A 72,089-nucleotide genomic window follows, 5' to 3' on the forward strand; every position below is an offset into this window, starting at 1 on the left:
CCGGTATAATCGACACACATTCTCCATTTCCCGCTCTTTTTTCGGACAAGAACATGATTTGCTAACCACTCTGGGTGGTATACCTCCTTAATGAATCCCGCGGCTAGTAGTTTGGCTATCTCCTCGCCGATGGCCCTGCGTTTCTCTTCGTCGAAGCGGCGCAGGCGTTGTTTCACCGGCTTGGAGCCCGGGAGGATTTGGAGGGTATGCTCGGCGACCTCCCTCGGGATGCCCGGCATATCCGAGGGTTTCCACGCAGAGATGTCCTTGTTGGCGCAGAGGAAGTCGACGAGCGCGCTTTCCTATGCGGAGGAGAGCACGGTCCCGATTCGGACTTTTTTGCCCTCGGAGCTACTAGGATCCAAGAGGACGTCCCGGGAGCCTTCTACCGATTCGAACGATCCGGACGACTTCTTTGCGTCGGGTGTCCCTTCAATGACCTCTTCCCTGAGGGTGGCGAGCTCTTCGGATGCGATGACTGCGGATGCGTGTCCGCAGCATTCGACCTCGCACTCGTAAGCGCGCTGGAAGGAGGCACCGATGGTGATGACCCCACGGGGACCCGGCATCTTCAGCTTCAGGTATGTGTAATTGGGTACGGCCATGAACTTCGCGTAGCATGGTCGCCCCAGGATGGCGTGGAAAGTCCCCGGGAACCCCACCACATCAAAGGTGAGAGTCTCAGTCCGGTAATTGGACCGATCCCCAAAAGTGACGGGCAGGTCGATCTACCCTAGTGGCACGGCATGCCTTCCCGGCACGATGCCATGAAAGAGTGCTCGGACGGGACGGAGGTGCGTTCGGTCGACGCCCATCTCATCGAGCGTCTTGGCGTACATGATGTTGAGGCCGCTGCCCCCATCCATCAGTACCTTGGTGAGCCGCTTTGGACCGACGATCGGGTTGACGACAAGCGGATACCTTCCCGGGCGTGGGATGGCATCCGAATGGTCGGTCCGGTCGAAAGTTATGGCGGATTCCGACCACCAGAGAAAGGCTGGCGTGGCCGGTCCAGCGGTATAGACCTCACGACGTGCGACCTTCTGGCGGCGCCTAGAGTCGTAGGCTGTTGATCCTCCGAAGATCATGAGGGCACCGGTCGGCGTTGGGAAGGTGTCGTCCTTCTCCTTCGTGTCGTCAGTGGTGGGAACCGGCTCCTTCCCCGGCTCCCCCCTATCAAGGCCCCCGGCCAAGTATTTGCGCATAAGGCCGTATTCCTTGTACAGATGCTTGGCCGGGAAGGCGTGGTTTGGGCATGGCCCCTCGAGCATCTTTTCGAAGTGGTTTGGGGTGCCCTCCGCGGGCTTCCGTCCACCTTTGCGGTCGGTAGCGGCCGCGAGCGAGTTGTCGCGCCGTTGCTTCTTATTTTTCCCTTTGGCGGGACGGTTGGAGGCGCCTTCGCCGGCGTCCTCGTCCCGCCTTGTCTTTCCGTTGGAGCGATCAAAGATGGCTCTGACCGCCTCCTCTCCAGAGGCGTGACTGGTGGCAATGTCCAGGAGTTCCTTGGTAGTACGCGGGCCCCGGCATCCTAGCTTGTGGACCAGGGATTCGCAGGTCGTCCCGAACAGAAAGGCTCCAATCACGTCGACGTCGGCGACGTTCGGGAGCTCGTTGCACTATCGAGAGAAGCACCGGATATACCCACGGAGGGTTTCATCGGCCTTCTAACGGTAGTTCTTGAGGTCCCATGGGTTTCTAGGGCATTTGTACGTGCCCTGGAAGTTACCCACGAAGATCTCAGTCAGATCCGCCCAACTCTGAATAGCATTGGGCGGTAGGTGCTCCAGCCATGCTCGCACCGAGTCGGCCAAGAACAGCGGGAGATTACGAATAATGAAGTTGTCATCACTCGCACCACCGGCCTGACATGCAAGCTGATCGTCTTCGAGCCAAAGCCCAGGATTTGTTTCGCCAGAATATTTAGGAATGTTGGTAGGCGGTCGATACCTTAGGGGGAACGCAGCGTTGAGGATGTGCCGGCCAAAGGCCTGAGGGCCTGGCAGGACGGGGCTCGGGCTTCGGTCCTCGTTGCTGTCGTAGCGCCCGCCACGTCGGGGATGATAGCCGCGGCGCGCTGCTTCTCCATCATCGTCGTGGGCACGTCTCCGAGCGTCGATGATGCTGCGTACGTCGCGACCATGGCCGAGGTGTTGATGTACTAGGACGACGGAGGGCTGCCCGCCGGCTGGCGGTGTTTGGTGTACGGATGCATCCTTGGTGGGACGCACTGAGGGCGCGCGCTGGCTAGTGTCGGGTTCACATCGTCGAGACAACGAACTTTCCGCCTGCTGCGCTGCTGCACGCTCGAGCAACGTGCGAATCTCTCGGTAAGCGCGTCGATCCTCAGACGTCGCGGCCTCCGGAAGGCCATGCAGCAAGGCGGTTGCTGCGGCGATGTTCTGGCTAGCTCTGGCAAAGTGAGGAAGGGCCCCATCATCGGTGAGGATCCTTTGATGTACGGTGCGGGCTGTGGCGCGCGCGTGCCCCCCGTCTTTGCGGCGTTCAATCTCACGATTGATGTCCGCATATTCCCGGACGAGCCCTTGCCCGGCCTCATCGATCTCTTGCTGCCGGGCCCTCAGCTGCTCTATCCTTAGGTGGGATGGGGCTGTCATCTCTTCCCCGGATCCGCTGTTAGGGTTGTTTGTAGGGGTGACCTCTTCCCTGGAGGCGCTTTCGACCTGACCTTCGGGGGTCTGCGTCATGAAGCACTCCCGAGAGGGGTGGTGGCTCCCCCTACTTGAATCCGAGCTGGAGAGCGATACTGGCTCCTCGTTGAGGAGCTCGTAGAGGGTCTCCGTATCCTGCTCAATCGCCCCCACGAACTCGATGTTCGTGGGTGATTGAACCACACGTAGCGCCAGAAGGCGGCCAGCGGTTGCCGCAGCATTGCGGAGACCGAACGGAAACACTATCGGGGTGTTCCGTACGGACCCTTCCGGACATAGGGTGGCGTTGTGAGAGGCCTCCTCGTGTGACGGGACTCCCCAGGAGTTGCCCGGCGGGGCCTCAAGCCTGAGATGGCTGAGGTTAATGGAAGGGGGAGATTGGGCGGCTGAGTGAGTTAGCGCCAGCTCTCCTCCTAGTGTGATGATGAAATCTAGGTCGCCGAAACGCACGTGTGCGCCCGGGGCCCAGGTGATTGCGTGGGTGGCCATCCGAGACCTGATTTGGAATGCGCAAGCCCCTACCTGGCACGCCAACTGTCGGTGTTTCGTACAAGCACCGGCAAGTGAATTTATAGTAATGCGCGTTAGGCTCGGATGGTGCGCTAAAGAACACAAGATTTATACTGGTTCGGGCTGAATGTCCCTACGTCTAGTTTGTTGCTGCTCGTGTTATCAGCACCATGAATCGGTTCGTAGTAGGGGGTACAAACGGTCGAGAGAGGGACTGGTCCCAAGTCTCTGATGGAAGGATTGAAAGGGGGTCAAGAGCTTTAGGATAGCGGCTTGACTGTCTATCTATCTGTGAGTGCGTTCTCTCGTTCGGTCTTCTTTTTTTTTGGTCTTGATGGAGGAAGCGCATCCCCTTTTATAGATGAAGGGGCTGGCTTTACAAGGGTAAGGGCTCTAGGACGCATACTCTACTTAGTCTTGTGGCTCACGTCTACCTGGTCAGGTCCTCCATTCTGATGAGTGCGAAGGAAGATAAGTGTTTACAATGTTGTCGATGTCTCTGTAGGATGTCAGGTTAGTCACAGAATGCTGCCCTGCGCAGGGTATGGGCTATAGTACAGTGGTTTTGACTTATGAGCCTCCCCCGGCCTTGCTCCGCACGCCTTCTGGTTCTCATGAGTCCTTGTTGGGAGAATGCGGGGTCGAGGTCTGGTGTAACGCTATGGCCAAGGCCTTCTGACTGGGAGGACCTGAGGGGTCAGGAAGCGGGCGCCGCTCCCTCGGGTCCACTGCGTGGTGATGGAATACCCGTCGTTCGTGGAGATAGCAAATCCTTTCCTAGAGCGTAGCGGTTGTCGTATATCTTCATCGGGTTCCGTGTCCTAGAGCTGAAGGCGGTGCCTACAACTCTACAGGGTGAGGTGCACGCACCTGTAATACCTTTTGGGCTCTGCGGCGCCTGGAAGGGTCTAAAGCATCAGTCCTGTCGTTCCCTGGCAGTACTTTTCCTGCCAAGGCGCAGGGTATGGTCCTTGGAGCCATGGTTGACCCGAACGTCTTGTCTCGTCCTGTACTCATCATCATGAGGGATAGATATCGATCAGGGCGAGGCTCGTTCTTGGCCGTCAGGTGAGACGAAGACCAATCCCTATCTCTTGGGCGAGACGAACCCTGCCCCTCCGGGGTCGGGCGAGGTGGAATCCATCCCTCAACCCTCGGGCGAGACCGAGCCCACCCTAAAGGCATCGGGCGAGACGAAGATTAACCTTGAGCCTTTGGGCGAGGTAGGGTTACCCCACAAAGGCGTTGGGTGAGGCTAACCCCGCCCCTCCGGGATCGGGCGAGGTGGAATCCATCCCTCAGCCCTCGAGCGAGACCGAGTCCGCCCCAAAGGTATCGGGTGAGGCGGAACCGAACTCCTATCACTCGAACAAGGGATGACATGGTGCCCTTATGCGTCTAGAGGTTTTTTACGTTTGGTGGTTATTGGTTCCACCTTCTGGGGTACCCTGGTATTAGGCCCCCGACAAGTGGTCTCCTTCTTTTATCAGCATAACTCTTTTGTCTTGATTGAGCTGCCTTCATATGCTATTGGATAACACATACTTGCTCTTCGGCTTCATTGACAAAGTCAATACCAAAGTATCTCCTTTCACCGGGCTCAATCCAATTCAACGGAGTTCTACATTTTCTACTATACAAGGCTTCAAATGGAGCCATCTTGATACTTGCTTGATAACTGTTGTTATAGGAGAACTCAACTAAAGGTAACCATTTCTCCCATGAACCTTTGGAAGATATAACACAAGCTCTAAGCAAATCTTCTAGGATTTGGTTCACTCGCTCTGTCTGTCCTGAAGTTTGTGGATGTGGATGGTATGCCAAACTTCGGATCAATTTAGTTCCCAAAGCCTGGTGTAAGTGCTCCTAGAAACGAGCTATGAACTGTGGTCCTCGATCTGAGATTATAGTCCTGGGTACTCCATGTAGTCTCACGATCTGGGAAACATATACTCAGCGTATTTCCCAACTATATACCTTGTGTTCACGGGTATAAAATGTGCTGACTTGGTGAGACAATCTACAATAACCCATATTGAATCATGACCTTGTGGTGTCATTGGAAGGCCTGTGATAAAGTCCATACTGATTTCTTCCCATTTCTAGCCTGGAATAGGCAATGGCTGAAGTAATCCGGTAGATTTCATATGAACAGCTTTTACTCTGCTGCAGTTGTCGCACCTAGCGACATAGGCTGCGATCTCTTTCTTCATCTTAGTCCACCAAAAATGGGTTTTCAAATCTTGGTACATCTTACTACTACCCGGATGGATAGACAATTTGGACGAGTGAGCTTCATCTAAAATTTGGTTCCTCAGCTCATGGTCTTTTGGTACCACAAGTCGGTCCTCAAACCATAACACACCTCTTTCGTCCAATCTGAAATGCTTGGTCTCTTGCTCTTGCATTTTTCTCTTGATGTGACTTATTCCTACATCTATCTGCTGCAGCTCTATGATTTTGCTCTCAAGTGAACAACTGATCGTGATATTGTGTAGTACAGCAGGGTATAACAAGTTGAATCCATCTTCCAATAATGCTTCCATAGTGTTGCAATGAGACTTTCGACTGAGTGCATCTGCTACTACATTAGCTTTTCCTGGATGGTAGTGCACTTCTAAATTGTAGTCCTTAATTAGCTCTAACCATCTTCGTTGTCTCATGTTCAGCTCTGGTTGGGTAAAGATATACTTGAGACTCTTGTGGTCAGTATATATATGACATACATTGCCCAACAAATAATGTCTCCATATCTTTAATGCATGAACAACTGCTGCAAGTTCTAAATCATGTGTAGGGTAGTTGATTTCATGTTTTCTCAATTGCCGAGAAGCATATGCAATAACTCTTCCTTCTTGCATGAGCACACACCCCAAACCTATTCCCAATGCATCACAAAATACATCAAAAGGCTTTTCAATGTCTGGTTGTGCTAGCATAGGTGCTGTAGTTAACAGAGTTCTGAGGGTGTGAAAAGCTGCTTCACATTCTGGCGTCCATTTGTACTTCTCATCTTTCTGAAGTAGTCTGGTCATGGGCTTAGCTATCTTTGAGAAATCTAGAATGAAATGATGATAAAATCCTGCTAACCCTAGAAAACTCTGAACTTCATGAACCGAAGTTGGGGCTTTCCAATCCATGACCTCTTGTATTTTTGATGGGTCTACAGAGATTTCATCTCTTGACAAGATGTGACCTAGGAAAGGTACTTTGCTCAACCAAAATTCACACTTGCTAAACTTTGCATATAGCTTATGCTCCCTCAATCTGGATAGGACAATCCTCAGATGCTCTTCATGGTCTGACTCATTTTCTGAATAAATCAATATATCATCGATAAACACGACCACGAACTTGTCAAGTTCGAGCATGAATACCGAGTTCATCAAGTACATAAAGTAGGCTAGAGCATTTGTTAGTCTGAAAGACAACCAAATACTCATATAAGTCGTACCTAGTAGAGAAAGCAGTTTTAGGTATGTCCTCCGGTCTGATCTTTATCTGATGGTAGCCTGACCTTAAGTCAATTTTGTAGAATACCTTTACCTTCGCTAGCTGATCGAACAAGATGTCGATGCGGGGCAATGGGTATTTGTTCTTGATGGTCACATCATTGAGTGGTCTGTAATCTACACACATTCTCAGTGACTTGTCCTTCTTTTTCACAAACAATGCTGGACATCCCCATGGAGATGAGCTAGGTTGGATAAGACCCTTGTCCAATAGATCCTATAACTGAATCTTAAGTTCTGCTAACTCATTGGGTGGCATTCTATAGGGCCTTCTTGAGATGGGTGCTATACCTGGTACTAACTCAATCTTAAATTCCACATCCCTATCAGGTGGTAAGCCTGGTAATTCCTTTGGAAATGCATCCGAAAACTCACAAACCATGGGGATATCACAAAGGGTAGTGGTTTGGATAGCACAAGCTAAGTGCTGGAGTTCAAAATTGCGGGAGAGTGGTACTAGAAAAGCATTCCCTCCCATGGGTTCTCTCAACATAATAGTACGAGTGCTAGTGTCAATGAGAACACCATGATCCTTCATCCAATTCATGCCTAAGATTACACTTATCAATAACCCAGGCAATATTATCAATTTCGTTGTATACTCCCTCCCTTATATAGAGATGAGCGCATTTTTTACCATCTTATTTGTAGAAATAGTTGCCCCTACTGAACTTATATTATAACCCCCTTTGCTTACTTCAATTATTTCCTGATCATGTCTAGATGCAAATGCTTGACTCATAAATGAATGAGAAGCTCCTGAATCAAATAAAACAACAACGGGATGCTTGTTGACGAGGAACATACCAGCCGTGACAACTTCTCCAGTGGGCACTTCCTCAACAACGGTATAATGCACGTATCCCGGACGTGCCCTTATGTTTGCCTACCTCTAATTGTTCTGATTTGGGTTGCCATTCTTCTTGGGGTGGGGGCATTCCTTAGCCCAATGACCCACTTGATTGCAGTTGAAACATGGCTGATTACTCCTAAGTCCTATAGAGCTCCCCTGACTGCTAGTTCCTTTTGGTAAGGCAATAGTGAATGCCTTACATAATGGTTTCTGTGGCCTGCTATTCTGAGCTTTAGGTGGTGGAGGCCTAAACTTGGGTACAGGTGGACAGAATTGTGGCCTAGCTATGATAGGTGTTCTTGACTGTGAAGATCCGGAGGCACCTACCTCAAATGCCCTCTTGCGACCCTTAGCAGCCGCATGCATGTTATTGTGGTTTTCTTGGGTCAAAGCATCACTAATAAACTCGTTGTAAGTAGTGCATTTGGAATTGGCCATGGTCTTCATCAGTTTGGTACCTAGACCCCGCTTGAAGCTCTCTATCTTCTTCTCCTCAGTATCCACAAAACCTGAAGTATATCTAGACAGGTTGTTGAATGCGTGCATATATTCTGTGAGGGTCTCCGTTCCTTGAGTGAGCCTCATAAATTCAGCCGCTTTCATGCACATTAGGCCTGGGGGAATATGATGTCCCCTAAAAGCCAGCTTGAACTGCTCCCATGTCACTCGCGCATTAGCAGGTAGAGATGACAAGAAATGTGTCCACCAGATCCCTGCTGGTCCTTGCAGCTGATGAGAAGTATACTCGGCTTTTAGATGCTCGGTGACCCTTAGCAGACAAAACTTCTGCTCAATGGTGTTGAGCCACTCGTCAGCCTGTAGTGGTTCCTCAGCCACCTTGAAGATAGGAGGCTTTGTATCCAGAAACTCCTTGAATGTACTGTGCTAATTTGGCTTGGCCCCTTATTGTTGTGGGTGGCCACGAGCGGTGTTCTGCGCAATGAGGCACACAACTTCTTCCATTGTCCTTTGGCTCCCCAAGAACTGGGCAAAGAACTCCTGAGCAGACGACGGCGGCGGTGGTGGTAAGTCATCACCGTTGCCATCATAGCTGCTACTAGCTCCTGCATGGGTGCACGTCATCTACGAAGTTGCAACAATAAGCAATTATTGGTTGATGCCACACGATTGCAGATGAATTATAGTCATACCAAACTGAAATTACTGGAGACAAATCTCAAATTCATACAATAAAAACAGAGGCATAATAATCCATTCTCGCAACATGACACCACCAATTTTATCGCTCATCGGACTCATAGCATGTTAATATCCAAATCATGAGCTCATATAGATCAACTGGAATTCGCGTTTTAACCGAACGTGCGATAGCCATGCAAATAACAATGGTACATGATATTTCAAGTTACCAACACCAAACTCAAACTACAAGTTCATTACATAACCAACGATGATACATTAAGTACTTCCACTAAGCACTAAGCAATCTAATCCTCATCATGATCACTATCGAGGTCAGAGATAGGCTCATCTCCTTCCTTAGGCTCCACCTCCTCTTCTTCCTTGTCCTCATCTTCTTCCATATTTGGACCATCTTCTTCCCCATCGAGGATAGGGTTCAACTAGTTGTTCAAATAGTATACTTCATGCTGAAGGTTCATTACTTGAAGTTGAGCCTGTGCAAGCTGCCGACGTAGGCCCCTCTCCGCATGGTTCTGGGCGTTGCTCATGTCGCGGTGCCTATCTCACTCTATCCTTATGTCAGCGACATGGTTTTCTGCTGCATCACACTGACGTCTAGCTATGGACACCTCCGCACAGGCGGTCTCCAACTGCTCCTATAGTCCTGCAAGTACTGCCTGATCATTAGCTCTAGCTTCTTGAGCTACTGCTCTCTGTTGATCCACTTGCTCCAATTAGGCATGAAGAGTACCCAAGGCTGCATAGGCTTGGTCAGATTCCCATTGGGCTTTACTTGCGGCTTTCTTTTGCTTGCGCACACACTTCTTGAGCTTGTTTTGTGTGGCTTCAGCTCTCATGAGTTTGTCCATGCAGGTGGTGTATGATTCCTGCCAGAAATCCCTAGTGTCCTAGCGTGCACAAAACATCTTCATCACCGCAAACATTGCACTCATGGAGGGACTAGAGCTATCTGCTCGCTCATCCCAATCTCTGATCAAAGCATTTTGGCTATGTTGTTCCCAATTTGTGGTGGATGGATTCACCCAAGGAAACATACTCGCCGCACTACCAATGAGTGCATCCCCATGCTGTTGGCAGATTTGCCTCAAAACCTCAAAGGCCACAACTTGGGCAGCCTCCCAAGGAGTCTTCCCTTCCGATTCTGCCTTCCACTCCTGCCAGAAGGGCAGTTGTGTGCGGGCTGGTATAGTGAGCCGCACCTCGTACCATGGTTGTCCTTCCAAGTACTCGTCAATCCAATGATAAAGGGGCAGTTCATGGTACCCCGCAAAGTGCAGAACTCTCCACAAGAGGGTAGGTGTTCCAAAAACCATCGGGAAATTCTCACATCCAACGGGCGCTGCCATCTGTACCATTAACATGTACACTTTATGAGACAAGGCCATAATGGATAAGAGTTACATAACCGAGTAAGAAATTTATAAGGGGAGGAACAATGTAATTATGTGAATGATAATTATCATGATGCATGCTCATTCCGTATGTCCTCACAAACTTAAGAAAAAATTATTTCTAACGGTAGACACGATGGCATACATACATTCTCTCATATATAGCGTAACTAGTCGAGCTACACGTTTTGTTGTTAGTGTACCTACATAAGAATTTCATTTCAGCCCAAACCCATAATGAAATATGCAGAATGTAAATTTAAATACTTCCATATATGTATACCCATACATATACTTCCATATCAAAGCTACCCGATAATAATTTAAACCCACAATTAAATACGTACCATATACACATGCAAGCATGCATACATAGCCGTACCAAAGCTAACTCTCCCCGACCGCACGCTCACATCTTGCGGTCATACCACTCATCATCTTACCTTGGCGTAGAGGCAGTTGATTCATACATTACCATTCAAGTGAATGACATCCATACAATAGCACGCCGTATGGACGACGAAGTAAAAACCCCCATGTTAGTACTTAAATAGCCACCTAATAGTCCTTAATTTGGGCATAAGGAAAGTGATCATTGGCACACTTTAGATTTTAAATACCTATTTATATAGCTATTAGTTGCTAAAGAAGGGTTTTTGGAAAACAAAAACTTTTATTTTAAATACACGTGTGACAATTAACGTCGAATCTTGCTCTGATACCAGCTATCGCAGAACCGACCAATTTATAAGAGTACAAGTACAATGGTAGCCCACAAGCGGTCGCACTGTCATACTTGAACACATATAAACCTGGTAGTTCGTCGAGTACCACGATGGGTCTTGATAAATGATTTACAACAACCAAGATCGTACATGATTCAACATACATGTCACATATTACATAAAGTTCATAGATACATTTTCATCATCAAAGTATAAAACCAAGTTATTACAAACCGAGTTTGATAGATAAAAGCGGAAGCAAATTAAGTTTGAAAGTAAAGTTTCTAACACAGTTTAGTACAGTGCCGAAATAGGATCACAGTCCACAAAAGCAAAGATAGGGATTAATAAAGAAGCTTGCCCAAGGCTTACTCCTCATCCACGGTGGGATAGAAGCAACTCTTGCAATAACCATGATACGCAGTGCCATCTGCAACAATGGGAAATAAAACCCTAAGTACGAGAAGGTACTCAGCTAGACTTACCCATCATAAACTAGAAATAAATCGACTCCAAGGATTATGCAAGGCTGTATAAGTGGAGATAGCTTGACAACGTTTTGCATAAAAGCGATTAACTCAGTTATACAATTATGATTCCTTTATCAAGTAAATTATAACTATCCATCTCTAGATTAGCAACTATCATGTGCTAAACATGTGGTATATCAATTTAAAAGTATACAATAGTAACCATAGCAGGTATTGTAATTCTATATTCATTCGAACCATCATGTTCCATAACACAGTTACTACAATGTTGAGACTAGCCAAGTTTCTCACTATCTGGGAGAGATAGCGATTCGAATTATTTTCAACCAGCTGAGAATTTATTCCTAACACAAACCCAGGCATACCGCGTGAAGGCAGCCTTAGGTCACATTTGGTACAACTCAGATACACATTTCGCGGGTCCGTACCGCGTCGCACAATCTGGGACACCAAATGCCAGGACGTTCAGGCCTAGCCTGCCCTTGGGCTCAGTCTGATCGCCCCCCGCAAGGAGCACATAACAGAACGGGGCCTGGCCTAAGTTGAGCTACTCGGCTTCGCGGTCGGAACGAGTTATCCAGCCAACTAAGTGATAGGCATGCGTTCAATCTTGTCAGAAGCGCCAACAACGGTACGGTCCTTAATCGGCATAGATGGAATCACATGAGTCATCCTACGCATAGACTCTGCCCGACCTCGATTTTCTTTTACCCCATGGTTCTGTTCCACGATAGCAAATATAGCCAACCATGCTCTAGTATCCACCTATATCTCATAGGTGACAGGAAATCACCCGACTTCTACCGGTCTAAGCATGGCTAAGCATATATTCGATCCTGGATCTATACTGGTTGAAGGTGTAATATCTGAACAAGGAATTTATATGCATCAAGTGGTTCCATTCAACTCTTATAACCTAATGCATCAATCATAAGTACTTAAGTAATCATTAGTAAAATACTAGGAGACTTAAAATGCTCCGGGGCTTGCCTTGCAGAAAGGAAGTGGAGCGGTGGTCAGGACACTCTGGAAGCTCTTCAGGATTCTGCTCCTCGCCTTTGGGAGCTGCGACTTGAGGATTCTCCTGCTGGTCCCCTTCCTCTACTTCGCCGAATTCCAGCAACGTTATTTCTTCCTCCGATCCTAGATGCATGAATATGGCATAAGATATTGCGAATGCATATATGTTAACAAGTGTGGTATGATGATACATGAAGAATGCATTCTTGAAATATTCTTAACATCATGGTGCTGAAATAATAACGAGTGTATCATGTTCTACTGAGTAGGTGCATATCTCTTCTTGATTATTTAATTAACTACTTCAGCCTTTCGGTTACTACACCCAAAATAGCAGCTACTTATTTTTCTCATAACCGGAGTTCTACTTATCCAAATGCTGTGATCCTAGACTTTCTGGAAAGCTTATAAAATTGCCTACAACTCTTATTTAATCATCAAAAGCTAGTTCAAACTTTATCTTAACCAAAACAGACAATCAATCTAGTGTTGTTCAGAAATTTTAGAGAGCAAGCAATTCGGAAATACGAACTTTAAACAGCTGTAACTCCTAAACCGTTTGACCTATGGTCCTAAATTTTAACACAAGACATATGATGAAGTTATCTACAACTTTGTTATTAACTATTTTTACAGCAAACATCATTTTTACCATGCAACTTATCAAACTACGGAATCTGTCCGAAAACCTGCTCAATTCGAATTATAAAGCAACAATACTTCTACTTCATATAAGTATTTAAATTTTTACAACACAAAGCCTATCAATAGTTCAAGCATACCAAAAACATTCAAGAACACTTAATGGTAAAGCCTTCTTCTTCCAAATAAGGCTTCAAATCTGCAATGTTAAAGGTGGGACTAACCCCGAACTCGGGTGGCAACTTAAGTTTGTAGGCATTATCATTTATTTTCTCAATTATCTTATAAGGACCAGCTGCTCTTGGCATTAATTTAGACTTACGCAGCTCAGGAAATCTATCTTTTCTCAAATCAATCCAGTGATGTCTAGAAATTCCAGAGAGCAAGCAATTTAGAAATACGAACTTTAAACAGTTGTAACTCCTAAACCGTTTGACCTATGATCCTGAAATTTTAACACAAGACATATGATGAAGTTATCTACAACTTTGTTATTAACCATTTTTACAGCAAACATCATTTTTACCATGCAACTTATCAAACTACGGAATCTATCCAAAAACCTGCTCAATTCGAATTATAAAGCAACAATACTTCTACTTCATATAAGTATTCAAATTTTTACAACACAAAGCCTACCAACAGTTCAAGCATACCAAAAACATTCAAGAACACTTAATGGTAAAAGCCTTCTTCTTCCAAATAAGGCTTCAAATCTGCAATGTTAAAGGTATGACTAACCCCGAACTCGGGTGCCAACTCAAGTTTGTAGGCATTATCATTTATTTTCTCAATTATCTTATAAGGACCAGCTGCTCTTGGCATTAATTTAGACTTACGCAGCTCAGAAAATCTATCTTTTCTCAAATCAATCTAGTGCTGTCCAGAAATTCCAGAGAGCAAGTAATTCGGAAATACGAACTTTAAATAGCTGTAACTCCTAAACCGTTTGACCTATGGTCCTGAAATTTTAACACAAGACATATGATGAAGTTATCTACAACTTTATTATTAACCATTTTTATAGCAAACATCATTTTTACCATGCAACTTATCAAACTACGGAATCTGTCCGAAAACCTGCTCAATTCGAATTATAAAGCAACAATACTTCTACTTCATATAAGTATTCAAATTTTTACAACACAAAGCCTACCAACAGTTCAAGCATACAAAAAACATTCAAGAACACTTAATGGTAAAGCCTTCTTCTTCCAAATAAGGCTTCAAATCTGCAATGTTAAAGGTGGGACTAACCCCGAACTCAGGTGGCAACTCAAGTTTGTAGGCATTATCATTTATTTTCTCAATTATCTTATAAGGACCAGCTGCTCTTAGCATTAATTTAGACTTACGCAGCTCAGGAAATCTATCTTTTCTCAAATGTAACCAAACCAAATCACCCAGTTCAAATTTATTTTCTTTTCTACCTTTACTACCAGTAATTCTATACTTTTCATTCATTCTTTTAATATTTGCTTTAGTTGTTTCGTGCAACTTACGAATAAAATCAGCATGCTCTCTAGCATCACTATATGTTCTTTTAGTGGTAGGTAAAGGCAAAAGATCAATAGGAGCGTGAGGGTTAAAACCATACACAACCTAAAAAGGACTTACCTTGGTGGTGGAATGTTCCGCCCTGTTATATGCAAACTCCACATGCGGCAAACATTCATCCCACATCTTCAAATTGCGCTTCAAAATTGCTCTCAACATGGTGGACAATATTCGATCCACTACCTCAGTTTGCCCATCAGTTTGGGGATAACATGTTGTAGAAAACAACAGCTTGGTCCCCAATTTATTCCACAAAGTGCGACAAAAATGACTCAAGAATTTTGCATCACGATCTAAAACAATAGTAGAAGGCATACCATGCAAACGAACAATTTTTTGAAAGAAAAGGTTAGCAATATGAACAACATCGTCGCTCTTATGACAAGGAATAAAATATGCCATCTTAGAAAAATGATCAACCACCATAAAAATACTATCCCTCCCCCTCTTAGTCCTTGGCAAACCCAACATAAAATCCATAGATATATCAGCCCAAAGAGTAGAAGAAACAGGAAGAGGCATATACAAACCATGTGGGTTCAACCACGACTTAGCATTTTGACATGTGGTGCACCGAGCCACGTACCGTTCTACATCTCGCCTCATCCTAGGCCAAAAGAAATATGTGGACAACACCTCCTCTGTCTTCTTGGCTCCAAAATGTCCTATTAATCCGCCTTCATGTGCCTCTTGCAATAACAAAAGACAAATGGAGCCAACTGGAATGCATAGGCGGTTAGCTCTAAACAAAAAGCCATTATTGATCATAAACTTATTCCATGTATGTCCCTCTCTATAATTTAGCAACACGTCCTTAAAATCAGGATCAAGCGCATATTGTTCTTTTATTGATTCAAGCCCAAAAATCCGACAATCAAGTTGGGACAGCAATGTATATCGTCTAGATAAAGCATCAGCAATCACATTATCCTTCAATTTCTTGTGTTTGATAATATAAGGAAAAGATTCAATAAATTCAATCCATTTAGCATGCCTACGATTCAGATTATGTTGAGAGCAAAGATACTTAAGTGATTCATGATCAAAATGAATAACAAATTCTTTAGGCCACAAATAATAACGCCACGTCTCTAAAGAACAGACAAGTGCATACAATTCCTTATCATACATGGAATAATTCATAACAGGACCATGTAATTTTTCACTAAAGTAAGCAATGGGTTTACCATCTTGCATCAAAACACCCCCAATGTCAACTCCACTAGCATGACATTCTAGCTCAAAAGTCTTACCAAAGTTTAAAAGTTGTAGCAATGGTGCGTGGTGAGATTGTCCTTCAAAGTGTCAAAGGACTCCTCCTGTGCCTTTCCCCAATGGAACACCGCACCTTTCTTCGTCAACTCATGCAACAGGGCAGCAATGGTACTGAAATTTTTGACAAAGCGGCGATAGAATCCTGCAAGACCAAGAAAACTACTCACCTGTGTGACGGTTTGGGGAACCGAACAGCTCTTTATGGCTTTAATTTTTATCTCGTCCACCTCAATTCCCTGTAGGGTTACAACATAGCCAAGAAAAGAAACTTGATCCGTGCAAAAGATGCACTTCTCAAGGTTACCAAATAAACGGGCATCATGTAAAGCATTAAAAACAGCACGTAAGTGATCCATATATTCAACAAAAGACTTGCTGTAAATCAATATATCATCAAAGTAAACTACCACAAAACGACCAATGAAAGCTCTTAAAACCTCATTCATTAAACGCATGAAAGTGTTAGGTGCATTTGTCAAACCAAAAGGCATTACTAACCACTCATACAACCCGAATTTGATTTTAAACGTAGTTTTCCATTCATTTCCAAGTTTCATTCTAATTTGATGATAGCCACTTCGCAAGTCAATCTTGGTGAAAATTATAGAACCACACAATTCATCAAGCATGTCGTCTAGCCTAGGAATAGGATGACGATACTGAATAGTAATATTATTGATGGCTCTACAATCAACACACATACGCCAAGTTCCATCTTTCTTAGGAACCAAAAGTACAGGAACGACACAAGGACTAAGGCTTTCACATACATACCCGTGGTCCAAAAGGTCTTGGACTTGCCGCTGAATTTCCTTAGTCTCCTCTGGATTGGTTCGATAGGTAGTACGGTTGGGCAGGGTTGCTCCCGGAATCAAGTCAATTTGATGCTCTATCCCTCTCATAGGTGGCAGCCCCGGAGGTATCTCAGCTGGAAAAATGTCCTCATACTCCTACAAAAGGTTAGTGACAGTAGGAGGTGCCGAGCTAACAATATCATCAAGTGAAAACATAGCTCGTTTGCATACCAAAGCATAGCAAATATCATCATCAGATATTTCAACAAAGTCATATTTTGTTGCAAGCATAACACCACCCTTCAATTTAATCCCCTCGGCCTTAGAAATAGATGTAGACTTATCCTTTTTAGGTGGAAGAATAGAATTAGCAACTTGCTGATTTTCAGATTGAACATCATTCAAACTAGCAGTGCATTCTCTATCAGCTTGTATAATTTGAGCAGGGGTCAAAGGCACCAAAATAATTTTTCTTTCCTTTATTCACAAAGGTGTATTTATTACTTCTACCATGGTGTGTAGCATCATTATCATATTCCCAAGGACGACACAATAAGAGTGAACAGGTTTGCATAGGTACCACATCACAATCAATAAAATCAGCATAAGAACCAATGGAAAATGAAACTCTGCAAGTTTGTGTTACCTTTACTTTTCCAGAATCATTTAGCCACTGAATATTGTATGGACGTGGGTGCGGGTGTGTAGTCAAGTCAAGCTTCTTGACCAAATCAGAACTCACCAAATTATTATAGCTACCTCCATCAATAATGACATGTGCTCGACAATTGCTGATGACGAAGAAAATCTGGAACAAGTGATGGCGTTGTAGCTTTTTAGGTTGCTGGACTTGTGAGCTGAGCACCCGTTGTACAATGATGCTCCTATAGGCCATCGTGTCCTCGCCACCAAGGACTTTGCCACCCTCCTCATCTGTGTCTTCGTCTTCTTCATCTTCAATGTCAGAGGTGTTGATGTAGCCATCTTCTGTAGCAATATATGCCCGCTGACTTGGGCAGTCCTTCTACACATGGCCAATTCCATGGCAGCAGTGGCACTGAATGCCCGAAGTGCGTCCCGTCGATGCAACGGATGAGACACTCTTGGCAAGCACCTACAAAGAATTTTTACCTGAATCTGAAGGTCGTGCGGGAGGTGCCTTAGGTGTAGCGGTAACTCCAGAGGCTGCTGGTCGCTTGCTCGCTGGTGGAGGCGCCCAAAAAGTGGTTGGCTTGGTTAGCCCCGAAGATGGTGCCGAGCGTGGCGTGTATGTGGTGTTGACCTTGCTCTTGCTCTGCTGTTCACGCCCCTACAATTCCTTTTCTGCAAGCATAGCAAACTGAAACAACTGGTTGACAGTGTTAAATTCTTTATAATCAACAATATCTTGAATCTCACGCCTCAAACCCGAATAAAAACGACAAATGGAATCTTCGTTCTCCTCCACAACACTACATTGCATCAAACTCTTTTGGAGCTCACTATAGTAATCATGTACAGATTTCTCTCCTTGTTCTAAACGCATCAATTTCTTACGTAAGTCTCTATGATAAGGAGGAACAAAATGATCACGCATAGCTATTTTAAGTTCTTCCCACGTACTAGGTAAAGCATCCTATGCAGCTAGCTCATTCCACCAAATAATGGCAAAGTCCTTAAACACACTAGTAGCTTGTCGAACTCTATGATGCCCAGGCACAAGGTGGGCACTAAACTTTTGTTCTACCGTCATCTCCCAATCAAGATATCCCTCAGCATCATAATGACCCAAAAAATATGGTATTGTGAACTTAATCTTAGCATAAGGATCATCAGGCACACGATGATTATTACCTTGATGGTGGTGGACATCACCCATACCTGTCGTGTTGCGGCGAAGACGTCGTCGTAATCTTGCTTATTGAAAGGCTGCTCGATCTATATTTCTAGTGGCATCATGCACCGTGTCTTCTGGCAAGAGACCATCAATGTTGCTGCCGGAGACATCGTTGTTGACCGCCACCAAGGTTTCCAACTCAGTAACCTTGTCAGTTAGCGTGGAAATTCATTTGTCCAATCTCTCCATGTTGTTGCCAATGTTGAGTTCAATGAGTGCGTCAGTGACGACCTTCCTGATGGCCTCATTCATCCTTTTTTGGGCATTATCTATAGCAACTTGCAGTTGCTCTTGGCTGACACACTCGCTAAAATTCTTGGGACTGTTATCTCCAGTCTGATCACCTCCTGCCATTGTAAACACAAAAATAGGAACAAACGGTGAAAGTTATTCCTACCAAATGACTACGTGGTTGCAGTGGTGTAACTTTCACAGCAAGTGAAAGCGTCTTACCAAGCTCTTACAAAGTTCTTACCAACGCAAGCAGTGGGCAGTACAACCGACGGCTGGTTCGTGATACCTGTAAGGCAGTGGTACCGAGATTGCAAGACCCTTTTTCTGTACTGATCTGAAAAGTTTGTGGAGCTTGAAAGGCACACAAATAATAATATGTATATTTGGCACACAAGTCAGCAACAGAAAGTAATGCTGAATTATAGTCCAACGTACTTATTCTTGTTGCTGGTCTAAAATATTCCAAGTGCTAGGTGTGTGACAAACAAGTATGGTGGATAGCTAGGAGACAGAGGTGTGAAAAACAAGTATGGCAGATAGCAAGAGCAACACAAACAAGGAACCAGACAGCACACGCTAACACAACTCACTTTGGCCTTCTCTATGTGCTCCTCTAGATATTATTCCTCTTTTGCCCCTCACTTTTTTTATTTTTTTGGGCTGTCGTTGTTTTTTTTGGAAATTTCAAATTTTTCTTTTTATTTTTTTGATATTTTTTATTCACTTAGGAGCACAAAATAAGTAACCACAGAAAATATGAGCTTAAACAAGTTAAAGGTGTGGCCTGTGGAAATTTCAGAAGACATGCAAAAAATTGACAAAAAGCTTGTGACCACGAAAAGATGATCTTGTGACCAGTTTTTGACAAAATTAAAATTTTCCGACCCCAATAAGGTGGGGATGGACGGATCCAAAAAAAATTCTGATCGATTTTGATATATGAAACGTTGAAATCCGAGTTCGTATGCGAAAACTAGATCAGTTTTAAGAACGGACTCCGAATTAGAGAACAAAACGGGAAAAATATGCGCAAAATTGGTCACGGCAGCAAAGATTTGATGGAAACAATGGGGGAAAACAAACGAACTGGACTCTAACATGACCTAACCAGCAACAAGACCTTGACTAGAACACAAACTCAACACGACGGACTATAAAACTGAAATATGCAAAGGCTATGGTACGGAAGGTTCTAGGACAGGAAAAAAAATATGGCACTAGACTATGGGACGAATGCGAAACACTCAAAACTAGGGGATAAATGTGAAATGGACGGTATACCTTAGCTCTGATTACCACTAAATAGGAATGGGGATCCCGATCTTTCATCAGGTACAAGTAACTATCGTTGTGGCGGATAATGACACACCGATCTGGCTTCAGATAGAAAGATCGAACCCTGCAATCTTAGCACCATAACTCCTCTGGTTATCAACCGAGACACGTATCCAGTTGACCTCATCAAGAAGGCTAATCCCTGCCTACGCAATGAAGAACACAAGCAAGAACAAGAAAGAAAGCAACCAAATTGCAGATGAATGATTAATCTTACGAAGTTGGGGTCTCACAAACCGATGAACGACGAAACTGTTCTTGACAGATTAATCTAAGCAAAACTCAAACCCTAATGGAGGGGTGATGGCTGTTTATGAAGACTCTAGGGTCGTGCAAGACCCCTAGACGCGCCCCCTAATGGGCCCAACCACGATACACGGTCCATCGAACCAAAAGACAGTGTCGCAGCACCCTGGTAGATTCTGGAGGCTAACTTGTTTCAATGATTCCCGTTGATTTTGAAGGGATTTTGACGTGAGACCACTTGGATTGGCTTCCTTATCAAATTCGCTGTCCAACCATATATGGACTGTCGAAAATAGAGTCCGGATGCGTCCTGGTTGACTAGTTTAACGTAGACTGGTCCTAGAGGCCGAGACATACTCGAAATCATGTTGGACTAGGCCTCCGATTTCTGTTGAACGTCCTTGCTAGTCATTAACGCCTCCACCACTTCCTCTAAGTCCCTTATGACCCTCTCCAATGTTCCTAAGCAAGATAACATCATTAGGTAGTAGTCTATTCTCAAAAGTATGAAAAGGATCGCTTAAGAAGGAGCTCACCTCTAAATTGAGTTGACGCATTCGAGCCTAGGTCATTGGACCTTGCATGATGGTTGGAGGATCAACGGGTACATCCGAAGAAGTGATGTCCTCATCATCCCTCATTGTCCTCACCGCAACCGCCGTACGATCGGTTCCCCTACGGTCTCGCGTCCCCCGTGGACGCATACGGGCGGGGGCTCCAAAAGATGTTGACGCCGCCCTCTCTCACATCTGAAATCATGGGGATGGCGGACTACGCTCCTGCCTCTTTCCACGACCTCGTGGATGACGAGGTTGAAAGCGACGACTCTAGCATCGGCGACGTCATGGCACCTAGCCACCCTCTATCTCGGGAGTGCGCTATGGCGGACACTCCGGGACAGCCGCCGGTGGTAGCGGAGTCCCTACAGACTCACACCCCTCCAGACCCTTGTACGGAGGTCCTTGCACACGCATAGGAGCACGGCAAGGAGTTACGACAAAAGCGATAGAACCAGCAGCCACATGCGCGCAACCCAGCGAGCGGCGAGCGGGGTCACGCCCGTAAGGTCCAGCGCAACATCATGGATGGAGGAAATGATCCCCCACAGTTCGCTCAGGCTGGCCAGAACATCGCCGCTGCGGCAATGCTTCTGTGCAGCCTTCCCGAGCCTGACAACCCTCAGGATCAGGTGATCCACCGGAACCTTCGGGCGCTGGTGGAAACTGCCGCCATTCAACTAGCGGAGAGCTCCGCGTCGTGACACCAGCTCGCGGCCTCTTTCCCTACAGGCGGAATGGGGGCGCACCAGTCGAATTGCTCCATCCGTTCACCACTACAGCCACCGACGCGTGGAACAGAAGGCCACAACTGCACCACAGCCTAACCCGGCGCCCGCTCTACACCGACCACCTATGCGCGAACGCCTCAAGTCGAACTGAGACGCTCGCAGCGTCATCAACAATCGGCGTCAAGCCCAGTGTGATGATGACGTCCATCAAGGGGCGGTGAGAGCAGGTGGCACGGGCCCTAGTCGAACGATCGAGGGGAGCGGGGAAACGCACCCCAAGCATGGTCGATGACCAGACGATCGGAGTCCCAGCCCGGACAGCCCAGGACCACGGGCCTTTGGTCGTCGCATTCAGAAAGCACCGTTCCCACAGCGCTTCCGACCACCTACCAACGTCGTCAAATACACCAGGGAGACGAATCCCAATATATGGCTCGAAGTCTTCCGGCTCGCCTGCCGAGCCGGAGGAGTGGATGATGACCACATCATCATTCAATACCACCCATCTGCGTGGGGGAGCACGTTCGAGCATGACTCGAATTCCTCCCACCTAACAGCATCCGCGACTAGGCGGATCTCAAGAGGATCTTCATCGGGAATTTCTAAGGAACATATGTCCACCCTAGGAATTCCTAGGACCTCAAGAGCTACCAGCAGAAGCCCAACGAGTCCCTGCAAGATTACATCTGTAGGTTCTCAACACGATGCAACTCCCTTCCTGATGTCGTTGATGCGGATGTCATCAGTGCGTTCCTCTCTGGGACAACCTGTGAGTCTTTGATCCACAAGCTCGACTATCTGAAGCCCCGTACCACCCGCGACCTGCTCGACGTCGCCACGAATCACGCCTCCGGTGAGGAGGCGATCGGAGTGGTCTTTAGTGGAGGCCAGGACAAGGGCAAGGCCAAGCGCGAGGACCAAGACGAGGGCCCCCTCCACGCAAAGGGGCAAATAGAACAAGAGGGATCGACGACGACCGGCCCACGGCCGATCGCGCGGGCAAGTAGCCCCAGCAGGGCCAACCCGACCACTTCGACAAGCTCATGGAGAGTCCATGCACCACTATGGGCCATAAAGTACAACCCTAGGTCAAACTTCTGACATCATACAGGGAGCGGTCGCATCTCAACACGACCCGTCTCCGTGACATGACGTTCCAGGGGACTCACATCAACCCACAGTGATGGACGTATCGTCACTATGCTGCCTGCACCCTGTACGACCACTGATCAGCATGCTGGTTCGTCAGTCCGACACCTAGGTCCACGCTCCGTCGCGCCCGACCCCTCGATCGCGCCCGACATATGGGTTCGCGCTCCGTCGTGCCCAACGGCGGCTCACGATCTTACACCCATCTGTTGCTCTCGTACAAACGAGTATAAACAACCCCTTCATGACTTCATAGAAGTCCCAAAAGGGCTCGAGGGCTCCTGTCGGGTTCATAAACCCAGAGTCCCCAATGGGCCCGCTTCCTAGCAAAAGCTCAACCCAGTAGACGGTATTACAACAACGTGCGACTCTTGGACCGGCCCAGATACCTAACAAACAGGCCGGAAGAGCGATCCAAGTCTCCGACCGAAGGCCTGGCCTAGAAGGGGACGACGCTCGCTTCTGACTCTGACCCACGTCTCCGACCGGGAGGCCTAGCCAAGGAGGGGACGCCGCTTGCTTCCGACTCTGACCCGCTTTTCCGACCGGGGATACACCAAACCTCTGTTTACGGCTCTTCTCCGACCGGCGTGGTCAGAGCCGACTAGGAACGATCGAACGGGGACACCTGCTCGGTAAAGACCTAAGAATCAAGCGGAGCAGATAAGGCAAGGCGCTCAAGTCAACCGCAATACCGAGGACCATACCCTGCACACCTGCAGGACAATATCGTCAAACCATACTAGAAGGGTGCTTTATAGCCTTTCAGACATGTCAGAACATGAACAGTGTTGTGGGCGTCGATATTTGTCCTACAGTATGGTAGACGCCGACATTTGCCATACTAGAAGAACACGATGGAGCCTACCACAAACATCTTGGCATCAACAGTATTGTGGATGCCGACAAACTGTCTTGTACCAGATGGCGTGGGCAACAAGACTGAGACACACACATTCTCTCTCTCTCAACTTGTAAAGTCGTCCCCTTGACCTATAAAAGAGGATGCACTCTCTCAAAGGAGGACGATTCATTCGGATGGATCATTCCGACTCATACTCTGTTAGGCTCTAGAACTCTAAAGCCACACAGAGCATACGTTCCAATACTCAGTGCATGTAGGAGCTCCTGTCACTCTTGGTCCTTCAGTCTAGAGTCCGACCGAACCTCTAATACCCCCATCTTATTCCCACTCATTGGTAACCCCACAACAAACTTCGAGTACCTAGGCTCAGGAATAAAGTCACCGACCGACTGAAACAGGAGGAAGGGCATGTTGCCTGAACCAGTATAAACCCTGTGTCATTGAGTGTTAGGCCATATCCGATCACAACGTACGGCAAAACTACAAATATTTACGTGTTGGTCACTTTTCGCACCGACAGAATCAAAGAAAGGGTGAAATGGAAATAGGTGTCCTGGATATCTCTTGACCCTTTGAGCTTGAGAGTTCAAATTAAAGCAGAAGCCAAGGGTTGATTCTAGCTACTTAACTTCATGAGCTTCAACATTGTGCAACTTTAATTGAAAGAGTGAAGCATTGAAGCACAAGTAGGGGATGCACGTTTTGTTTCTTTCTGGGTAATTGAATTAATAAAAAAACTTATCAAATTGAGCTAATCTGAATTTCAAAGAAAGAAAAATGGGATGCAAATGAACTGAAGTAGTAACCCAAAAGTACCCATTGGGTACCCAATTGCATCCCTAAACACAAGACATGTTTCTATGCATTGAATGTTGTTGGACATTTGAGATAACTAGGTGTGCACCCTCTACGCGTGTTACAACAAGGGCATATTTGTTTCTCTTGCCCACCATTCCCCAACCTTGCCAATGGGCAAGAAAGAAAATGCTTCTGAAGTATATTCTTCCTTCCCTGGAACCAAAGATACCCTAACCAGTTGTGAAGTTTCCCTTTGGTACTTACAATTTAATAGTACCTATTAGGACATATCAAATAGTTTAGGCCATTGGCCATTCTGTACATAAACTCATATTTCTATCTTAATTGAGAGGCAGAGCTCCTGCCATGTTTTCAAAAAAAAAATCATATCAAATGGCTAGTGATATAGCATATATATAGAGATTATACTTGCTATAAGCCCATGAGTAATAAGTTTTACTAAATCTAGTGACATGAAGTGAATAATGTACAACCTTTGATTCAGAATCCAACTTAAAGTTGCTCATCGAAAAGGTTTCCTTTGTTGGTCTTGCAAATTTTGGTGAGCCAACACCTCTATCAACAAACATTGCCCTTTGTTCTTCCAGTGATGGCGCATGCCCTCCAATTGCACTCTGAGCAAAAAATTAGAAAACATCTCTAGATTAATTACATTTAGAACTGCTATATGTATATATATTCATAGGGCTATATACAACAGATGGCAAGAAAGGGTCAGAAATCAGTGTTTCTTCCATCTAAACAAGATGAAAATGCCATGCTGACCACACCAGAGACATAAATCACAGCAAAGTGCATAAGTATAGGCCAAAACTCTTTCAGGCAGAAAATGCTAGCTATTAGATATTCAAGGTGGAGAAATCTAAATGATCAAAATCTTGTCGAGAGATAGATCCATCCATTGTCTGGTGTTGCACCAACAATATGTATGAGAAACTTGAAGAAATTTGATACTATGTGGCTTATATTCCAATAAGTAAAGGGAAGTTGGTAAGTTCATGACCATAAACCCACGCACTTCAGAACTAGGATTAGTTCTTTATTTCAGAGTGAATTAAATAGCTAAAAGCAAAAGTTAACTGGCTGCATGCTTGAACAAATTATGATGACACTATTGAAGTTATTCTAAGCTCCCAAAATTCTCCCATATTTCAGCCAATAGTACATCTACCTTTTCTATAGTGGAACACCTAAATTACCATAGTTGCATGATTTTAAGCTAAGAATTAATCAAACAATGAAACTGAAGTTATACCTTCATAGTGTTAACATAGTGATTCGAGGATGAATCGCCTTTAGTTGAGCTGTGCAAAATGTCTTTTGTGGTATCATTGTTTGAGGAACTCCCAGTTTGCAATAATGAGCGTGGATTTTCAGTCAAGTTAGCTGCATAAACAACACCTGAGCCCATGTTTGGTGTTGGAACTACATACTTCTCTAAATCAAGCTCCAAACCAGAAGCGAAGCCATTCTGTTTGAATGAACAAGAGAAAATTGGCAGAATGGAAAAGGAAGCAGCATTTACTTTGATATAGAAACATAGACAACAGCTTTGTGGGAAGAGTGTCCCTTTAAAAGCATGCGTGAGCCCACACTATTCTTGACCAAAATAATTACTTTAGTTCAGTCCTTTATGGTTGGACATATTTTACAATGTCGGTTCTATCTGTACCTAAGAAATATTGTGGTTTCTCACTTTCAATGGTGACAAGTTAGTATAGTACGTTTTTAAATGCTTGCAACTCTTCTTGAGGTAAAAGAGTCATCATCAAGTTTTAATGCATTATGCAAAGATCCCCAATTGTCACAAATCCTCGTTACAGTTCGAAACGGGCCATTAAACATCTTGACATTTTCCCAAAAGATGGGCGTACATACACTCATACTCTTCATAGTGATATGTTTTGTAATTCAACAATATTTTTGCTAAAATATTTACAGTCCTACTCACATATCTCCAGTAAGTTCATCATGTCAGTATCAACTAATAGTAGAAAAAACAACACTTAGAATAAAGAGAGAATTATCTATTTGGCACTGAAACAAATCAGTCTTTCTCATTTAGCATTAAAAATTTTGAACTTTCTTATTTGGCATCAAGTTGAAATTTCGTTTCTTAGATGGTACTACCGTCCATTTAGGCCACTAACGGTGTCAAGTGGCTGGCAAAATGACATAAAAGCCCTTGTTTCAGTAGAAGCATGTGGTGCCAAATAGGAAAAATAAATAAATGGACGCAACGTCAAATAAGAAAATCATAAATATCACAAATATATTTGCAAACTAAAAAATGGGATTTTGATAATCTAAGACTGCAAATAAATAATGCACACACTGATACAACTGACATTGACACTAAAATTTCTTATGTAAATTAAAGAGGTTAGCAATGACAGTTTACTAACTTACGTAAAATAAAGAGTTTAATTAGAGTAGCACATCTCAGGATACTGTACCATCTAACCATATACAGTATCTTGGTGGATTGAATAGATAGTTATGAAAAAATATTGTTCGAGCACTCGGCACTCCCCTGCCAAGAAAATATAGGGCAGTTACACCAACATCTATCTAAAAAAAAAGAAAAGGCTAATACTGACTGCACAAAAGACGAGAAGGACGCTAAAATCATCGGGAGCGGAGGGATGCCTGCGGACGGAAGGGGCAACCCGTGATCAGCGCCTGCACGGGGTGTGGCAAAGGTCGAGCTGGCACGCACGCAGCCGGGCAGAGCGAGGCGAGCTGGCCGGATGGGCCGCGCGCCCGCACTGCCTCCGCCACGCCGCGGGCTGCCAGAGCGCCGGCCCGCAAACCCGCCCCGCCGCCGCAACCCCGCCGCGGCCAGGCTCCACCGGGTGAGGCCGCTCCGCTGAGGGCGCGCGTAGCTGGTGCTGGGCGCCGCCGAGGGCGAGCTCCATCATCCTCTCCTCCCCTTCTATCGATCTAGGATTTGTTTTTTTTTGTTTGTTTGTTTTACGGAGAAAAGTCGCGGGGTACAGCCGCACGGCGAGTCGAGAGAGAAAATTGTGTGTGCGAGTACAGAGGGGTATTTTGGTCCTACTGAGAAAAATCTGACATGGTCAAAACAGTTAACTAACGGATAAATGGTTAAAATAGACAGTAGTGCCATTTAGGAAAGAAAATTTCAACTGTGTCAGATACAAAAGTTCGAATTTTTTAGTGCCAAATAAGAAAGATTGATTTGTTTCAATGCCAAATAGAAAACTCTCTCTACAATAAATGTGTTCTCCTAGGGCCCAAAGAATTGTCAAGTCCCACAACCAAGTAGAAAAATGTGCCAAGTTGTCTGCATCTACAACAGCACTCTCGAAAGTAGCAGACTGTTAAGTGTCGGCCATTGCATGGGAACCATTTAGACTGTGGCCAGTGACACTAGTCAAATAGTTGTTTTTATAACCAATCTTGCAACTTTTAAATTTCTATGCATATAACTGATCTATGAGCGTCCAAATATAAAATGAAAACAGTGAAACAGACCTAGTGCCCCGTTCGCTTGGCTGATAAGTCATGACAGAAAGTACTTTTGGCTGATTTGTTGTGAGAGAAAAATATTATTCGTTGGCTGAAAAAGTACGGCCTATAAGCCAAGCGAACGGGGCGAATAGCCCTGCCTTCTAACCCAGGGTTGATAGTGACATCATGGGTCCCTCGCACCCTTGAAGGCTGAAAATACTCCTGATGAGCCCTCCAACTAGCCGCCAGGTGAAATGGGGATAACATTTTTGTCTCAACCTGAACCTTGCACTCAAGTACCTCCTTCCCTTCATTGAGTTTAAACACCGCAGTCCTCATTTCAAATTCATTGCTCTGGCAACCCAGTGGTCGGTTAGGTCCCTCCTCAATAATGTACTGAGAACTATCATCTTTTCGCTTCAAAACAAACTTGAAATCCAGCGATTCTAGTAAAAACACAGAACTACTTAGAATGCTAACAACTGAAACGAAATCCGACTGAACATGTAAGAAAAATCCTCAGCGGCAATTGACAAATCACTAATTTTCATTTTTAAAGCACAACTTCACACACTACATTGTTTCCCTCACACACAAGAATTCATTCATTCCCAATTAAAGCCCAATTACTGAAATATCAGTGCATGCGCATCCCAACGGCATAGCACGGATTGCGCTCGTCCTATTCCAAACCTCGCTATGGAGGGACCAAGGACCTCTGCGGCCCAGCGAAGTTATCAAACTCCAGGATTGAATCAACCGACTTACCGTGCTGCGAAGGCACGACGCAGCTGAACTCCCACACGGCGGTGGCCGCCCGCTCCAGCGGCAGCTGCGTGGGAAAAAAAAAACCCGAAACGAGTCAAAAATCTGCTCCGCGCACACATCACGCGGGCTAGAGGCGATCCGGAGCTTACGGCCTTGCAGGGGTCCCACGAGCCAGCCACGGGGTGGGAGCCGGGGGGGGGGGGGGGGGGGGGGGTGGGGGGGGGGGGGGCGGCGGCGACGTCGAGCTCCGCGAGGCGCGGGCTCTCTAATTTGACGGAGACGAAGAGCTGGTCGGAGATTCTGCAGGAGCTCGCCATCGCCGGCGAGTTCGGAGCGAAGCCTTTCTCGTGACTTGGGTGCCATTTTTGTATTTTGGTCCCTTTTGAAATAACCATTTTTAGGCGTATTAGGACATGACGTCGAGGTACGAGGGTCGGCGTCGAGTGACACGACGTCGAGGTCTTACCACGTTACGGACGACCCCGGTCGACGGCGACACGGTGGCGCATGAGGCCCACTAGGTTGGGCCTGTGGCGTTGGCTAACACGACGCCGACGTAGTGGGCCCCATACGCCACCGTGTCGCCGTCGACCGGGGTCGTCCGTGACGTGGCAAGACCTCGGCATCGTGTCAGTCGACGCCGACCCTCATACCTCGACGTCATGTCCTAAGACGCCTAAAAATGATCTATTTTCAGCAAATGTTTTAGCATAAGTCTTTTTATAAAAAATATTTTCAAAAGGGACCGAATACAAAAATGGCACGTGACTTGGAAGGTGCCGGAAGGAAGCGCCGATTCGGAGTGGTGCCGACACGGGAGCGCGATGGGTGTTACAGTACAGAGGATATACTTCCAGTGACACAGCAAGTGGGGCCAGGAACATATCTTGGCCACCAGTCAGTAACTAATACGGTGATAACTGATAACGACAGTAACACAAGCCTGAACTGAAGCTGGGAAAGTGGGAATTTGGTGCGCGACGGTGACGGTGCGGGAGCGTCTCGCTGCCTCGTGGGCCCAGGTGAGGTGGCGAGCCGTCCCCGATCCCGTCTCCACGGAGTCTAGTGGGAAAAATGGGAAAACCTGCGGGGAAGTAAACGACGGCGACCGGCGGCGGCGCGTCGCCGCGGCGAAATGACGTCAGTTAGGACCCTGATCGACCAGTTGTCTCTGCAGCGAATTCACCCACGAAGGGCAGCGCCTACGCGACCCAGGTACTTGTGGGATAATTTCATGATAGGATATGTCTTGCCCTCGTTCCTGTGTGAGTGATTTAGAAACCGATTCTGCATTTCTATGCCTGCTTTTGTCATGCTTCGCGCATTTGTTTGGATGATTCTATGATCGACCAGGACCCAAATGATCTCAACTCTCAAGGGAGTCCTATGTTGGTGGATTGGTTGTTTGTAGATGGTACAGAAAAAGCAAATAAGTAGGTGTGTGTTATATGTACTATTCGCATAGAAATTTTCAGACCCTCAACTTGTATCCAAGAGATCAGCAACCGATGCCAGATAAATTAAGCTTTATAAAATGCAGCGTTATCCTCAAGATTTGGTGTAGTCCCCTTGGAGCCAACCTCGGCAAAACTTAATAATCTATGTGTCATAATAATCTATGTGTGATCTCAACTTTTATTTGGACGCACTTGAATTCTGATCACTCTGACTTCCTTGCATAAGTTTTTAGTTCTTGAAATGCTTTTCTGCATCCTTCGTCAAAGCCACCAGCAAGCTGCAAATTTGTTTTGGTGTAATCAGTTACTTAGTTTATGCAAATGTCATTGCGAAGTAATTTGTTGTTCGGAACAAGTCACCTGATGTATGCGGAAGGCGAAGCGGACACCTTGCAGAAGTAGCTCCTCGTCATTCGCAAATGGATCTGACTTCAGTGTGTTCACAATGCGGTTCATGTACTCTTTTGCAAGCTTCAAGGAAGCCTTCTTTAGCTGTTTAATGTAGGATGGGCATGCACTCTATTATTATATTTGGACTCCATACTTTGTGACAAAGTGCCTCTTCTTTATTGTGACTTGTGACAGAACATACTGTGAAAGGAGTTTAGGAATACATACTTGGCTTATGACTCCAGAGTCGAGCATCCATTCCCATGGTATCTTAAGATCCTTATATCTTCCGCTTGCACTATCCCTTACTCGTTCAGTGTTATGAATACCTTGTTCAATTCTACAACAAGGGAAAGTACAATTAGGTGAATGTTGATGTATTGATTTAGTACCATTCCGTAGAATTTAAAAGAAGCAGGTGTTCAACAATTTTTGTTCTGTTAAATACATTTCAGTCATTTACTCACTTATCCTGCAGAGCTTGCATGCGCTTGAGAGCCATAGGTGTAGCTACTCTCCTGTCATCATGAAAGGATGATGCTTCTGATTCTAGGTTCTTCAGATCTCGGTAGTTGAATGCTGCTTCTCTCATAGCATCTGCTTTCTTCTCGGGCCAGTTAGGGAAGTGTTTGAGCACTGCTCTTTCATCCACAAGGTATGACAATTCCCCATCAAGCCACTTCACAAACTCTTCAACATCAGCTATCTCTTTGTATGCTGCATTTTGAACTTCACTTGCGAGGAAGTTCACAAAGTTGCCTTGATTTTCTACGTCTGATTTAATCTGTTGAAATGGAAAATATAAGGGGGTGTTTTAGACTTAGTTCTGAGAAGAGTTTGATAGGGGAAATAACTGACACTCCGAACAGTCACAAATAAACCATGGTTTGGGCATTGACATGGTACCCTGTAAACAGCTTTGACCATTACTTTCTATTCCTTGTCATGTTATGAAACCCAGTAAAACTAAGTATTGTGAAAATACTTTCTATAAAACATGCACACATATATATAATCCAGATATTTAATTAAGACACATAGCAAAGGTTTTTCTGCACACATTTCCAAATGTTCTTTTTTAGTAAGGGGGGCATATGGAGAATATTAAAGCATGGCTTAAGTTCTACACCATTTGTACAAACCATGATCCACCATTACAATTTTGCTAGTAGTGGTAAAACTAAAGAGTTGTCAACTCTAGAGTAACATCACGAAAGTTTTCTTTATTGTTGTTAGGATTCTTTTTTAAAAATCAAAGACATAATGTACATATATATGGTTTATGTAGTGAAGTGTTAACTTAAAAAGTCTCTGAAAACTATATATTAGCTGCCAACTGCCAAGATGGACAAGGCAGGGGTATCAGTAGTCTATCTCTGAATCAACAGCTAAACTGGTTGTAGGCAAGCCTCTATCCACGGGGACCTCATTCAGAAACAAACCAAATGTTGGCTGCTCTCAAAGTAACACAGGATGGACAGAGAATATGTGATATATTCTGATGAGCAAGCTTTGAACAATGAGGGAGCATGTTATACAAGAAACAAATTTCCCTTTGGATATCATTAATTTATTGGTGACGATCCTTCTCCGATGTCTGTAATCCAATAAAGAACTGCTAGCTAATGCCTTGGAAAAAATATTGTCCCAACCATTTATTGAAAGTGTTTATTAAAATAAAAAGAATTAAAGGGCAGAAGGAATCAGCAGATAAGTAGAACAATACGTTACACATCAATATGCTTGAACTTGATAGAAAAAAAATGTACTTACAGCTAAAACATAAGCTGATCTGTTCTCAATCTCCCCAATCATCTCTCTGCTGTTCGTTGCTGCTGGAATTCCTACGGGTCCAGACTTTGCATCATTTTTGCCTTCACGCCGCACTAACGACCGGTACAACTCGACTACCTCTGGTACCCTTTGTATCTCCTTTGTGCTCCTCTGCAACTTGGAAGGTAGTGGAGGTGGTGGTGGTGGAGGAGGAGGAGGGGTCATGCATCCTTCCTTTCTCATAGTTGTCTTTGGTTGGGTGCATGTCGGATTGGGCGGTGGATTTGGAACCCTTGGCGCCCTTGATCTCACTAGGTTTACCCTGGAGAATTGCTGCCTGCTGTGATACAATGAGCTGTTGAGATCTACAGCTTCCTTAGCACCATCATTGCTCTGGACAAACTGCTTTTCCTTGGAGTAGCTGATGTTGGTTGCATAATTCTCCAGCTTCTTCCATAGCATCCTCTTATCAGTATCCTGGCCTTCGAGAGAGGAGATCTGACCTTTTAATCGGCTCACTTGGTGTCTCAATTGCTTGTTCTCCTCTTCGAGAGCGCGATTCCTTTCGACCAGACCATGGAGCTTGCTTCTTAGAAGCGTAACACATGCATCACCCTCCCTCATCATCTCTTTCTCATCAGAGGAGATGAGGTTACAGTATGGTGGTATCGGTTCCTCACTCATCTAGTGGTAGCATTAAAGGTGATGTTTTGTAAGTGAGGTGCCATATCATTGTTTGAGCCTTGGCTAGAGAAACTTACAAATGTGCAAGCAAGAATGGGTGAAGCATTGAGTTTGGTGGGAGCTGTTGCTGGGCTAATTACTTGCCCTTATTAAAGTGATTGCTATGGGGTAGCTGACTTGTCTGTGAAACTTCCCTAAAGTAAAATGCAGCCAATACTTGCATTGTTTTCTCATTTTTCCTGTGTGCCAGTTCGATCATCTGAATCGAACCACCCCTGTTTTATTCTTGGATTCAAGTTGAATTTATGTTACTCCCTCCGTCCACAAAAGAATGCAATTATCACATATCGAGAAGTCAAACAGTTTCAACTTTGTCTAAAATTATTTTTAAAAGTACTAACACTCTTGAGACAAAATAAGTACCATTAGATTAGTTATAGAATATATTTTTATAATAAATTTATTTGGAGACATAAATGATAATACTATTTACTATAAACTTGGTCAAAGTTGAGCTAGTTTGACTGGCACGTTTTCCATAATTACATTCTTTTGTGGACAGAGGGAGTATTTTAGCAGGTGCTTTGAGATTTTAGCTTTAGCTATTGAATTGTTATTCTGTTCTGGCAAAGAGGAAAACTAGTATGGTGTCTCCTTTTTCTCTCTTGTTTTCATTGTTTTTTAGTCTCTATCATTTCTCAGAGATTATGTTGCTTTCTTGATTCCAATTTTTTATTAATTCTGACTGCAAACCTTGATTTTAAGCTTACTTCTGTCTCAAGTTGTGTAAAAGGAGTTCAGATAGAGCTCCTTTACCAGCCAGAGCGAGGAACACCTTTTGCTAATAACAGGCAAGTAAAAGTTTTAAATCATAGGAAGAAAAAGAAATAATGGGAAAGCCGACCAAAACAGAGAATAAAAGGGTTAAATTATGTGTGTTTACTTCTTGAACACATGAAGATGCTACATTCTTTCAGATTGTTGGTTTCAGTTCACGTGTTGTAGAAGTAATGTCTATAATTTCTGGACTATAGTTATCGCAGTTCCAGCAAACCTTGCTGAAACAATCGTTCTGATCTCTGAAAATGCATTGCTTTGAGGGGGGAATCTGAAGAATCAAATAGAGCTTTTCATTTGGTATTGGAAGAAACAACCCATGTCACTGTCAATCTGTTTATGGGGGGAAATGGCAACATGGATTGGTGTCCCTACATATTAAGGTTCTGAAACTGTTGCCAGAGGTGGCAACACGGAAAGAAGTACAGCGTAAACAGAGCTGACAGCAAGAAGTTTCGCTCTGTAACATGGTGCAGAGGTTCCAGTTTATAGCAAGAAGTTCCCTGATGTATAGGGAATCGTTGACATAGTGATGGAGTTCATTGATTTCATTGTCTCGGGTTTCAGATTTAGATCGCATATACATGACACCCAGGAGAAGCAACTGAGTAGTAAGCATTTACGAAGTTCCACATGTTTCCACCATTTTTTTCCTTCGGAATTGATTGACAAAATTGCCAGATACTTGATGTATTGTGCATGAACCAGTATGGGGAGCTCCTGAACGCATATCTAACACTGCGACTAAAGATGTATCAGCAGTGTCACACGCTCACACATAAATGTGAGCTGTACCAGTGAGTGATCATTGCAAATTTGCAATCATTTCGGTCCAATCTATATTAAAATCCCACAGGATGAGTTGCCGAGGATACACGTCGCTTCGTTGAGTTTGAGCTGTGACTGAGAACTTGAGATTCCGACAAACGTGCGTATTTACACGCTGTTCACCATCTTGTCCTGGTTAACAATTCATCTGAAGCCAACAGTTAATAATGACCGACACATCTCGAGGTGCTCCGCACGCGCTGATGGAGGATATTCATGTTCATAAATAATCTGTACTAGTTTGATTCAGGCACAGAAGCTGCCAAGCATCCGTACATCGTGACACCACTTTTCTTCCCTGAGGAAACGTTTCACCGGAACATTATTGCGTCAGTGAAGGCAACCTCATACTTGCCACGGTGAAAGCGAGTTTTACTCCGGCCATCCATTGGCGTTGCTGCGCTGCACGCGGGACAGAACGGCTACCCGTGTAGAAATCCGGGCGGCGTGCGCGTCGTCATCAACCTTTTTTCCTTTTCTGGTGTGAAACTTTTGGGCGGTCCTTGATCCGACGTTCGCCATGGAATTTCGTTGTCAGTGGTACACAAGATGGAGCCGATTTCTTCGCCAAAGCTGACGAAGCATTTGTTGAAATAAAGGCAGTATACCACGCCGACTTCGTTCGGTGAGACGGTGAGTGATCCCATCACGCGGCTTAGATCGCAAGTAGCATCCGATTTAGACCAGGGACCAGAGAACAGTTTCAGTGTTCCACCCTGAGTCTACCGAGCTGTTTGTCATGTTTCCCACAGGATAGCCAGCATGTTCGTTTGGCTGTGGCTCGTCGTAAACGATCATAAATTTTCAGTCGGAATGGTATTTTTCTCTCACACAAACCAGCCAGTAGTACTTTTTCACAAACCAGCAACGATACGAACCAGCCAACCGAACAGGTTGGCTTTGGTAGCAAGATAGGGGGGGGGGGGGGTAAACTAGAAACAGCTTGTTGGAGCCACTTGCTTCATCAGCACTTCAACAAACAGCAGTGCCGAAGAAAGAGAAACCCATGTACATTTTTGCTGGACCCAAGCAATACCTATTCCTCCTGGTTCGGCGCCTAACTTGGCGTTCTTCGGTTCCAAGTCAATGTTTTCCATCCAGTGGTTTGCCCGCCTTTTCCACTCTACAAATTCCCCTTCAGGTTGGATACGTATGTATTCATTTTAATCTACGTGTGTTGAGGTGGATTGGAGTAGAATTGAATTAAATTACATTCCATTTCACTCAAACACATATAGACTGAGATTGATACAAACATTGGTTGAATGCGTATGTATTCATCTTAATCCATGTGTGTTGAAGTTAATTGTTGAACTAAATTTCATTTCATTCTACTTCAACTCATGTAGATTGAGGTGGATATACGTCCACAGGCCTCAGTCATCAGAGAATCGATTGTGTTGTGTTGCCAACATTCGCGCTGGCTCAGAGTCTCAGTCAGCTAGTACTACGAACTGGTGCCTTGGCCCTTGGGGACATCAATACTTCAATAGTGTGTTTGAACGACGATTGAGAAGCCTTACCAGTCTAGTGAAGAATTGAAGACTGCCAATGGCCAAATGAAACTACAACTTGAGAGGATCTGAGAGGCGTGCTGAGCAGCAGTAAGTGGGTGTGTTTGTACGCAGGTCTAACTGGAGTTTGGTGTTGCTGGTAGTCTTAATGGAACAGAGGCAGGTTTGGTGGCCTCCGCTGGTCCTGACGACAACAAAAGTTGGGGGCGATGCCGCCGTCCGTCGCGCTCATCCAACAGGACAGGACCGGTCGTCCACGGAGCTTAGCCCACACGCGCGGCCGGCATGGGAAGACAGCGACCCCGAGCAGGCGGTCGCTGTTGCGTTGCGTCCTCCTCGCCGCCACGGTCAGTCAGTGATCAGTGTGGCGTGGCCATTGCCCACCGACACCCTTTCCCTGTGTGCTCGATGCCTGGATCCGTCCGTCGATCGTCTCGGGTTCAGCCGTTGGCACGAAATGCTTTGGGTTTGGGCTGTCAGAAGCGGCAGCGGAGGGCTTCGGCCGTTTCCCCTGGGTTTCCCTTTCATCGCGCGGCCTGTCAGTTTGCCAAAAGTTTTTTTTTTTTTTTTTTGGCCAAGTTTCAGTTACTTCAATTTCGTTTCCAGCTTGAACAGAACAGCTAGCTGAGTAAGCGGAATGACCAGACCAGACTGTGACTCTCCCGGCCTTCCACAGCTGATAACACAGTCTGTCTAAAATGTGTCCATGGTGCTCTACTGCTCTGTGGTGCTAACTGCTAAGTGCTAACATCACATCATGGGCATGGCACAGTATATATGTAGATTGATCCTTATCTTTCCAGGCCAGTTTCCCAGAGGCTCAGAAGGACAGGTTGCCTCTCTATCCTTTTATATAATTATCCTTTGCTTCATCTTTTTTTTGAAAAAAAAAAACTCTGCTTCATCTCTGCTCCTAAACCTGGATGACGCTTTCCCTCCTTTTGAACTCTCCTGTGAAGCTTTTCTGAAACTAATACATAACCATTTGTTTAGGTCTAACATTTTGGGGGTGGATTCAGTTAGTGTTTGCAGGACTGGTTCATCGAGGGAATTTCTTCACCAACGACTTCTATGCTGCCTGTGAATGGTGATGTGGCCCGTGGCCGTATCAAACTCTTCACAGCAGGCTGATCTAGCAGCCACCATGAATAAGAGCAACAATCCTCGGTGTAATTTCACATTTGTCCTCAAACAGAGAAGCAATTTTTTGTATTTATGTCTCCTGTTCTGCAGCTTGAATTGTTCTGATTAGCATCAACTGCAGTTGCTTGATTCTAGCATTGTATATGATATCTTTTCCGCGTTAAGGATTCATGTCGTCTGTTAGATTGTGCATGGCCTTAACGGCCGAGCGCAACGTCAGGTGGTTAGGGAGTTCGTAGCCCAGGTGGCCTTGACTGGGTGTTCGCAGGTTTCCTGCAGCTGAGGTCGCCTCAAAGTTTGCTGTAATCCTCAGCTTCTTTCGGTTCTCTTTTCTTTTTTGTGTTTTTGTCATCCTCCTCTTTGGTAACCTAGGCACAGTCGTGAAAAAAATATGATATCTTTTGTAACTTTTGCAATTTTTATGTTTGCAAAGGTTTGCAGAATTTGGGAGAACATCTTAGCTCAATGCTGCTAGGCTTACCAACCTAATGGACTGGGATGTTCACTCCCATTGTCTGCTTAACAGACTGTAGAAGACTTCCTTTATTTATAGGGATACTTGATGTGCTACAAATTAAATTAAAAAAGTTATCTTTCCTTTCTCCCAAAGAGATTAGAAGAGTGTAATTCACAAAGCTAGAACTACTATAAATTAATCTATTTAATAGGATACTTTGGTCTTGTTAGAGTGAAAGGAAGACAAAACCAGTCAAGCTCCCAAAGACGCTAAGAATCATGATGGCAAGGGCCAGTACCAACCAGGAGACCCATGCTGAGATCCTGGACACGACAAGAGTTAGAATCAAGAATAACACGAGAATCATAATCAGTGAGTTGGCCAGCAAAAATAAGTTGCATGGTCAATTTAGGAACATAAGAAACACTGGGAACATGAAAAAAGAGGATGAAAGAGTGTCACGACCAACAACCGAAAGAGGTGAGCCATCAACAGTTTGAACAGTGAGCAGAATAGGAGGGCAAATGGAAGAAAGACGAGTACGATTAGGTGTCATATGAAAAGAAGCACCCGAGTCAAAAATCAGTGGCAAGACACCTGAAGTGGATGGTGGTCCCTCAATAGAAGACTGAGAAGTAACAGTAGAGTGTAGAGGTAGGAGTGACAGGACCAACAGCTCCAGTAGAACCAGCAGCTCTCGTAGGTACACAGGTAGCAGGACGACGAAGCAACATGAGTATCTCCTGTGTATCAGTATGTTGAGAGCCACCAGTACTCTGAGAGACACCACCAGTAGCACACTACTAGGACCCTGTGAGGGACGCCCACCTCGGCGAGACTGAGTCTGCTGCCTCTTCTTCTTGTAACAACCATCTGAACTGCGAGTCCCAAAGCCAGAAGCCACTGAAGAAGGCACTTTGGGAGAGAAACCAAGAATTCCTGAGGATGCAGACTGAGCAGCCAGAACTAAATAGGAGATTGACTGAAGCAGACCAGCTGAACGAAGTCAAGTCTCCTCATCACGAACAGCAGCAAGAGCCTCCATCAGAGACACATATGGTTCACGAGCAAGTAACTGAGCATGAAAAGACTCCAAGTTAGCACGAATACGAGTCAGGAAGTCATAGGTGCCACGGAGCTCAAGGTGGCTTTGTTGCTTCCTGCAAGAATCACAACTGGCCGGAGACAACAGAGAGCCAAGAGTGTCAAGCTCACGCCATACTGTCGAAAGAAACCATCAAATGAACTGTCACCCTGCTGTAAGAACTGCTCTTGATGTAAGGCGGCAATATAGGTGGACTGGCTCGATGGCTCATAGTGCTAACAAAGAAAGGCCCACATTTGAGAAGCATGATCAAGTTAAACAACATATGCAACCAGACGCTCATCCATACTAGCAACTAGAACAGCCCTAGCACGGGCTTCCTCATCCAACCATGTCTGATAGCTTGAAAATAAGACATATAGGAGGCCAGATCGTCATCATAAGAGCAACTCGAAGAGATTATGTAAAATTAGATTCCTAAATCCAAGATTTAGCCATTTGCTAAAATAAAACACCCTCTAAAAAATTAGAGTAATCCAACAGCCTTTCTAAATTTTCCATTCTCTATTTTTGACACACACCAAGGTAGCAGCAGCCGACTGAAAACCGGATTTCGCTTTGTACGTGATGCCGGTTCTGCATGCGTCGATCTAGATGCGAAAGCTGTTGGTCATGTACTTATTCGCCGTCGTTGGGTGCGAGCCACAACCACTTGCACACGGCGTGGATGTATGCGTCGATCACTACACCACAACCTTTAAATAGTGACTGATTTGGAGTTGCTAAAAGGGGTGTACAGCGATGGACAATCAGCTGCTAAAGATTATAACAACGACCCCTGCAGTTGCTAATGAAGTCGTCGTTATATGTATACAGCGACGGACATCATCTTTAGCAACGAACAGTTTGACGGTCCAACTTTTAGCGACCGATAACATGTTAGAGCTTTTAGCGACCAACAGTTCATCGCAATAAAAACTTTTGGCAACTAACAATCCATCGAGCTCAATTAAATAGGTAAAAAAAATTAAAACATATATATTTAAAACGGTGTAAATTGGACCAAACATTCATGACCAATACAATATTCAAATTACATTGTACAAATTTTGAATGACACACACAAATGATCACATTAGACATACTCATTCAATTGTCAAACTCAAGTACATATGCAATCATGTCACTTAAAATCAAGCTATACTTGTCTCAAGATACATATATATACAACTGATGAACAAAAACAAACTAGCACTTGCTATCCATGGAAGCCATCAAAAATTAGGTAAAAGTTCAAAATACACAACCATCAGTACTTAGTTGGGTTCATGTCCACCTCTGAGAAGATCTTGCAACACCTTGAGAAGATCTTGATTGCCTACAACAAACCTGCATAAGGTACAAGATTATCGAGTGGAACTGCACTAGCAATCTTTGTGTTTACAAAAAACCGTTCTTGTGTAGAATTGGACTCTTTGAATATGTCCATTGTCCAATACAACTAGGAAAAAACATTTTCAGAGAAACAAGCTTAATGCACAACTCATCAATTTGGCAATCGGTAGTTTCAGTATTTCATACTTCACTACTTGAGTTGACTGTTTCTCAGACATTTCAGTGTTTCAATTCAATGACAATCTCAAAGCAGACAACAAAGATAATGACTCAACAAGACAAGCTAATAAGCTATCCTTTGTCTAATCTACACATCCAGTACATGTAAATCTATATGTCCGAAAGAAACTAAAATTTGCATATTAGCACAGAAAGCAGTAATTTACACAGGATGACAGGAACATACTACAGATCTCAAAATAAATGACCACCAAGCCCTTATGTTTTAACTAACACTCTAGATGCATTGTATGATTCAGATAGGTTAGATACTGTTTAAGGAAGAGCCTGTAGTGCCATTATCAATGTATAGTAGCCATAAAATTAACCAAAAGTACTATGCAAATACAGATAAAGAAATGGCATTCCACTATATTGTTACAGTCATCAGATTGCCATATCATGATGGAAACTATGTACTTCCGAAAAAAATGACATGCGATGGATCGAATGGAGAAATTATCATAATCTAGTATATGCAGTGTGATATCAACAGGCAAAGTTCCACGCTTCGCCGCGGGATGGATTTTGTCTGGCTGGCACGCACATGGATCCTTCTTAAGAGTACAGAGTAGGTTGGCGTGTAACACATAGGTATGGTCATAAAAAAATAAAAAACACATACATAGAGCCAAGGACGTTGTGATCGAACATACCCACATTGGCAGCCTACACTATATAATACATACGTAATAATAGAAAATAAACTCATATGTAATTAACAATAGCACATACATAAATAGATACGTATATAGGAAGCTCAGGAATATGACATTAACTGAGGTATGCACTGGAGGCCTAAAGGTAGGTTCAATTGATGATCAAAGTCCCTACCTCCTCCTTGTCGATCTTGAAGTATCAAACAAATTTATACAATGTCTGGTCTTCTTTTTATTTATTGAACTGCATCCGAAACCCCATCAGCATCTTGTGTCATTCCTTCAGTTGTTTCTAAAATTAAGCATTCAAAATTTATATATAAGAACCTAATGTAAACATATCAACAGAAACAGGCACTGTGAGGCAAAAAAAGCCTAACAATAATTGAATCATTTTTTGCATCTTTTCATCTCAGGTCTGGTTGTGAATGGCTAATTGGAAAAGAAAAACACAAGAATTTCCAAGTGCACTGAATTGTTGGCTGTAGATATGATGAATCTTCACAACACCCAAACTGGAGAATGCATGGATTGTCATGATAGCATACACTAAACTTGACAGTGCAGCTATCTAAAATTGATATGAATCGTCGCAGCAACCAAACTGGAGAATCGATGAATACCCATGATGGCATACACCAAACCTGACAATGTAGCTATATAAAATGATAACGCTGTTGCTATACATTTAATTGGAAAAAAAAGGTTTGAGCTGTAAGAACAAAGCATGATATTGAAAGTTGATGCTTACACAATCATGAAGCTATTGAACTCTTCTTTGAAGATGATGCAAAGCTAGTAAGAAAAAATAGGATCTTATACAGTGACTGGTCTGTAGATGGTTGTAAAAGTGTATGGAGATAACTTACCTTTCTAGTTCCTACGACGTAGCAAATGCAGTAGTCATATGTTTTCACTAATGCCTAATAATCGAAGTTCCCACTGTAGTTCTGACTGAAATGCAAGGAAACAGTTAGATCCATTTCAAATAAACTGAAAAATCCTCGGATTCACAATGCCTAATAATCGAAGTTGTCACTGTAGTTCCTGCAAATCGATTTTTATTCACTAAATCAAACCAAAAGCACTACACCTACTAATTTCCACCCCTACAAATCCTGGGAGAGCAGCATTACACATACTAATTTCCACCACTACTATCCAGATCTGAGATTGAGAGAGAGCAGCAGTACCTCACGTCCACAGGAAGGGCTCCAACAACGTGCGGCCGTGAAACCCAAGATGCGCCGGCGTCGTGGAGGCAGCTTCGCCCTGCTTGCTAGAGTGGATGTTGCAGGAGGCTATCGGCGTCGCAGACTCGTAGAAAAGGTGGGCAGTGACGTGGACTCGCGTAGAGGCGGTCGGTGGCGCGGACGCGTGGGAGGTGGCCGGCGGTGCGAGACATGGGTGGCAGCGGCGAGGCGGATGTTCGGGCCCAAGCAGTCGACGGGGAAGGGCGGTCGGGCGGTGGGGCGGTCGTCCAGGACCGGGCAGCCGACGGGGGCGAGCAGCCGGGAGGGTGGGCATCAGTCTTGGTGAGGGAGGGCGGCTGGGCGAGCGTCGGTCTTATGCGGAGGCGGCGCGTGTGGAGGGGCAGCGGGAGCAAGGAGAAAGAGCGGCTTTGTGTATTTGGTCTCGGTGAGATCGGCTAGGGTTTATACGTGACTTTTGGGCTAAAATTTTCGTGGAAGCAGGCTAAAAACATCACACTAATAGATATTGTTATTTAGCGACAGATGATCCGACTCAGTTACTCGTATATAGCGACTGTGATGATGAGTGGCATCTTACCTTGGACGTAGAGGCATTTGATCCATACATTACCACTCAAGTGAATGGCATCCATACAATAGCACACCGTATGGATGATGAAAATAAAAACCCCCCAGTTAGTACTTAATTATCCACTTGAAGTCCTTAACTAGGCATAAAGGAAAATGATTACTGGCACACTTTAGATTCAAACTCTAGGTTTTAAACACCTACATATATAGCTATAAGTTGCTAGAAACTGGTTTTAGAAAACAAAAACCTTTGTTTTAAATACACATGCGCCAATTAATGCCTGTTTACACCGGAATTTGGAAGAAGGATCTCAGAAGCTCGAGAGCTCCCAAGATCATGACAGCAAGGGATCAGTTGCATGCAGATCGAAACCAGCTGATTCGGATGCAACACTAGAATCGGCTTTCTTCAGATAGCGCCAGCAGATAACGACAGAGGCTATGATCGGCACTGGGACGAGACATGCTGGACTCTACAAAGAGGGAAAGATTAGAGTCTAAGTTATCTTAAATTAGAAATGTTTTTATTATGCCAAAGATTGTATTGAGTTGTACTCAAGTAGGGTTCATTGTTAGACTCCGGGTATAAATACCAAACCCCGGCTATTGTAAAAAATAATGAACCAATCAAATACAAAGTCAATTACTTTTTTCGATTTCGGCCACCCCTTAGGAGTAGAAGTAGAGTAGATCTTGGTGAATTCTTCAGCAAGTATGGCTGCATCGATCCGGTCGACCCCCACTGCTTGTTTGTAAGTACCATCACGGTTTATACCTCTGTTCGTATGGCAGCATCGATCCGGTCGACCCCCACTACGACTCTGGTATAGGCTAGTTATCGACTCTTGTCTAATTCAAGTATGGCCTGTGTGATTCTGCCTCACACCTCACTGCTTGAATTAGATCAAGGTCAAGTTATCGGCTCTACCTTAGCATGGCAGTCTTTGGTAGATTCATTAAGTTACCGATATTGCTTATTGCTTTCATTGTTTATCTAATTACAGCAATATCATTCAGCCCGATTGAGATTGATCTGAATCGGCCTTACATCTTGTTTAACTCATTGTTTGCTAATTTAAAGCTGATCTAATCTACATCTTAAGCAATGAGTTATGTTTTATTGGTTATTTTGTGTCAATCTTAATCGTGCATAGCGTGTGGTTAAGGCATGTCTGATCTTGAGTAGATCTATTAGCTAATGAAAACCGTTCCATGGCCCATCATCACGGCCTATGGGATTCTGCCTCTCACCCCACTATTGGCACTGTGGAGCAGGGATCGTTAGTTGGTAGACCCGTTCCTGAGAAGGCATGACCTTAACTGTGCGCTATGCCTAAATCAGCTGTTTAGCCGATATCGAATGCTTTCATGAACAGTTTGCATTACGAGATTACTGAAGTAGAGATAAGTTGAAAGATATGTTAGCCCCATGATCTTATTATTGTATTATGGCCTACATGATTCTGCCTCATGTCCCACTGATATTAGTAATGAGTTAGGGTTGTCGAGTCTATTGTTGTTTCTACGACCTGCATGATTCTGCCTCCTGCCCCATTGTTCATGATGATAGATGAGATCTAACATGTTCATTAGATTTATCTTTATTAAATGGTTAAGTGATGTTGAATTGTTTCTTTATATGAAAAGGAGTTCAGTTACTTATAATCATTGGCTCAGTACAAACCGATCACCGCTGATACCTTATTGCCATTGATTAATATTTGCTTAAATAACATTTATCTTGAATGATAGCCGATTCTTCTTATACAATCCCATGAGCTTTAACCGATTCATTCTTGTAAATATGCTAGGATCAACTATTTAGTCGATCTCCTCTCATATCGACTCTCAGAGCTGCACATTCAGAACTGTCTGACAACACCGGCATGTTCCGCCCTTAATTACTGATGAGCTTTCTCTCCTTGTTAATTGTAGGGTCAAATTAATTGGCATGTCTCGGGAGGATTGTGCAGGATCAACCACCCTTGCGCTGAAGCTAGGCAGATCTACTCCATCGAGCAGACCCTTTCGGCTTGCTGCGTGTGTCCTTGGCACAGAGACAAAAATTTTGTGTCGACACATGTTTCTAGCACGCCCGGTGGGATACCACAATCGTCATGGTGGTTCACAACAATGATAGCATCCTTATGGTACATTATGAAGACCTACCTAATGAAGATAAGGATACCATCAACAAAGCTATAGAAGAATTTCAGAAGAAGTGTTTGCTGTCCTACACCAAAACGCGTGATAGCATAATTATTCAAAAATTTCCACTACCAAGAGTTCTACTACACGGGCAGACAGATACGGTCGAAGCTGAAGACAGGCGTTTCTTTATAGAAGCCATAGACAAGTCTGTTCGTGATGCCATATCAAGCCGCAATGAAGCTTTTGTTGATGCATTTCACAACGCCATGAAAGAGGCGATTCATGGAATTCTAGTTAGTCAGGTTGGATCAACTTGTTATAATATTCCAGATCCGTCGACTCAAGGGACTAATCAAGTCAGTACTAGCCATCAAGAAGCAGCGTCAGCTAGTACTGGTGATGTCCACACACTTCAAGGTTCATCTGAACAAACTTTAGGTACTACTACAAATCAGATATAGTATAATCCTAGACCGTCAATACAGCATGTGCAACAGTCGATGGGGCAATGTCAAAACCAGATGATCAATTTTGGCATATCAAGCCACATACTATTGTTAGCTTAGAAGATAGCACCATCAAATCAAAGGATCGGTAGAGATATAGATCCTTATGTCTATAATCAGACACTTCAAGCAGCAAGCCAGTAAAGAACCCCATAGATTGAGATTCCACAAGGCTATCACTATGGCATGGATTATAACACTGTCCACATGATACCAAATCTAGGATATCAAGGCACGTGGGATTTTAATCCACAGATGGGTTAGCAAGCACCGAGAAATCTAAATCCACAAGCTAACGAGTTGCTGCTCAAGGTGACCAAGATGATGAAGAATCAGTTCGATCTAAAGCCAAAAGGAATGACTTTTTCGTACAAACCTCCATATCCAGAATGGTATGATTTGGTCGCTCTTCCTATAAATTACAGGCTCCTAGAATTAACCAAGTTTACTAGTCAAGACGGTACAAGCACAATAGAACATGTCAGTCAGTATCTTACACAATTGGACGAAGCATCAGTTGAGGATGCCCATCGAGTTTGTTTCTTCTCCTTGTCCCTGTTAGGGCCGGCCTTTACTTAGTTCTCATCACTACCAGTCAACTCCATTGCCAATTAGGCTGACCTGAAGAAGAAGTTTTATACATATTTTTACACTAGGACTAGAGAGAAGAAAATAACTGATTTGACAACCATGAGACAGAGGACTAATGAATCGGGCACTGAGTTTCTTTAGAGATTCCGAGAGACTAAGAATCTTTGTTTCTCATTGAGCTTGGCCGATGATCAGCTAGCTGCTCTAGCCGTCCAAGGAATGCTGTCAATATGGAAAGAAAAGCTGCTAGGACAAGAGTTTGACAACTTGGGACAATTGGCTCAACGGGTGGCAACGCTCAATAGCTAATTCCAGAGTATGCGTAGAGATACCCGATTCCAGAAGAGCACCATAGTAGCTAAAGCTTATGATCCATACTCAATTGAAGACGGCTATGAAGATGAAGAAGAGGAGGTTGCTGCAGCTGAATGGAATTGGGGCAAGAAGACAGTAATGGTGTCAAATCCTTGGGGAAGAGGAGTCGAGGAGAGCTATGACTTTGATGTCACGAAACCGGACAAGCTCTTTGACTTCTTACTTGAGAAGGGCCAGATCAAATTGCTAGATAATCATGTTATGTTGCCCTCTGAACAGTTAAAGAATAAGAAGTTCTACAAGTTCCATAATGCTACTTCTCATTCCACTAATGAGTGCAGAATTTTCCGGCAGCATATACAAAGGGCTATTCAGCAAGGGAGGCTCAAGTTCGATACGCCTTAGAAGATGAAGGTTGATGATAATCCTTTCCTAGGAGATCAAAATATGATTGATGTTGGGATATTCAAAGGAAAAAACTAAGGTCTTAACATCAGCCAAATCAAGAAAAGCTGGAACAGTTGATCCCAAGATGCAAATATCGGCTGATGAATACAGAGAGATTAGAAAATGTCAGGATCAGCAGAAGAGCCAATATGAATAGGGGGAAACATCAAAGGATAGAGCAATTAAGCCACGAGTCACATCTCGGATCCTATTGAATAAGTGGTGGCGGTAGAAGGAAAAAGATTATCAACAATGGTTAGAGGATCAAGAATACCAACGTCAACTGGAAGAAGAAAGGTATGAAAGGAAGCAAGCCAAATCGCACTAGAGTTGTCCTTTCTTTAGATACTGCTAGAACAAAGGTTTGAAATTGCCTATCAGACATAACTGTCCAGAATGCAGCAATCAGTATTGGGAATTTAGGCAATCTCAAATCAACCACCGGTCTTTTCATGCCCAAGATACATATCAACATAATAACATGGATCGACGCTTAAAAAATAAAAGTATTCATAATTGGCTGGGAAAAAGAGTTGTTGACCAAGACTGGGTTGATCATGAAGAAGGAAGCAACCAGAGGGAACATGTCTAGCAGGAGGGCCAATGGTGCCCCGGAGGATTGACAAGAAGCTAGAAAAAAAGGGTGCAGCGCCTAAGGAATAAAGAGATGGAATAGGCTCAGGCATTCGGTAAAACTCTAGTATGGCGTGCTAAACAAATAGTCGATAGAAAACAATCATCGGCTAATATCCAAATGGCTTTTCTGCTACCATCGGAGTTCAGAGCTCCGACAGATCAGGAACTTTATTCAGACTTTGATGAATCAGAGTATGAAGAGATGGTTGCCAAGTTAACGGTTGTGCAGCAAGCAATATTTGATAAGCCAGTCAAGCATCGGCACTTAAAGGCTTTATATATGAAACATTTTGTTGATGGGAAGCCAATGAACAAGATGTTGGTGGATGGAGGTGCTTCTGTCAGTCTTATGCCTTACACCACTTTCCGTAAGCTTGGCAAGGGACCAGGAGATTTACTTGAAATCGACATGATGCTTAGAGACTTTGGAGGTAATACATCTAAGACCCGAGGGGCAATAAACGTCAAACTAACGATCGGGAGTAAGACTTTGCTCACTATGTTCTTCGTCGTTGATGGAAAAGGGTCATACAGTTTGCTCCTCGGTCGTGACTAGATTCACACAAACTGTTGTGTGCCATCGACCATGCATCAGTGTGTGATTCAATGGCATGGAGATGATGTCGAGGTGGTTCACGCTGATGAGTCTGAGTATTGCAACAGTCGATCCAGTGTTTTGGGAGCTAGGAGACTTTGAATGACTTTCTACCAAAACATGGAAAGGAGGCTTCATCAGGATTAATAATGAAGGCCAACAGCCGATTCAAGCAATCGGCTCTGAGAGTTTATTTTGATCAATAGTCATGGCGTTGCATCGGTCAGTGAGTTAATGAAAAATAAGCATTGAGTCTTGGAGATGGGTTTAGGTCGACACACGTGAATGCTGAGTTAAAGTGTAAGTGCGATTCAGAGTTAATGGATTTCTTAAGAGAAGTTCTGTTTCGCTTAATAAGATGCTTGACTTGGATTGATCGATCGTTTGATCTTTTGGAATGAAAAATGCATGAAGAAATGTTATCCTAACATCTGGGTCTGATAGCCGATTTGTTCTTGGCTCTAATAGCCGATACCAGGAGTATCGCCTCTAGTTCAAAAAGTGAAAATCTTCAAAGACAGCGAAAGCCAATACGATATGTATCACCTATAGAGCAAAAACAAAAAGAAACATTCACAGTCATGCACGAGGACATTGCAATGAGGCGCATTTATGAAAGAGAAGTCTTTGTTCATTGGTTCCCCTAAGTACAAACTAATCAAAGACCTTGTTCACCACATCCTGAGCGGATGTGATGTCCACTACAGCCTCCGCTGCCATGGTGAAATCTTCAAGCAGGTCCTCGTGCTCCTTAGGGTCGTCGCCTACTAGAAACCAGTCTCCATGGAGTGGAGCTCGTACCCTATCTGAACCTACACCATGGTCAGCGCCGTGGTGAACGTCGTGGAGGGCGATTTCCTAAACATGGGCCAGGATGTCTTGAGGACGAGTGTCGACAGAGGAACCCCGAGCATTGATGCCATCCACGGTCGCACTCGCGCTAGTTGGAGAGACTCCAACTACGCCGTTGAAAGGTCCTTGTGTGGTTTTGGTAATTGAGTGATAACCTAGGTGGGCTAATTGTGTTTATATGAGATACACAGGTGATTAGTCCATAGGTACATATGTGTGAGCAACATATGCCATGAAGGTGAAAATGGCTTGGAGATGTTGCAAAGCTCACACATGTGAAGGTGAAGGAGCTCATTGCACATGAGACATGACATTGAGTCATGTGATAAAAGGTGGAGAAGATCAAGACAAGACTTGGCTTGATGGACCGGTTGCAAGCGTGAAGGGCAAGTCGAAGGCTTTGGAGCGATGGACCATGTGGCGGTGAAGCTTGAGCAAGACTTGGCACCGATGGACGAAGGCAACGGTGAAAAGCAAGTGAAGTCAAGATAGATGAACTAATATGATCACGTGATGATATGAAGTGGATCATATCATTGTTGATCGTGTTGGTGCATGTGTTGTATTGACATTGGAGGAGATGGAATGGAATGCGCAAGGCAAAGGTATAACCTAGGGCATTTCATTTCACCGGTCATAGGTGTGTAGAGAAGTTGATGACCGGATTTAGAATAGATGGCTGTACTATCAAGAGGGGCAAACTTGTTTGCATATCGGTCATCTAGTGCCACTCGAGTGATCTAACTTTGCATCATCGCTAGGATCGAGTGGCATGGCAAGTTGAGTGGCTAACACCCTTGAAAATGTTTATGAAAATATGCTAACACATGTGCACATGGTGATACACTTGGTGGTTGGCACATTTGAGCAAGGGTGAAGAAGATAGAGTTGAAAATGAGTGAGTCGCGCTGGTTACAGAGCTACCGGACACGTCTGGTATGGTGACCGGACACGTCCGGTATTTGGCGACGTACTCAGCGACCAGACGCGTCTGGTCGCCACACCGGACACGTCTGGTGTGAATCAGCATATTCGGACGCTGGCAGCGTCCGGTCCGATGTGACCGGACGCGTCCGGTCGTCAGTGGGTGCTTACTGTACTCGACCAGACGCTGAGGCTCAGCATCTAGTCAGCTTCTAACTATCACGTCCGGTCGGCCCTAGGGGCTTACTGGACTCGACCGGACACAGCGGCTGAGCATCCGTTAGTTTCATGCTGAGCGTTCGGTCATCTTGTCAGAGAGCCGTTGGAGGCAACGGTTGGACATGTGGTGGTCAAGTAGCTACCGGACATGTCTGGTATAGCGACCAGACATGTCCGATATTCGTGTCCGATGCGTCCGGTGCTGCGTCCGGTCAACCCAAAAAACGCCCAGTGAAGGGGTAACGGCTAGTTTAGCCCTTGGGGCTATAAATAGAAGTGGCCTTTGGCCATGGCTGGGGCTGAGCACCTTAGGGGACTTTGTGTCCATGCTTGAGAGTGCTTAGGAGCCATCCATCTCACACATACTTGATAGTAATCATCCAATTGTGTGAGTGAGCGATTCTAGTGCGATTGCATCATGAGGTTGCATCGAGTGGCACTAGGTGATCGAGTTGCAAGCTGGTGGTACTTGTTACTCTTGGAGGTTGCCACCTCCTAGATGGCTTGGTGGTGGTCTCCGTGGAAGCCCGCAAGAAGCTTGTGCGGCGCTCCGAAGAAGAGCTTGTGAGGGGCATTGTGCTCGCCCCACGGGAGCTGTGAAGACCAACTTTAGTAAAGCGTGTCATTGAGCTACCCTCACTTCTAGGGTAGGTTCTTGCGGCGCCCGATGTGCGGGCTTGGCGGGTGATGCCAATTAGTCGCCGAACCATCAAGTGAGCGATCGATACAACGGAGACTAGCGTGTTGGCAAACACGTGAACCTCAGGAGAAAAATCATCGTGTCAACCTTGTTCTTCCCGTTGGTTTGCATCCCCATTACACAAGCTTGCGATTGCTTTCATATACATTGAGCTTGTGTTGTTGCTTTTGTAATTAGTTAGCTTGTGTAGCTTGCTAGTTACCTTCTTGCTTGTGTAGCATAGAAGTAGCTCCCTTGCGTGGCTAATTAGGTTTGTGTAACCTTATTAGTCACATTGTTTAGTTTGTGTAGCTAAGTAATTGCGCTCTCTAATTTGGCATTGGTTGCCTTATTATTGAGCATTGCTAGTGAGCTTAGGTGGCTTTGTGCTTTTGCTTACTAGCATATGTAGGAGCTCCCTTGTTGCTTAAAGTACTAGTGGCATAGGTTTGTATGACCTTGCTCCTAGAATTGGTTAGGAGAGCTCTAGCTAGCCCGATACTTTTGTTGCTTAATTAGTATCTTTGAAAGGTGCTAGTGAATATAGATAGAGGGGTGTAGTCTTGGCTAGACCGATAGTTATAATTCTGCACTTGTCTCAGTTAGCTGACGCGATTAAGTTTTAGAAAAGACTATTCACCCCCCCTTTAGTCGCCATCTCGACCCTTTCAGCCATTAGGGCTGGTGATCATAGAAGAAGAAGAGCTATCAACATAAAAACTGCCGAGATCAGAATAAAGACGCTCCTGAGGCTCATCATACCTGCCACCGCGGCATCCGATTTAGTCAGCCGTGCTCGAGCAGCGTTAGCCTCTTCCTCGACCACATGAAGAGCGGCCTAGGAAACCCCAAGGTAGATCTATAGTTGGTCGGTCTCCTAGGTCGCCTCGAAGTAATGGTTCTGGGCCATCCTCCACTCATGAAGGTAGCACCAGGCGTCGTCGCCGTTGTAGGAATCGAAGGAGTTCAACAACGAGGCCGACATAGAAGATGCGGTGTTAGAAGGCCCACCGGCCCTAGGAAGGGGACGGAGACTGTCATTCACAACAAACATATAGGCGAGTCAGAACTGTTCATCATCATAAACAAGAAATGTCAATCTCACCTCATGCGCCAGAGACACTGGTTCATCGGCATATTCTCTTCTAGGATTTCCTCCACCGCACGTTTGCCTCGGTGGTCTTCGCCGGCCATAAAGAGTGATCGGATCTATGAAAGGGAGAAGAAAGAACCGCTATAGGGTTTTCAGCGGGCGGAGAAGAGCAAAGGAACAGTTATGGATGGAGATGTGTTCGAGGCAGAAGTCATTGGCTGGTATTTGAAGACATGAAACGAAGGGACAGACGCCTCGAAACGCGCAAAAGGCAACCGCAATTAATAGGAGGCGAAGCGTCACTTCACCAATATCGAAGAGAATACAACATCAGATGACCGAGGATAGAAGATCAAATGGCTCTTTTAAATGAAAGCCGTGTTTTCAGACTTAATTAAATTAAGATTAGGAGTCTGGGATCGGCTGTATCGAATCGGCTCTTTGGCCGAAACAAAAATGCAATTGAACAAAAGGGAATACGGTCGATTCTACACAAGCTGATGATCTCGAGGCTGATTCAGATAGCTTAACCTATTTTGACCTTAACCAGCAGTTCCCGTTTCTCTTGTTGGATGACATCAGGTATCTTAGCTAGACTGGACTTGTGACAATCAATGGCAGTAAGATTCTAGAAAAGACCTGTCATGGACTACGTTTGAGAGCCAAGAGTAGAGGAGTCGAACGATTTACCAACCAAAGACTACAAAAATTTTGTAATGGACAACTCAGAAGATTTGAATTACTTTCGGTTGCGCGCTCACAAAAACTTTGAAGCTGATAAACTAAGGATTGACAACCCCATGAGCTTTAACTGATTCATTCTTGTAAATATGTTGGGATTGACTATTTAGTCGATCTCCTCTCATATCGTCTCTCAGAGCTGCATATTCAAAACTGTCTAGCAACACCGACATGTTCCACCCTTAATTACTGATGAGCTTTCTCTCCTTGTCAATTATAGGGTCAAATTGACTGGCACGTCTCGAAAGGATTACGTAGGATCGACCACCCTTGCGCTGAAGCTAGGCGGATCTGCTCTATCGAGCTGACCCTTCTGGCTTGCTGCGTGTGTCCTCGGCATAGAGACAAAAATTTTGTGTCGACAATGTCGAATCTTTCTCTAATGCCAGCTATAATAGAACCGACCAATTCATAAGAGCATAAGTACAATAGCAGTCTACAAGCAGTCGCACTATCATACTTAAGTCCAAATAAACCCAGTAGTCCGTCGAGTACCGCGAAGGGTCTTTATTCAACATCATATAGCTAAGATCGTACATGATTCAACATACATATCACACGTTACATAAGGTTCACAAATACAGTTCATACGTCAGAGTACGAATTAAAGTTATTACAAACCAGCTCCTGATCACACTTCCATAAAAGCATAAGAGAGGGATTAATAAGAGATGTCTGCCCAGGGCTTACTCCTCGTCTACGGCAGAACAAGCAGTTCTTGTAATAGCCATGATAAACTGTACCATCTACAACAATGGAAAATAAACCCTAAGTGCGAGAAGGTACTCAGCTAGACTTACCCGTCATAAACAAAAAATAAAGTTACTCCAAGGATCATGCAAGGCTTTATAAGTGGAGCTATCTTGACAACATTTTGCATAAAAAGCCACTAATTCAGCTATACATTTTATAATTTAGTCATCAAGTTAATTATAGCTATTCATCTCTAGATTAGCAACTAACTTGTGCCAAACATGTGGTATATCATTTAGTAGCATACAGTAGTAACCATAGCCGGTATAATAATTCCATGTTCATCTGAACCATCATATTTCATAACACAGTTACTACGATGTTGATAAGTTTCTCACTGTCCAGGAGAGACGGCGATTTGAATCGATTTCAACCAGCTGGAAATTTATTCCTAACATAAACCTAGGTAGACCAGATCAACGGTCATCTTAGGTCACCTTTGATACAACTCAGGTCTACATTTCGTGGGTTTGCCTAGTGCCGCACAATTAGGGACAACCAGCTGCCAAGACGTTCAGGCTCGGCCTACCCTTGGGCTCATGTCTAACTCCCCGCACATCCTTACTACCATCTAGAGTGCACACTTTTATAGAATGGGGCCCAGCCTAAGTTGAGCTACTCGGCTTCGTGGTTAGAACGAGTTATCCGGCCAACTAAGTAAGAGGCATGTGTTCAATCTTATTAGAAGTGTCCAATAATGGTACGGTCCTTAATCACTATAGACGGATTCTCATGAGTCAACCTACACATAGAATCTACCCAGCCTTCATTTACATTACTCCATGGTTCTTTTCCATGATAGTAAATATAGTCAACCGTGCTTCGGTATCCACCTATATCTCATAGGTGATAGGAAATCACCTGACTTCTACCGGTCTAAGCATGGCTAAACATGTATTCGATCCTACACCTACATAGGGTTAAAGGTGTATATATCTAGACAAGGTAGTCCTATATATCTAGTGTTTCTAATTCAACTCTTATAACCTAATGCATCAAACATAAAAGGACTCAAGTGAAGTTTTATAAAACATAGAAGACTTAGAACGCTCTGGGGCTTGCCATTGAGAAAAGAGGTTGGCCTATGATCTGGGCACTCAGGGAGGTCCTTAAGAGTTTGCTCCTCTCCTTCTAGAGCTATGGCCTGAGGTGTCTCCTGTTGTTCCTCCTCTTCTTCTTCATTGAACTCGAAAAGAGTTATCCCCTCGGATGATCCTATATGCATGAGCAGGAAATAAGATATCATGGATGCATATATAATGACATGTATAATATGATGTAATGTGATGAATGCATCCTCATAAGTGTTCTCGGTAGCATTGCATTAAGGTGACAATAAGATACGTCTTATTTTACTGAGTAGGTGTATATCTCTTCTCTAGTAACTAAACAAATTCTTATCTAAGTAATTTTCTGGACTACAAGACAGCAACCACTTGTTTTGACCATAGCTAAAGTTATATACCTCCAAATAATATGGTTCTGGATATTCTGGAAAGCTTATGAAATTTCCTACAACCTCCTTTCAATCATCTTTACGTGATTCAGCAGTTATCTAGGACAAATAATTCAATCTTTCTGATCTGTCCAGAGAGCAAGTATTTCTGACAGCAGACTTCTAACAGCTATAATTCTTAAACCATAAGACCTATGACAATAAAAATTTAACACAAGGTAGATAAGTAAGTTATCTATAACTTTGTTATTAATAAGTACATTTACTATAGGTTTAATATTTTTCCTATCTATATCATGTCAACACAAGACTAGCAAAATTGAAATCACATTTTTATCACTTTCCTAGCTCAAGTTATGCATTTTACAAGATATAAACTACTTCAAAAGCACTTATTTTGCTCAATTTAATTTACCCAGAAAAATACCCTAAATAGTAGATTTCATATTTTTATCAAATAGTATGCTTCAAGATGAATCTAACAAAATTTGGTTCACCCCATTTGAACACTCCTAGCTCTAGATATAATTTTTGTAAGTTTGCATTCAAATCTATGAAAATAAATTAGGAAAAAACATTTCAAATACCGACTGACAGCTGGGACTCGTGGGTCAATGGGACCCACACATCAGCGACACACAGAGCAGGGGCATGGCTTGACCGGTGAAAGCTCATCGACGGCGAGGTCACTGATGGTAGCGTAACCCCGATGTGTTCCCCAACTCAACCCGCACCTATAGGTACCCTTGGTTTGCTTAGAGGATCATTGGAGCTAGCTCACTGGTGAGCATGGCGGCACGGTGGCGGTGCGCTGCGGCGAGCCCATCGTCTCCAGCGACGGTGAGCCTAAGCCAGCACTGCTACGGCATCTACAAACCCTAGCAATGCTCTACGGCGTGAATCAGGTCAAGATGGAGTGGTGGCGAAGCTTGGCCACATGCATGGCAGCACGGCAATGCGAGCGCAACGGTGGCATGGCGGCGTTCCGCTCTGACTAGACCGACATTGGCCTTAGGTGTAAAACTTTAGCCTGAGGTGTTTAGATCCACGACAAATGTTTAGCCTGAGGTGTTTAGATCCATGACAAATGTTTAGCACTGTATCAAACAAAGACTAATTTACCATCATTTAATGAATGATTTGCTTCATTAATTGTGAGCCATGCTCTGTCATGCACACCCTGCTCGTTGGTGCTACCTGCGTCGGCTGCTCATCGTCAGGCTACATGTCTCGCCGAGCACCTTAGTATTGCTACTCAATATGTCTCCAAACAATCAAATATTACACTTTATTGCACAATTATTCAATAGTTTAAGTACACAGTTCAGTTGTCCTCAACCATACAAATCAATCACACACATTACAATTCAAGTACACAATTAAAATTGTAATGATCTATTTAATAAACCAATTGCTATTTGGTCATGGAAACCATTCATGTACGTAGAGTCATCCCTTGTCGATGGCTGACAAGTATGTGGTTGAGAGGTCGATGCCTCAAGTGGAACATAGTTCTTATCATGATCACAACGAGCAAAGTCCCTATCCACTATTCCAATCGATCAAATGAAGTTATGGAGTGCCATGCATGCTACGATTATTTGGTTTTGCTTATGAGGTGCATAACTTGGCATATGCAACAAAATCATGCACTTCATCTTCAAAACTCTAAATGGCCTCTCAATGACATTTCTAAGAGATAAATGTGCGAAGTTGAAGATCTCTTTTTTTACCTTGTGGCTCCAGGCCATCTCGATACTCTGGAAGATGGTACTTGGTTCCCTTGTAGGGCGTAAGATAACCCAGACGGTTCAGGTAGCCAAAGTCCACCAGGTAAAATTTTTCTACACAATGGAACCATTTTGTAAGTTTTAACTAGTTTAACTAGAAGCTGCAATTGCAACATTGGAAGTTGTTTACCTATCGGTGGATGTGGAAACATGTCACCATACTTGGTCATAGAATCAGTGAACACTCTCATGCCATGTACAGAACCAGGCCATCCAGCAAGAACAAATGTGAACCTCATGTCGAAGTCATAAACAACCAACACATTCTATGTTGTCATGCCCTTACGGCACATGTGCTGAATCACCTTATCTATGGCCTAAGCCAGTGTCACTATGCAATCTTCTTATGAATTGCTAGTATCCCTTTAGTTGCCTAATCCTGTTACTAATTTGCTTCTGATCATGCACCAAATTGGTTGCTGCATTATACCTTAGTATAACCTCCTTGTACCCTCTCTTTGACATGGATCCTTTGATGCAGTTACCCTTGTTAATTTGGTCAACCCACAAATTACACAATATTTTGTTATGAGGTTCTGACCAATTTGCCTTGTCAGTTCTAGCCTAATCCATGCATAACAAGAATACATAGATACATTAAGAGCATGGCAAAATCCTACAACAAGCATATTTTTCAGGGTTTGAAAGTGTACTAGGCCATGAGCGTTCAGAAATATCTCTTCGATGTCGTCATCTTCAGTAGCATCCTGGGGGTTGATGTTGAAGTTGTCTTCTGCAATAGCACTCATCGTGGCTCCTCAACGTCCACCATGGGTCCTCGATCTAGCAAGCACGGAGGAGCTAGATCCACGCCTAACACAAACGTCGGTGTTCACAGGAGGCAAGGGAGGGCCACGACCGCCACCAAAGGATGACGACACGGTGCGATCGGCCAAGGCGCCTCCTCCACTGCCACTGCGAGCCACGAGTAAGCCGAGGGTACAACTGCCGCTGCTGACACAAATGGGAGGGGGGCCCATGCTGCCGCCGATGCCTCCATCTTGCGCGCTGGAGCGAAGGAGGCCCTCATAGCCCGCCATTTTGGGCCACCCTTCACCCTAGAAGTTGGGGTTGAGTGCCGCCATGCCCATCCAGGGAACATTGACGTCGCTCGAGCCCGAAAAGGGATATGCCATGTCGGAGAAGATGTCGTAGCCGTCTATGGGGGAACACGGATCAGGCTATGATAGGAAGTCCCTGGTGCGGTCGCCGTCGCCGTTGTAGTCGTCCATCTGTGTCGCGTGGATCTGGATCTGGTGGCGGGGAGGAGATGCTGGATCTGGGCGGTGGGGAAGAGGAGCTGGATCTAGGTGAAGGAAGGGTTAGGGCGGAGGGAGAGAGGGCGAGAGCGGTGGGCGAAGCTAGGGTTCGCGCGGAGTGAGAGAACGATAGCGGTGGGGGAAAATATAAGGTACCCGAGCGCGAGTATGTGGGTATGGGGGTAGTCGACGTCCAGCTTGCGTCCCTAGGTGTTTTAGCCAAGTTTTGGGCCTTTTGGGTGGCAAATGGACTACTCCTTACATTTCTAGATTTGCTCTTTTTTGCTCCACTTGTTGAGATTCATTTGCCCAAAACATGGGCTAAACGTGCTGGGTAAAAATTTTGCACAAGGAAATAAACAGGGCCTAAATTATAAAGTTGACAAGTTCTACCAAAACCACATGGAGGAATTCCTTGTGTGCCATTAAAAAATCGCAATGCCTTGTGTGTCTCTAAAAAAGTTCAGCGATCTTCAGCACCACTGCTCCAACTTTTTTGTGTCCTCCATGTCACTGCCGTCAGTTTGGGCTCTAACGCCGTCAAACTGCAGGTGTAAAAAGTCAAAAATACCCTTATGTCTAAATATGTCATTAATTTTTTTTGAGCATCTTAACGACTTCAAATGAAAAAACTCAAAACTAGAAAGTTGTAGATCTCGTCAAAATCTATAATTTTCATATAAAAATTATCTTCATTTAATTCCGCAAAAAATATGATTTGATATGATTAATATATCTTAGAAAAATCATTTTTTTTTGCGTAATTAAATGAAAATAATTTTTATATGAAAATTATATATCTCAACGAGATCTACAACTTTTTAGTTTTGAGATTTTTCATTTCAAGTCGTTAAGATGCTCAAAAAATTAATGACATATTTAGACATAATGGTATTTTTCGACTTTTCACACCTGCAGTTTGACGGCGTTAAAGCCCAAACTGACGGCAGTGGCATGGAGGGTATAAAAAGTTGAAGCAGTGGCACTGAAGACCGCTGAACTTTTCTAGAGACACACAAGACATTACGATCTTTTTTAATGGCACTGAAGAATTCTCCCAAACCATATAGGAGGTAAATAAACGTGGGTATCATATCACTTCTGCTGACGAATTTCCGTAGAAGCTAAACTACGGCTGTTTACTTCACAAAAACCTGCGGCCTCCGTTTAGTTCGTTTCCTTGGATAAAAACACCACAAGGCTACGGGCCGGCCTGACTTCCCAATGTTGGGCCGGCTTCAAACGGGCCAGCCTGACTTTTCATGGTTAGGCCGGATTCAAACGTTGGTTTCAGACCCAACTGCAGCCACTCCCCAGCTCGACTCATCTCAACAGGATAATAGCTTTTACAATTTCGCGCACCGACTTCCAGAGTTTCAGACGAGCTCATCAGCTCGCTTTACACCCCCACACCAACGTACGAAAAAGAACACCGACAAGGACTTCGTCAGGCGGTTCAGCCGCAAAGATGCCAAAGGATCTTCTACATAGCAGTTTACGGCCCATTCTAGTAAACTTAGGGCCTATTTAGATCATATCTAGTAGTACTAAAAAATAGCTCCTGTCGTATGTAACTTTTCACACTTGCAAATAGCTTCCGCTTGTAATTCTTAGTGCACAGGAATACCATTGATTTTGTTTTCACCTGGAAAATGTTGTAATTCTTAGGTACCGTTTAGTTGGCAAAATTTTTGGCGAAATGTCACTGCAGCACTTTTGTTGTTATTTAACAATTAGTGTCCAATCATAGTCTAATTAGGCTTAAAAGATTCGTCTCGTGAATTTCGTCTAAACTGTGTAATTAGTTTTATTTTTTATTTATATTTAATGCTTCATGCATGCATTCAAAGATTCGATGTGACAGGAAATCTTAAAAATTTTGGTATTTTAGAGTGAAACTAAACAGGGCCTTAGTGTCATCTTGCACTGACGAAACTCCCTGGCGAAGAGGGACTCTGACGGAATCACGGAAGATCAACCACAGCAACCACCCGCCGCCGCGGCAGGCACGTCGTGCCGTTGCTGACGCAGCCTTCTTCAAGCTTATGCTCTCTAGCTTAGACCAGAACTTGTGTCTGCGGACCTTCGGCATGCTATCGCTGGGAACACACCTCCTCCGGCTGGGTACCACATGCTGCCGACCAAGTTGCTTGACCGGCCATTCTTTACCACATGCTGCTGACCAAGTTGCTGGACCGGCCATTCTTGTCCATGCTGTAATCTGTGAAGTCGAGGTTGCCGAGTTTTCTGATCTAGTCACAGTTGGATTCCAAGGCGAGCTCCATATTCAAGTTGATGGAGAGTTGGGAGAGAAGAACAGGAACATGGACCTTCCTTCGTTCGACCGGAAATCAACGAACACCACCACAGAGGCCTCGTCGCCGTCGTCCCCATCGCCCCGTCCAAAGCTTCGAGGCATGCTGCGAACCATGGTGTTTGCTTCTTCTTGGGCGAGCTCGGCAGCGGCGCGCAGCGGGCGAGGTCGGCTGCGGCGGACCATCAGTCTAGCGTTGGGGCTCGTGGCGGCATGGAATGGAGGGCCGGGATCCGGTGGAGACCTCGTGCGGCCGGAGTCCGCGGTGCGCTGGGGACGGGCTGCGGGAGAAGGGACGCGGCGACCTCCGAGGCGACCTGCGCGGGGCGCGGCTGCGCCGCCCAGCCCCGATAGATGTCGTTTTGTTTTCCGGACGTGGGGAGGTATGTTTCATTTATTTTCCGACTCATATTAAAATCAGTTGTTTGGAACACCGTTGAGCACATTAATTTTACACTGGTTTTGACTTAATCCAGATGTAAAATTAATGTGATCACCGGTCTTCCAAACAACTAATTTTGATATGGGTCCAAAAAGTTATCAGACCTGTAATTTGTAAGTGTTTTAGATTAAATACCGGACTTCCAAATAGGGCCGCAGACAAAAAAAAAAAAGCCTTACCATGCCATTATATATGGCCATGCAGCCTGAGTCCGTCGGCCTGGCACGAGGTCCGTTTTTTTTTTGTCCGGGCCAAACATGGCCCGGCCCGGTGGCGAGTGGGCCTAGGCTGGCACGGCTTGGAGGAGCAGGCCGTGCCTGGGCCTTACCCCAGGCACGTGGGCTGGCACGGTCCGGCCCGACCATCACAAGCAAGCACGGTGGCGGCCCGGTAAAAGCACCCTGCGGCCCGGCCATCACAGGCAGGCACGGCGGCGCCCTCCAGTCCTCCATCGCTCCCTCCCCGTGCAGATCTCTCTCCCTCTCTCCCTCAGCTCATATCCGGTGGCCTCTCTCTCTCCCTCATCCTCGGTGCACGGCGGGCTCCCTCTCCCTCGACGTACGGCGGGCTCCCTTGCTGTGCCTCCTCCGCTCAGATCCGGCGCAGGTATGATGACCTCCCTCCCTCCCTCACTCTCCCTCGGCGGCGAGCGGCTAGGAACGCGCGAGCGGGCAGATCCGGCGACTCCCTCCCTTCCTTGTTTTCTCTCCTCTCCATCTCGCTCACCCCCTCTTCATCTCCTTTCCATCGCTTGAGGAAGGGCGCCGTCTGCGCAGCTCCTGCACCTGAGATCCGGAGCCCCGCGGCTCCCAGCCCCGGCAACCACCTCCTCCTCGCCTCCCCGTGTGGCCGTGGCGCATGCGCCGGCCTCGAGCACGCCTACAGCCGCCCTCCTCCCCCAAGGCCCCAGCGCGGTGGCTGGCCTCGAGCCCCGCCGCTCCTCCAAGACCCCTGCGTCCCGGCCACCCTGCCTGCTCCCGGCGACCGGTCCTACCCTCTCCTCCCTCCACTCTCTCTGTGTCGGCACTTAGTGGGCCTCGGGCTGGCACGGCCTGTGAAAATGGCCGTGCTTCTCGGGCCGGCCCGGCACGGAAATCGACCCATAGGGCCGTGCCTGGGCCGAAGGCTAGACCCGTGGCCCTGTGAGGCACGGCGTGCCATGCCGGCCCGTTGGCTATCGGGCCGTGCCACGCCGGGCCGGGCCGTTGGCCATCTATACATGCCATTGCTGCAAGGATTGGCTCGCCTGCTTGAATTGTTGCCAAACTGGTTTAGTGTCACTTTGGGTGCCAAGCTAGTGGGTCACTTGGGGAAAAAATGGGTCACTTTGGGTGCCAAGCTAGTGGATCACTTGGGGAAAAAATGGCTAAACCCAGAAAAGGTTGCCCAGACTAAAAAAACAAAAAAAAACAATCCAGAAGCCACGAGCCCACAACAGGAGAGACATGACACCCCACGGGCCAGACAGCTCGTCCCACATCTTGGTGCTAGGATCTGTTCGGAAGTTGTAGCTTTTTTGAAAGCACCTTCTTAAGATGCTTTCTAAAAAAACTCAGGGCATCCCAGGGAGCTTCTCTGTTTTTAGTATAAAGTATACCTTTTTGAGCTTTTGTCAGCTTGAAGAAGCTACCCTGTTAGGGAGAGCTTTTAGCTTTTCGAGCTTTATGGAGAAGCAAAAGCTCCCCGAGACCTAGGTATAGGTTGGTGTTGGACTGCGGAGCATCATACACTAGTTCATCTTTTTTTCATCTTGATGCCGCTGTAGATAATTGTCATGGTGAAGTTCTCCTTAGCAGCCACCATCTATGGTTGATCCGTTTCTTTTTTCATCTGGAATAATGTTTTTCTCTCATAAATTCCTCCAGCATTCCTTTAAACCATCCAAATTCCTCCAGAATTTCTACAAACAAACAGGCCCTGATGTTTGTAATATATTAGAAATACTTGTTTTCTTGTTTTTTTTTTTGCGAAACACATTACAAGTTCACGCCTTATTGCCTTATACCCGTACTTATTTCACTGTTTCTTTTTAATGTATCTTCGCTTAAATATGCTTTCTTGAATTTACAGGTAGTCAAGAAATAGATGAAGAAGCATATCACTACTATTTGGTTGAACAGGAAAATTACCTTCTTATATTCTCCAATCCATATTTGTGAACACCGGTTATTGCCATGTTCGCTTGGCTGATAAGTCATGGCTGAAAGTACCGTTGGCTGATTTGTCGTGAGAGAAAAATATTGTTCGTTGGCAGAAAAAGTACGGCTTATAAGCCAAGTGAACAGGGCATATATTATTCATATTGAACATGTGGATATCATGTTTGTATATGATATATGTAATGATAACATTAATTAATCTGTATCGACATCAAGTGTGACTCCATTTGGAAATCAATTGTTCTATGCTTGCAATGTGATTAGAATCAAACCTTGTTATGTTTTATATGATATGAGCAGCTATTCGAATGTATGTGTCGGGTTCATAAACCCGGGGTCCCTTACGGACCGGCTTCTCAACAAAAGACTCGGCCCAGCAGACAACGTTGCAAACGACGCGCAACTCATGGTCCAGCCCAAAACACCTAAACGATAGGCCAGAGGGATAATTCAATCTCTGACCGGAAGGCCTGGCCGAGGAGGAACGGCGCCCGCTTCCGACTCCGGCCTACCTCTCCGACCAGAAGGCCACACGAAGAAGGAACAACACTCGCTTCCGACACCGGCCCACCTCCGGACGGCCTCTCCGACCGGAGGGCCTAGCCAAACACCACTTTTCGACTCCGACCCGCGTCTCCAACCGGGGATGTGCCGAACCCCTGCTTACAGCTCTTCTTTGACTGGCGCAATCAGAGCCGACTGGGATCAACCGACCGGGAACGCCCGCTCGGTAAGGACCAGAGAACGGACGGAAAAAGTAAAGTAGGGCACCCAGGTCAACCGCAATACCGAGGAACGTACCCTGTACACCTGCAGGACAGTACCATGCGACCTCCCTGGCATACAAAGAACCCAAGCAGTGTTGTAGGCGCCGACATTTTCCCTATAGTGTTATAGGTGCCATCAACTCTCATACCAGACAAACACGGTAAGGCTCCCCCACATGCCTCTAGGCATCAACAGTGTTGTGGACGCCAGCATTTACTGTACCAGGCGAACATGGTAAAACCCCCTGCATGCCTCTCGACATCAACAGTATGGCAGACACCGATGTATGCCATACCAGAAGAAGACGATGCAACCTTCCACGTGCATCTGACATTAAACAGTATTGTGGACGCCTACCATCATCTTGTACCCGCCGGCGTGGGCAACAAGACTTAGTAGCATACGTATTCTCTCCCTCTCACTTGTAAGGGCATCCCCTTTATTTATAAAAGGGGATGCGCTCTCTCCCAACAAGGAGATGGATAAGTTCACTAGTACACAACAACAGAACCACCAGGTTCAAACCAAAAGCACACGCTTGAACACTTAGCGCATAGCGGGGCTCCTGTCACTCTCGGCCCTTCAGATCAGAGTCCGACCGGACCTCTTGTACCCTCTATCTTTCTCCCTTCTGTTTGTTACCCCACAGCAAACTTCAAGCACCTGGGCTCAGGAATAAAGTCACCAACTGACTCAAACTAGACGTAGGGCACGTTGCATGAACTAGTATAAACCATATGTCATTGAGTGCTAGGCCACCTCCGATCACAACGTACAACAAAACTACAAATATTTACATGTTGGTCACTTTCTGCACCGACAGTTGGCGCCGTCCGTGGGGAAGACGTTGTATGTTCAACACTTTTGGTCATCGAATGGCCCAGTTTTCCACCACCTTCGCCATGGTGAGCTCAAGCGATATGACTCGCTTTGGCTCACTGGAGTTTCCCACACTCCCACTCATTGGGATGTGGGTTTCACCCCTCTTCGAAAGCCTGGACTTCATCGCCGACCAGCTCAGCGTACTACACCTTCGTGAGGAGGCACTTGTTCCGGCGCCCGTTGGAGGGGCGCCCTCCATCGGCTTCGGGACGCATGATGACTTCAATGACGAGGCACCTGCACTTCATTCTAAGCAAACTCTCTGCTCAAACCCCGCTTTGAGTAATGTATATACTGTTATTTACTCACTATTTGCTATCTTCCGCCGATTATACGGAGGGACCCCATTGTCCCTACCGTGACCACCAAGCGACCGATTCCCCTACGCCTCGCGTCCCAGCTGCACCTCCCCCCGACACCTCCAGTGCTGACCAGGAAGGTGAGCCGCATAGCCCTCCGCCTGGCGAGGCAGGGAGCCCGGTCTTCCTCTCCTCTTCCACCGTAGCCGGTGGGGGAGGGGCCGCAAGGGACACCTCCGATGTGGCCTCCGTCGTTGCCACTGTTGCCGACGTACTAGCGACCAGCCTAGGGGGCACCACCACCGGAAGGGAAGGACCCACCGCCATGACCCGGCTCTCCTCGCTGCTCGCCATGGCGCGCTGCAAGGTGGGCCTCCAATCCTCCCACATGAGAGTTGGGGCGATGCTCAGTCCTAACAATATCCGGTCGCTGTCAAAAAGGTACGGGTCAGTCACACTCCAAAATAACTCAACAGCAAGATCGAAAAGAAACAAAGAAAGGCATACCGGGATGTAAGCGGCATGACTCTAAAACCCTGACCCGATATCAATGGCCCATAGGGCGAGGACCGCTCCTGGGCTGCGACCCACGCCCCCTTACTTTAGCCAGGGGTGGAGTCAACCCAACCGGCTCCTGCCCAGCCCGCGAGTCACCATGACCTTCAGCTCAGGGCACGTCGACCGGAGCAGCTGGCGGGGAATCCTCCCACTGTCAATCGCGCACTAGTGCTGGCCCCGACAACGCATGGGTGCGAGCCCGCTGCTCTAATCGCCTAGCCTGTCCCGCCGCGCCCACAGCAGGAAGGGACGAGGTCGGCGACACCTCAGAAGGGCAAGGTGACCATGTCTGCTTCGCCACCTGTTCGCCAATGGTGTCCACACTCACAGCATGCTTCCTCGGCACAGGAACATCACCACGCCTCTCTGCCTCCTGCTCACCGCCAGCGTGTGCGGCCATAGGATCACAACGCTCCGTCGAGGTCGCAATGACCTCTCGGCTTTCCTCCTCCTCGGAGAAAAACATGTCATCCCCCACCTCTGTTGGGTCCTCCGACTTGAGCTCTAACTCGACATCGCTCCTATTTTCCCTAGCCCGCACACGCTGGGTGATCTCCTTCTCATGCTTTCGCCGAGCCTCCTCGGCTTTCTTCTTCTTCCTAGCATCCGCCGCCTCCTTCTGGGTGGCTTGCTGCACCGCACCCTCTAGCCCCTTCAGAAGGTGTGGCCAGGACTTGTAAACTCCAAGTCCCAACAGGCGACTCGATCAAAAAATAGGAAAACAAAGGGAAAAAGAACACGGAAGTAAAGAGAGGGGATCATACCAGTTTGGACACCACCGAAGAGTTGAGAGGTCCAAGATTTCCATCGAGGTTCTCTTTAGGCCTCAGCTGCAGCACCCGGTGGAGGCGACTCTAGACCTCATTGTTCGATAGCTCCTCTGGTGACACATAGTCAGGGTTCATCAAGCCGTTGTACTTCCACATCGGCATGTCCTCTCCGCTAGAAGAGCGACCCGATGGCAGAAGAGGGTGTGGAACACCCGCACCCCATCAAGGTCATGTCGCACGAGCTTCTGGAGCTCTACCTCAATAATCTCTACCTTCTTCTTCTGCCGATAGGTGGGGCCCCACGACTAGCTCTCTAGCTTCTCTGGCCTCCTGTCGGTGAAAGGGGGGAATGGCGCCTCTGCCAGGTTCCTGATATAGAACCATTCCACGTGCCAACCACGGTTGGAGTCACAGGGGATATACACGGGGTATGAGCCCCCCGCGCTCGGCTTCTTCTATAGCGTGAAGCCCCCCCCCCGACACGATTGAAAGCTCTAGTTTGATTTTGGTGAATTGATAAAACCCTAAGTGCTAACCTAGTTTATCAAGTGATCATGAGATAGGTAGCACACTCCAAGTGGTGAAGCAAATGAAGATCATAGCATGACAATGATGATGCCATGATGATGATCAAGTGCTTGGACTTGGAAAGAAGAAAGAGAAAAACAAAAAGCTCAAGGCAAAGGTATAAGCCATAGGAGCTATTTTGTTTTGGTGATCAAGACACTTAGAGAGTATGAACATATTTAGGTTTGATAGCCGTACTATTAAGAGGGGTGAAACTCATATCGGAATGGGGTTATCAAAGTGCCACTAAATGCTCTAACTCATTGCATATGCATTTAGGATCTAGTGGAATGCTAACACCCTTGAAAATGTTTGTGAAAATATGCTAACACATGTGCACAAGGTGATACACTTGGTGGTTGGCACATTTGAGCAAGGGTGAAGAAGTTAGAGGTGAAGAGGAGTTAGTCTCGCTGGTCACAAGATGACCAGATACTGGTTCTAGTGGAACTAGCGCGTCCGGTCAGTAGTACCAGTAGAGATGCTAGCATCGGTCAAACGACCGGACGTTGGGTCTTGAATGACTGGACGCTGGCGAGGTGTGTCTGGTCCTGTTGTTGGGCAGCACACAAAGGCTAGGGTCTCTGACCGGACGCTGGTAGAGTCCGGTCGTGCATGACCGGACGCGTCCGGTGGGCAAAAGGCATTTATGAAACCTTACTAGAAACGACCGGACGCTAGTGGCTCAGCGTTCGGTCAGTATTGTGAGCAGTGTCCGGTAAACTCAAGTGATTGTTGTGATCAGGACACGTGGCTGTTGTCAGGTGACCGGACGCTGAGGTCCAGCGTCCGGTCAACATGACCGGAGCGTCCGGTCAACCCACGTTGTGCCCAGTAAAGGGGTACAATGGCTCTATTTCGTAGGGGCTTCTACTTAAGCCCCATGGCCGGTTGAAGCTCACACCTTTGGTCATTTTTATTAACTTAGCAACCTTGTGAGCTTAGCCAAAGCCCTCCCACTCATCTCCATCATTGATTCATCATCTTTGTGAGATTGGGAGAGAATCCAAGTGTATTGCTTGTGTGATTACATCTAGAAGCACTTGGTGTTCGTGTTTTGCTGTGGATTTTGCTTGTTACTCTTGGTGGTTGCCACCACCTAGACGGCTTGGAGCAGCGAGGATCGTTGAGCGGAGAGTGGTGATTGTCTTCGGCTCTGATCATGGTGATTGTGAGGAGTTCTTGACCTTTCCCCAGTGGAGAGCCAAAAGATACTCTAGTGGATTGCTTGTGGCTTGTGTGATCCTCATCTTGTGTTGGTTGTACGGCACCCTATTGAGGGTTTGGCGTGTCAAGCCAATTAGCGCGTGAACCTCCAAGTGAGTGAATCGCCATAATGAGGACTAGCTTGCCGGCAAGCAAGTGAACCTCGGTAAAAATCATTGTGTTCATCATTGATTTCGAGGTGATTGGTCTTCATTGTTATTCATCCTTGTGATTGATTGATTCCTTTATCTACACGGCGGTATAACATCCTTGATCACTCTCCTTACATTACCGCAAACTAGTTGTCAAGCTCTTTAGTGTAACTAGTTGTGAGAGCTTGCTTGCTTGGTTGGTGTGGCTCTTTAGTTAGCATTTGAGAGCACGCTAACATAGGGTAGTGTCATAGCTATTTTGTATCTAAACTAGATTTGTGGTCGGTGGCTTGTATTTTGAGTAGGCTAGTGCAACACTTGCTTTGCCTCATAATTGTCTAACCATTTTGTTATGTGTTGTTGTAGAAATTTTTATTAGGCTATTCATCCCCCCTCTAGCCATTAGGACCTTTCAAGTGGTATCAGAGCCGAGGTCACCATGATTTGAGGCTTAACAACCTTCGATGTAAAAATGGCTCAAATCAACAACACCAAGAAGCCACCCCAATTTGATGGCACAAATTATCCTTATTGGAAGTCAAAGATGACCACACACATCAAGTCAATCAATAGAAAAGTGTGGAAGGTGGTAGAAACCAAAATTGAGATTGGCGATCCGGAGAATCCCACCGTGGCCGAAGAAGTGCTTCTCCAAAACAATGACATTGCTCTAAGTGCTATTCATGATGCAATTGATGAGAGAACATTTGAGCAAATCAAGAATATTGAGATGGCACATGAAGCTTGGAAGAAGTTGGAAGAACCATTTGAGGGCACTCAAGCCATAAAGGGTGCTAAGGCATATATCCTCAAAGAGAAGTTTGCAAGCTTCAAGATGAAGAAGGATGAGAGTGTGCCGGAGATGCTTCATAGGCTTCAAGTGCTTATCAATGATCTCAAAGCACTTGGAGAAGAGGTGAAAGACAATAACTTCTCCCACAAGTTCTTGAGATGATTACCCTCAAGATTTGGCATATTGGTCACTATTCTAGTACAAAGCGGTTTGAACACCATGACAACAAACCAAGTATTGGGGGATATAATGACCGATGACACATAGAGATGATGATGAGAAGGAACAAAAGAAGGAGAAGAAAGATGAGAAGAAGGATGAGAAGAAGAAGAGTGTGGCATTCAAGGCCACATCATCCAAGGGCAAAGCTAAGCCAGAAACATCAAGTGAAGATGATGATTCATGGGATGATGATGACGATGAGAGCTTGAATTTCAATTTGCTATCTGTGGCTCAATTGTGTGAGCTTGGATTCAAATGCATATTTGGAGTAGATGATGTAGAGATCATAAATGTAGATGGCTCTAACTTGATCTTCAAAGGTTTTAGATATGAGAATCTATAATTGGTTGATTTCAATGCTAGTGAAGCTAAATTATCTACATGCTTGTTCACTAAGTCTAGCATGGGTTGGTTATGGCATAGAAGGCTTGGTCATGTTGGAATGAAACAATTGAATAGATTGGTTAAGCATGACTTAGTTAAGGGCTTGAAAGATGTTGTGTTTGAAAAGGATAAGCTTTGTAGCTCTTGTCAAGCCGGCAAACAAGTTGGAAACACCCATCCTAAGAAAAGCAAGATGAGCACTAGTAAAGCATTTGAGTTATTGCACATGGATTTGTTTGGGCCAACACAATACACTTGTCGGGTACCATAAAAAGGGGTCCCCTAAGCAAGAGCCCAAGCTAATTGCTTAGACCCTTTAAAAATTAAAGCCAAGAGACAACTATTGGCTAAACCCTGGCCTCGTCCGAGGCCACCTACTCTCCGCCTCGCTAGAGGCCTCACACGAGAGGCCTCGGACGGCCTACCGATTCTCTGTCTCGCTCGAAGCCGGCTCGTGAGGCCTCGGATGGGAAACCGATTCTCCGACTCGCCTGAGGCCCCACCCGGAAGGCCTCGGACGAGTTACCGATTCTCCGCCCCACTCAGGGCCGGCTCAGCAAATGACCTCGTCACCTCCGCCTCGACCGATCTCCCCGACAGAACATCATGCCCAATCAATGCGGCCAACCACTCCCCATACCCCTTCGGGTTGAGAAATGTCACTGCCACCTATGCTTCCACCTACGCTTTTGCTCACGTAGAACCCTCAGGACGCCACCAATGCTTTGCCCTCGACTTCGACACCACAACTTCGACCCACACCCATGCTGACTCCTCGAAGGAGGACGAGGCGTGGGCTAGGGTGGACTTCTCTGGACTTTGCGACCTTGAAGCCATGTGCTGCTTCCTGGCCGCGAGCGACTACTGCTTCGGCTACTCCGACTCAGACGATGAAGGCACTTACGACCCCACTCGTGAGTGCTTCCATGTTGGACTCGGGATGCCGAGAATGAGTGATGAGGATGAGGGGGTAGGCAACCGTTCCCCGCTTCGCCGGGGAGGGGGCGATGCCACACCTCCACACGTTGTCTTGCCGGCAGCATGGAACAAGAACCTGGCTCCCAGACGACTTCGACGCCTAGACCTGGAGCAGCTCCATGAGCTTCAGGCCAAGGTCGAACAGGACCGACTCCTTCTGCAACAGCTTCGAGACACTCTCGAGCAGGAGCAGCGAGGTCGCGGTGATGGCGGGGGAGCTCGACGGAGGGCCTGTGATGTTCACCACCGCATCAACAACGACGAAGGGGGTGAGCAACCCCTAATCTTCAATCGCGCTAGCCAAAACGTCATGGCTACGGCGATGCTAGTCCAGACGATGCCCGAGCCCTCTACCATGGAGGGGCGACGGGTCCATGGCGAGCTCCAGGATCTCCTTGAGACCGCCGCGGTGCAGCAGGCCGAAAGTTCTGCCTCCCGATGGCGCGGAGACGCCTCGGAGCTTCCCACGACACCGCCTCGGCTGGATAGGGACGCCTCGGTTCGTCCCGAGCCTGCTCGGGCACCGACACCCAACAGGGTCCCCTTGCTGCACGACCACCTCGGCAACTATGATGTACGAGCATGCATACAACTATGACGTCGAGTGCATCGAGTACGCCGAGGCTATCATAGAGGCCGAGTCCCTCATCATCAACCTCGACCAACTTGGTAGCGAGGTACCCGACTCCAAGCGTCATGCCGGGACTTTCGAGCCTGTAGAGGCCATTAAATTCATCCCAGTCGACCCCACCTACCCCGACGACCGGGCGCGGAGGATCAGCACCACCCTCGACATCAAATAGGAAGCCGTGCTCGTCCACTTTCTTCACGCGAATGCCGATATGTTCGCGTGGGGCCCCTTGGACATGCCGGGCATACTGAGGGAGGTCACCGAGCACACCTTAGACATCCAGGCCAGCTCTAGGCCGGTGAAGCAGCACCTATGCCGATTCAATGAGGAAAAGCATAGGGCCATCGGCGAGGAGGTGCAGAAGCTTTTGGCAGCTGGATTCATCAAAGAAGTGTCCCATCCGAAGTGGTTAGCTAATCCTGTATTAGTTAAGAAGAAAAATGGGAAGTGGAGAATGTGTGTAGACTACACCGGTCTAAACAAAGCATGTCCAAAAGTCCCTTTCCCATTACCTCGAATCGACCAAATCATTGACTCCACTGCAGGATGTGAAACCCTATCCTTCCTTGATGCGTATTCTGGTTACCATCAGATCAAGATGAAAGAATCCGACCAGCTCACGACTTCTTTTATCACACCATTTGGCATGTACTGCTATGTGACTATGCCGTTTGGCCTTAGAAACACAGGGGCCACATACCAGTGGTGCATGATCCATGTCTTTGGCAAGAACATTGGGCGAACCATCGAGGCCTACGTGGACGACATCATGGTCAAGTCTAGAAAGGCCAGTGATCTCGTCAGCGACATGGAAATAGCCTCCGGATGCCTTAGAGAAAAGGGCATCAAGCTTAACCCCGAGAAGTGTGTCTTCGGGGTCCCCCGAGGCATGCTCTTAGGATTCATAGTCTCGAAATGAGGCATCAAGGCCAACCCAAAAAAGGTCTCGGCTGTAACCAACATGGGGCCAATCCGAGACCTCAAGGGAGTGCAGAGGGTTATGGGATGCCTTGCGGCCTTGAGCCGCTTCATCTCATGCCTTGGCGAAAAAGGCTTGCCCCTGTACCGCCTCTTGAGGAAATCGGAATGCTTTTCTTGGACCCCCGAGGCCAAGG

The 72,089-nt window shown here is 45.7% G+C and overlaps 1 protein-coding gene and 1 long non-coding RNA gene across 3 annotated transcripts; both read right to left on the reverse strand.

Annotated features, from left to right (window-relative positions):
* Positions 1-24,613: 24,613 nt before the first annotated feature.
* LOC136540125 (uncharacterized) lies at positions 24,614-28,879 on the reverse strand. 2 transcript variants are annotated; one of them, XR_010779870.1, is made up of 4 exons: positions 28,807-28,879; positions 28,658-28,721; positions 25,671-25,886; positions 24,614-25,029 (listed from the first exon to the last, which is right to left on the reverse strand). It is a non-coding gene; the product is annotated as an uncharacterized lncRNA (long non-coding RNA). The 2 variants fall into 2 exon arrangements; XR_010779869.1 differs by having other exon boundaries at positions 25,671-28,335.
* A 791-nt stretch (positions 28,880-29,670) lies between these two features.
* On the reverse strand, positions 29,671-33,067 carry LOC136540126 (INCREASED PETAL GROWTH ANISOTROPY 1-like protein 1). The gene is made up of 5 exons (XM_066532125.1): positions 32,278-33,067; positions 30,972-31,288; positions 30,733-30,844; positions 30,475-30,606; positions 29,671-30,392 (listed from the first exon to the last, which is right to left on the reverse strand). Exons 1-5 carry the CDS (start codon positions 32,959-32,961, stop codon positions 30,318-30,320), a joined length of 1,320 nt encoding a protein of 439 aa, XP_066388222.1. The 5' UTR covers positions 32,962-33,067; the 3' UTR covers positions 29,671-30,317.
* Between the last annotated feature and the right edge of the window lie 39,022 nt (positions 33,068-72,089).

This window comes from Miscanthus floridulus, chromosome 2, assembly GCF_019320115.1.
Source record: "Miscanthus floridulus cultivar M001 chromosome 2, ASM1932011v1, whole genome shotgun sequence".
In the NCBI taxonomy this organism is placed as follows: Eukaryota; Viridiplantae; Streptophyta; class Magnoliopsida; order Poales; family Poaceae; genus Miscanthus; species Miscanthus floridulus.

Bases quoted from the DNA above. Each gene is read 5' to 3' on its own strand.
- LOC136540126 (XM_066532125.1), bottom strand. From the start codon at position 32,961: ATGAGTGAGGAACCGATACCACCATACTGTAACCTCATCTCCTCTGAT. The intron at 31,289-32,277 runs GTAAGTACATTT...CCATTTCAACAG, and splicing joins GATCAGCTTATGTTTTAGCT to ATTAAATCAGACGTAGAAAA. The intron at 30,845-30,971 runs GTGAGTAAATGA...CCCTTGTTGTAG, and splicing joins ATGCAAGCTCTGCAGGATAA to AATTGAACAAGGTATTCATA.